This window comes from Callionymus lyra, chromosome 8, assembly GCF_982586985.1.
Source record: "Callionymus lyra chromosome 8, fCalLyr1.hap1.1, whole genome shotgun sequence".
In the NCBI taxonomy this organism is placed as follows: Eukaryota; Metazoa; Chordata; class Actinopteri; order Syngnathiformes; family Callionymidae; genus Callionymus; species Callionymus lyra.
In genome coordinates, this window is record NC_141825.1 from 16,189,925 (window position 1) to 16,262,013 (window position 72,089).

Consider the following 72,089-nt stretch of genomic DNA (forward strand, 5'->3'; position numbering starts at 1 on the left):
TAGGGGGCGACAGGCCACCTGCCATCTGGGTTTGTACATTTCAGATCTCCCTCTGTCCTGCCTCTCGAAGCGGGAGCCAAGTCGGGGTGCTCTCGTGTGGGCTTCATCCCTGTAAACCCACGAGCAAATATTGAACCAGAATCGCTCCAGACTCCAAACGCATCTGTTGTCATAGTCTCTACTGCCGGGGCCTGGCACCGGCGTTTCTGTCGCTGTAGCTCCTCTTGTGTGCACAGAAGAAACTCTGGTCTAAACTCCTCAAACACAAATGCTCACTCGGCTAAACCGTGTCCCTCTGTCAACAAGCGCGGGACGGCATGCGAGGACGAGGACAAGGATTTCGACGATGCCAGATATGCGCCGGAGATCAGCGAGGAGATATCAGCGTTTCATATGTCTTCCTCTTGTCGTGATAATTTGGGATGGTCCAGGACAAATAGGAAGTAGAATTTTTTTTTTTTTACTCCAGAATTAGCGAGGATCACATATTGTCGCTTCTCCTCCACAAACTTCTGGAGAAACTCATTTCAACTCGGTGAAAACATTCCTAGAGACGAGCCGACGTCACTGTCGGGCAGATTGACGCGACCGCCACGGCTTCACTGACTCACTGGTGACACGTTTTTTTTCATCCAATTATCTTTCCTGGCCCTGCTGAGTGTTACTACATTTAGTAGCTTAAATTAGCTTGATCAGTCTGGGCAGGACTTGTGGAATTCATCTCATAGAAACTCGGCTCGTGGGACCGGTTCAGCCAGTTTCACTCGCCTCAAAACTGCTGTTTTGACCAATCACTAGTCACCAAGGAGGGAAGTGTTTCAACGGCATGTTGTGTTGTTGCTTTTCACCATATTTGCGATGGTTCGCTGGGTGGTTTGACTAAACTGTTGCCTTCTCTGGATATACATTTTCCTTCTTTTCCAGCTGGCAAGGTAAAGTGAAACTTTTTTAACACAAGAATTTCTGGTAAACAAAAGTAGCTTAGGTCTAAACAAATTACTTATAATAATGAAGTTTTTGTTAACTCTCCATGTGTTTATTCTGCACTACGAAAATGGTTGAATTTGTATATTTGTTTAATGTTCTACAGTTTTACTGAAGCAAATTCTGTGTAATCTTTACCGAAAATAGCAATAAAAAGGGTTCTGATTCTGAATCTGGTAGTGCAGGTATTCTTTAGTGACATTTTGTTAGCTTGTATCCCATTAGCAAGAATTAAGAGCTGGAATATCTTAAAATAAAAGTATTTACTTTTTTCAAAAGGTTTTCTCAAGATGGACGTCAAGAAAAAGAACTTCTTCGACAATCTTCGCTTGAAAGCAAAACTGATCAATCTTAAGAAGCCGGCTAAAAAGCTGCCCGCCAAACACGGCAAGAAACTCGCGTATCGTCGCAGTATATCGGTACCGGACCTCCGATTCGCTCAAGGCGAAGAACCTTCCGACGAAAGCATCTCGTCAACTCCTGCCACGGATGCCTTTGGTGTTTCCCCTGGGTTAAGTGATTCCGACTCGGTCGGGAGCTTCTTGCAAACTGATGGGCCGCCTTCGGCGAGCAAACTGGCCGTACCTGTGGCGCGACCCAGAACCAGGGTCAGTCCGGATTACGGCGTGGTGAACAGGATGAGCGCACCACCGGAGACCTCGAGTCTGTATGAGGAGATTAACGACATCATCAAAAGTGGGAACGTGAAGGGGAATCAAGAGGCCATGTACGCAGTGGTGGACAAGTTCGAGAAGAAGCCACCACAGTTTTCCTTCGATCCTCTACCTACGTCAAGATCCTTTGAAATCAGCAGGCATACCAGCTCACCCAAACTTCTGTTAAAAAACAGCAGCGTCTCCAGTGCCCTTCCAGATAATCTGGCCTCGGACAGAGAAAGCACTTTGGCGGCGGCGTTGGCCAGGGCACACTCTTTAGGGGAACAAGTGAACCCTTACAGGGAGCTAAAGTCGTCCCTCTCCGGGAAAGACACTCCGCCGGCGATCACAGAAAACACACCTGGCAAGAGAATGTCTCTGATCCTAGATAACGTGGGTTCAGCTTTAGAGAGCGGAGATCATATCTCTCTGGATTCTGCCGGCGACACTCCGAGCGAGGAGCGCGTCAATATGCCATGGACCGACTCGGAAGGACTTGACCAGGAGCTGTTCTCTCCGCTGATGATGAAAGAGCTCCTCGCAGAAGATCACTTTCATGAATCGGGCCAGGCAGAGGACGGCCAGGAGGAGACGGTGGAGGTCAGTGTGTGTCATGTCTTCACTACTTTGTAGCGTCCTTTAAATTTGTCGTCTCCTTTGAGGACCTGTTGAAAAAAACTAGCTTGATAGAAAAAAAAAAGTGTCCTACTGTAACCCTCAGCAGCAAAGAATGCAAATCGTACAGGGAAGTGTATGAATGTTTCCCCTCGCCACATATTTGTCCCTCTGAAAAAGAACAATCGTACTATTGTCTAATGGAATCTTGATTTGATCTCACTTCGGAATGGCTCAAAGTTCATTCGTTCATTTTCCCTTCATGTATGAGCTCTATCCCAGCTACCCGGGGTGAGATGATGGACTAATTATTGATGGTGCCTAGGTGAAAACACAAGTGGCCTCCAGCCGGAATTGAACCTGCAACTTTCTTGATTTGAGGCTGTACCGCTGGTCAGGATCACCGATGACCATATGGCATCATCTGACTTCTTACCAAAACATTATGACCACCTGCTTGACCCTATGTTGTCCTGTTTTATGGACGTGGTCAGTCTTACAAAAGCTTAGTCTCAGAATAATTGAAGTCATGTGGACAATATGTACCTGTGATGCAAGTCAATAATAATTGAATAATAAACATGTTTCGCCGGCGAAGAAGCATTTATTTTCCCCCAAAAAACGTAATGTATACATTCTAATAATTTACTTAAGCAAATAAAAAGATGTTGCAATACATTTTAGATTTTTTCTAGAGTATCTTAAGCAGGAGTTTGTTGCTGTGTGAAGTTGCGAATTCGAGAACGAGCACATAACTGTCGCATTCTTCAAGAATTTGTGTTAAAGTGTTTGAGAATGAACCAAAGATCTAGTAAGTAGGTGGAGAATCAGTGGTTTTATACAGATGTTAAGGGTAGGTTTTATTCCACTGCATAAGCAGCTACGTCTCAGAGACAAAATGTTTAATTTTATCAAAATTATCTGACAAGATAAGGCCATAAGAACATCACTGTCTTAGAGTCAAATCATTCTTGTGTCCATTTGATTAACTGATCATTTCTTTCTTTACCTTGTCACTGATTTAAAAACAATTCAGATTTAAATTACATTAAAAGTTTTAAACTTTAAATTCTTCTAAGAATGATTAAGAAAAAGAGAAAAAGTTAATAAGACAACAGCTTTTTTTTAGAACTATATTTACATTTTTTTGTCTCTCACTGCTACACATTTGTTTTCCAAACCGTGGCCTTCACCCTGATGCTCGTTCCTCGTCCAGCTTTCCAGTGAACCGTGTGATAACTTTGAGGAGATGACACAAGAACTCTGCGACAACTTTGTAAGTGCTCTTACTAATGATTCAGAGAAAAGTCTGCAGGCATCATTAAGTTCACGCCGTTTCTCAGCTACAGACCGCGAACGCGGAACTTGATGTCCCGGCTCTCGTCCCCCTCCAGAGGTATCTTCTGTGCATCACTCTCAAGAATGGCAAGAATCTGGTCGTCAGAGATAAACGCTCGGGTGAGTGCGGCTGCTTGCGTGACTTGATTATCACGGCGCTTTATTGCCAGCTTCTAAAATGGTATGAAGATTGAGGGATAATATGGTTGTTGTTTTTCAAGAATGTGGAACGTTGGTGGGCCGTGTACAAGTCAACTTGTTTTTTTTATTTGGTATTGTGTTTGTCGAACAAGTGTGTTGTCTAATATTTACTCAAATTGGGAGACCTCCAAATGGGGTTTGAAAAGTAGTGAGGGGAAAAAATGATGTTGTCGGACCAGTTTGTCGAAGCTGGCATCAAACTGAAACCAAAAAGTTTTTTTTTTTCTGTTCCTCTGCGTGTTTTTTAAGTTAAGAATGTGATGAATTTGTGATAAAAAGAAAAATGGCTTCTCGCATGCACTCAAGTCACACTGTACTAGCAGAAACGCTGACCTCTAGTGGCGTTATCTGGAAATACAACGGCTCATTGAATAACCCTCAAAACTGTATTTGTAATCCTTAAGATTCACTTTTTTTTTATCATGCACATATGCTAGGTATTTGTCAAGTTGTGTGATTGACAGTTGGAGGAAATAAGTGAGGGATTTGTTCACTAGGGACTGTCCCGTGGCAGGAAGTATAAGCAAGTATAAATATTTTAGCAAGTGTGATAAGATAGTAATGGGTGGACGAGTGGGTCAAAAGGAAACGGCTGCTCTTTAACATGACAGAAGGTTCACAGTGGCTACAACGTGATGAATGGTCATATGTTTCTTAGGCATGATTCAACTCTAATCAAGTTACTGATCAATGAAAACAAAAAAGGCACTCCCATTTAAACCGTCGCTCACAGCACACATTAGTATCCATTGACGGTGTCATCAGCCATGTACAACACAAAATATTGAGATTCCAAACAAGACAAACTGCTCATTGTAACACATACTGTTGCTAGAGCTTAGTGCAGTACAGTCATTGAATGATGTCACTCCATGTGAATAACACTTTCAATGTCATTATAAACAAAGAACATTTGAGTCATTTTTACCAGAAATACTGGCAGTTTCCACATTTTCTGGAAAGTCCAATATAGAATGAGCATATTCTTTTTAACTCATTTTTTTTAACCTTCTGAATGTTCAAGTGTCAATTATTATGTAAAAATGATGTCAAGTTTGACAGGTTTTTGTAACATGTCATAGCTATTACAATGACACTGTTTCTTTATGTGACATAACAGACAGCAGATCACTCATTGCAGGATACAATATCATTTATTTTACTTTCTTTTTTGTTGGATAGGATCTATTAGAATTAACCTTACTACCCTATAATGGAAATATTCTTCTATTTTTTTTCTCCATTCTAAACTGTGTTTTTCAGTCACTTTGTGTTTTTTTTATTTTCTTTTAGATTACAATCTACGGCATTGCAGCCATTCTCCAGTTAAATACAAATATTTGATTATTTTAATTATTCCTGGTGAATGTTAATTCATTCATTAGAGACTTTGGTCATGTGTAAGTTGTCATTGGTAATGTGTCTGGCTTGTCAATACTGTATTCATTCATTCATTTTCTACTGCTTAATCACTTATGGGAATCACGGGGGCTGGAGTCTATGCCAGTTTCTTCGGGCGAGAGGTGGGGGACACCCTGGACAGGACTCCAGTCTGTCACAGGGCACACAAAGACGCACAACAATTGACACACACACTCTCATACCTACGTACAATTTCCCAAAGTTCCCAATCAACCTCTTTATGTTCTTGGACTGTGTGCCCAGAGTTAACCCACACAAAACGAGGAGAACATACAAACTCCACACAGAAGGGTCAGAAGTTGGCTCCTTCTCGACCTGGAAGTGAACCGACAACCTTCTTGCTGCGATCACAGTAACCACTGCAACCCAGTGCCCCAATACTGTATATCCTTTATACATTTTTATAATTTCATTTTAATTGAATACAAAATAGGAAATGATGATCGATCCCATAGGAGGTTTTAAAGAGCTTATTCAAATTCACTTGTTCCTCTTGATAAAGCTGGGGGACTCTGGTGACCCTTGACCTTCACTACAGGGAAAAACATTGACAAAAAGTCTATTGATATTTGTCCCAATTCATGCTGTCCAGATATTGCTGACTCATCTTAATAGTCCAGTCATTCTGAGCCCGCACTGGTGGCACCAGACCCCCCAGCACAAAAAAAAACCCTGACCCGGGCCTAGTTGAGACCTCACATTCCGTGACAAGATGGCACCAAGATGCGATCCCCACATGCCCCTCTGTTTGCCCAACAATCGCCACTGGTCCGAAAGGCTCGCCAACGCTCTCCATTGTCACCGAGTATTCTGAAAGCCACCAGCCCCCCCGCTCGTTTTTTTTGTTCTTGCCTCTTCTTTTTTTTATCCTCCTATTAATTTCCATCGTCACCGTTTTCACTCATGCCAGAGCTTTTCTCCTCACGAGCTGCCACATTCTCCTCCTGTCAAGTTGCCTGGAGGTTTCCCTGTCACGGGCTGGCAGGGTGGAGCTGCTGTGGGTCCTGCCTTGCCTTTGCGAGATGTTCATTTGGAGTGGGGCGCTGACAGGCCTGACAACCCATCCCCACAGGGCCTTTGTCATGTGATTCAAGCCTCCCCGCGGGCACTCTCAAGCACCCCTTTATTCCTCTATACAAATGAAGGCATGGGACTGGCTTTCATTTTTTTGGCCAATCTGCATGCAATTGCAGAAACAAAGGAGTCCCACACCCCCACCTTACACACAGACAGACTTTCTTAACAGGCTTGGGAGATTAACACCGGTTGCATCTCGATTTTGGTTTCTGGTCGCCTCATGCTGGCGAGTGTTTCTTCTCGCTCACAATTAAACAGCTACATCCCTCTGTTTTTGCCATGTGTGGGGCGCAGCTCCTCCTCACATATTTCAGTCTCTCACACCACCAGCATGGGGGAAGGGAGTGTTAGCGTGTACTTTGTGTGTTCACCAGTGTGTTGTCATACACACTCTCATTTTTTTTTCTCTTCATAATAATAATAACAATATGTTCCCTCGCTCAATCTTTTTACTTTTCCTCCACCTCCACGATATAATGGCGAAAGTGTGCGACGTTGATCTGATGATGTGTGTTCTCTCTCTATTATTTCAAGGCACCAGCGATCCGTACGTCAAGTTCAAACTGGAGGGAAAGCAATTTTACAAGAGCAAAGTCGTTTATAAAAACTTGAGTCCACGATGGAACGAGTCGTTCACGTACGCGCTGAGAGACAGGGAGCACGCGGTGGAAGTTCGGGTAGGAAGCCTCGCCACCACACCTTTTAATTCCCACCACAACACTGAGATGAAACACTGATACAATTACTATACATTTTCTATTACAATTATTGATCTGAATAACACTTTTTGAACTTTATATTTCGATTAGATTATTAAATTATATGTTTACATTTCTATTAACTTTTGCTATGGTTAAAATACAATATTAAATGCACTATTAACATAATTACATTATTACAATGCAATCATGAAACTTTTCCAATTATTTATCATTTAGAATTTTCAATTTTACATTTATAAATGAGATGAAAATGAATTCATCACTGCTCCCTGTTTTTTTTAATTGTGTTTTTAATTTATTATTTTTATCACAGGTGTACGACAAGAACAGGACAGCTGATGAATTCATGGGCGCGAGCAGCATTTCCCTCAAAAATCTGGACCTCTACAAGTATGTTAAACATTTTAGGAATAAAGAAATTGAAATGTTAAAATGGTTAAACAAATTCGAGGACTGTTTATGTAAAGTGTAATATAGTATTTTACGTGTTTGGTGGTTTAAGAGATTACATTAAGCTACAATATCAAACAGTATAAAATGGAAAACTATTTAATTTTAATGTGGTGATATTTTATGAAGTGACATCCATAAAAGTCAGTGCCTTCCGAGCTGAAAACAATAAATCGTAGATGATGATTACATAACAAAGTCAACGTCACAAAAATAGCTTAATGATAAATTGTTTTTTCAACATTAGTTTCATCCCGATTCATAAAATGATCGGTCAAAAGCGATTGAGATAATTCGGTTAGTAGTTGGTTGAACTTTGATTTCTGCTCAGGACTTATGAAATGGAGCTGAGCCTGGACGATCCCCGGAGTAAGGAGGACGACATGGGTGCCGTGGTGGTCGACGTCTGCCTGATGTTTCGCGACGCGACCATCAAAAGGAGCCCTGTGAGTTCACTGTAAGCTTCAGATCAAAGAAGATATCATTTTAATCAGAATGATTTTCCTCCACACAGAGATGGGCGCCGAGGAAAAACAAGGTGAGCTTCTGTGTTCGAGTCCAACACTTGGGGGCAGTATCTCACCGTGCTATGTGGAGACAAAGCCTGACGTGGCTCAGAAGGAGACCTTGGTTTCAGTCGCTTTAGTTATTTTCAATAGTATCATTTTCAGTAAAGAAACGTATTCCATTTTAATCAAAAAACCTAAATAATAATATTGACGGAGTCTATGAAATGAGACGACAAAGCTGTGTTTGGCTCGGGTGTAAACAAAAGTTCCATCTCCTCTCAAGTGTTATTCTTTCCCCGCTTCTGTTGCAGCTGTAATTAGATTCAGAGAGAAATAGGTGGGTTGATGTTTGGGACTGCGGCGAGTGGGTTTGTATTCACACCTATGTAGTCTCTACAGCTGCCAGTGTTCAGTCTCTTGATGGTCCAGTAGACAATCTCAATTTGAAATGAGATGACAAGCAAATGAAGCCATTTTCATACACGCTGTTGGTTTATCCGTTACAGATGGTTAAAGATTCTCAAAGGGAGGCAGGAAAGTGTGATGGGAATGTGCACAACGCTCCGCTGCCTAAGTCACGCCGCTAATTTAACAACGTAACAATCCTTCAATTTGAGAAAAAAAAAAAAAAAAACGTACAATAGCCTATTGCGTTTAACACCTATGCTGGCAGCGGCGGACGCCCGGCTCCTCTTCCACAGAACATCGCTCTCGTCCCTCGGTGTTACCGCCTCAGAGATGAGGCAAGTGCCCGAGTGAAACTATGCTGTGTGATAGTGTTTCAAACAAGGGGGAGGGAAGGGTGGGGGGGGGCATGGGAGAATCAGGCAGGGAGAGAGTCGGAAGGGGGGGCGGCAGGGGGGGGCTCTGCTGTTCGAGGCATGTTGCCAGTGCGGGATGCCTAAGATCGGCAAGCCTGATAATTCCCAGGCACGGTGGGCAATAACCCAGATGTGAGGAAGTAATATCACAGCTGTGGACGGACAGTGTTGAGGTACCAGCCAAATGGACCCGGGTCTGAGCTCATCATGCTGTCCTACCATATGGAAGCAATCGCACAGCCCTTTTAGGACCAGGAATAGACCCTCTTTGGGGGCCACTTACAGTTAAGTGGAATTGTTTTATTGGCCGCTGAGATAGAAATGTGTCCAAGATAAACACTTGGGATGACTTGGCGGAGGCCTGTTTTCTATCGCTCTCCCACTCCCTCTGTTCCTCTTTCCTTTGAAGGGGCTGATATTTATAGGGCTGTGCCTGTGGTATTCCGTGTTAATTCAGGTCCCTGAGACGGGCTTTGATCCCCTCTGGATCGGTTTGGCAACGTGGGTTGTGACCCCCCGAATTGAAGAGGAGGGGCCGGAGCGGTAGGGGAGTCGGCGCTCCGGCCCGTTTGAAGCGGCGACGCCGGGGCAGGCGAAGGAGGCGGCCAATCAAAGAGGTTAGAACAGATTACGGGCCCGGCTCTTTAATTACAGCCGACTCGACACAACCTCTCCGCTGTTTGTTTTTACAGCCCTGGCCTGTCACTGCATGGCCTCATGGGAACTTTGGAAACATATCTAGACCCCCCCGGCCCCCCTCTTCCTCCCTCACTCCCTCCCTCCCTCTTGCTCTCTATCTTTCTCTCTCGGAGTCCCACCTGATAGAATGGTCAGAGGCAGGATTTTCTCACCGCTCAGATTAAACTCAAATACAATTTTACAGACTGGTTCTAACATCTTACACCTTCCACGGGGGGAAGTCTTGCTTCGGATCCTTCGTGGATATAGATAAGCCAAATGGAAAATGCTGTTGTACAAGGGAATTTCTTTGGAGTGTTCCGCACGAGATTAGACATTGTGTATTTATTAAGTGTCTTTGTGCACGGGGGGATCGGGTTACACACGGTTTCTTGTTTTATTAGAACCTGCAACAAATGCACTTTTGTTTGTTTTTTATTTGAAAGGGAAACCACACTACTTTTTTATTCTGTGCTGTATCACTTGGAAAACCAACTAGAGCACAACATAGTTACATCCTACCAACTGTTATCTCATTCAGAAGGTCTATACAAAATAGTATTTATTTCACACAAAATTGGCATTTTTTTAACTGACAGAGAGAAAACACGTTTTAGGTATTCAGGAATTGGCATTTAGAATCAGAAGCTTTACTTTGAAGGTTTTAAGACTGAGGATATTGTCATAAAAAAAATGACAGAAAAACAGTTTTTACAATTAAAACAAGGGTATTTTACATTCTCTGGTTGAATTATAGTTTATAACAGAGACCGTGGACTACATGAAATCTGACTAATGGCTGCAAGGTTTCAGCCAGACATTCTTGACACGCCTTCTCTAGCACAAATTGAGTGTAATCTGTGGAATTTAGAGCACTGTGAAAAGATAGTTTTAAATGAAACATCAAAATGATTGGATGTGTCACTGCAGTCAGCTTTTCTTATGGGAGGAGAGTCTGAAGAAAGGGTCTTGGAAGATTCAAATATTTTTTTTGATCTCTTGTGAAAATTTCTTGTGTCAATGTTGAGAAACATGTTTTTACTTTTCCATTAGTTTGGGAAGACGACTTTAACCCTTTAATCTATAATTATATTAGTAAAAAAACAACAACTATATTTTCTGTTCTTTATGTTATAATCTTTGCATTAAGTTACGTTTAAAGTGGGGTGGATCATGTTCAAAACATTGTGGTTCATGCTGCTTATTTAAAGGTCAAAAAAGTACTTTCTGTTCAGAATGTTCCAAATAGTTATAACTTCATGGCATTGATGCACAGAAGGGGAGTTTGATTGACACCTCAACATCCAGTCATTTTAAATGGGCTGCTTAAAACGATTGGATGATGTTTTAACATGACTGTATTTTCCAGAGGTCACTAAGGTGTTCCTTTTTTTTAGTTTTAATGCATTTAATTAATTGGCTGCACTCCTGCTGTGATGGAGATTTTAATTTTAAGTGATTAAATAAAGTGTTACAGGAAGAGTTCATTAAAACAAGGAAGGAAACCTCTTATTATTAGCAGCCTGTGACTGTGTACAACAGGGGTTAAAACTCAACCACACAAGGGGTCAAAAATCTCTTGGATTGCTGGAAAAACAAGTTTAACATTTACCAAACTCTCTTTAATGGTATCTATTTCCATCAAATTCCACTCCTTCAATCTCAGTTTTACAGTTTTTGGAAGTCTCTGTTCCTTAGCTTAGCTTCTATCAATGGCATCTATCAACGGACCACATTAAATGACGTGGCCCTCGGGCCAATTGCCAAACTCATCTCGTAACCTTTGAGGAAGATGTTGAAACCACTTGAAATCTTTTAATGTAGTTAATGATGTACAGTCGTGCTGTTAGTTTAAGATACCGGCATTTTGGTTTCAGCCTCCATAGAAGAACACTTCCTCTGGTTCCAAACGAGAACGATGGGCTAAGATGCAGCAAACCCTGATACAAGCCTGCATGTTCGCATAATGTGATGATGAGTGCACTGTGTGGTTTGCATCATTACTCACTGCCGCCTGCTGTCCCTGGTGCAGTATGCCAAGTGTCCTGCCTCCCCACACTCAGTCTGCGAGCCTGTGATGAGTGGGACTGTCACCGCCGGGGACATCTGGCTGCTCGCTGACATCCCGCTCCTCCTCGCACTCTGGGAGCCTCTGTGATGTGGCTTTCCTGTCAAAAGAGATGTGCTAATACGCTCCAACCGAGATGTACAGTATTGTGTAAACCTTTGTCCTATTTTCCTGCACTCTGTCGGCGTGAGGGGGCCGAAGACAGGACGTCCACGAATTCAAATACGCCCGTCTTATTTTTTATTTGGAGAAGAAAGGGAGAGGAAAAAGATAAATGGTTGTTATTCTGGAAATGTAGGACTTCTCGGAGTTATATGATGTCGGCCTCTGTCATTAAACACCTGCGACAGATCAAACCCAGTTGTAAGAGCGTTACAAAGAACCTCAAGCTCTCGGCATGAACCCGATAACACGGTGATGTTGTGCTGGAGACATTTTCGACCGGCTTCAAGGACTTTCCTCATTACTTCCAAATAATGGACTAATTGATGACAGACTTAATAAAAGACACGTATACACAAAGTGACAACCAGATAGTCAAAATCCTGAATGTTAATGCCACATAAAGGGTGTAAGAAATTCTTAACAAGTACAGATTTATTACTTCATAGCTTGAATTTGACCTTTGTATTCAAATTTTAAGTTTGTTCAAGGGTAGAGAGGCTTTTTTTTGCAAGATAGGAAGTGAGAGAGACGAGCGAAGGCTTATATAAAATAAGTCATCTGTACTGGCAGCATAGCCAATCAAAGCTTGTGTAGTAAGACACTATTGAAAGTTTGATGAAATAAGATTATATTTGCATTTTATTTTTTGGTTCTTACAAATAAGGTTGATGAAATGTATTAAACTTTGGTAAGATACAGTTTTGTTTTTATACTCCTGACTAGTGAAACTTATATTTGTGATGCATCAATAAAATAACTTATTAAACCTTCATATTGGGTTCAATCTCGCCCAAAAAAATTAGACATGCAAGTTTAAACCCTGATCAAGTCTGTAGGGATAAATGTGTCAATTCTTGTCGGGGTAATTTATTTGTGCAAAGAGTCCTGTGACCCGTGGCATTGTTAAAGTTCACTGCTGGCCTTTTATTACTCAGCTTTTCTGCCAATTTGTTTATTTATTTTCTTTGGCTAGTGTTGTAGGACTGAGCAGTCTGGGTGTACATTTCACTCTCTCACGGCCACAGCATGGTCTTACATGAGACTCCCCAAATAGCCTTTATACTTAAATAAAACAACTTTCGGACTAATTTTCTAATTTGGAGCGTATTTTTGCTACATGTAAATGTTCAGCTTTGGTGTTAAAGGATGTGATAAGTAAGGCTTGACTTTAGGTCAAAGAAAGACGCATACAAAGATTGCCTTTGATGTTTACTCATTGTTTTGGCTTTTGTTAAAATCATTTAAATAAATGGATAGATCAATCAAAGCATTTGTCATAAATAAACTACTCTCCGCTCTGCAGCCGAAAGCGATGCCATCTCCGCGGCCAGCAGAAATGCAAAGGAGTCAGCAGAGGAACCAGATGTGGACCGGGGTTCTTGCCATCACCTTGGTGGAAGGACAGGATCTGCCGCAGCACGGCCAGGGAGACGTCTTCGTCCGCTACCGCCTCTGCGATCAGAAGTACAAGAGCAAGGTTCCAAAAGTTTATGTCTTCCCCGAGTCTCCGTCTTCCTCATGTCTGCTCTTTTTCACTTCCAAGTTTTCCCTCCCTGCCCTCACCTCTCACTCCCCCACTCCTCCCCCCCTCAGCAGGTGCCTGTCAGTGACTCACCTCCACCTTGGCTCACTGGGCCATGGCAGAGGCAGCTCATTAGACCGGGCGAGGCTGCCACTCAATTCTCTCTCTTGCTTCGGGTGCTGGGCTTCATTGCCTTCATTTGCATACCCAGCATGCCCTGCTCATCTACCTGTACTTGTTGGCCGCCCCCCTGACGATTCGGCGCCGCGCTTGTCTTGTGTTGCCGTGTCATTTCTTTGTAAACCCCTCCGCTTTCCTCGCCGCGTGTTTGTTTGTTTGTTGAACAAAGCTGATTCTAATTGGAAGCTGTCAGTGTTTACAATCCCAGCGTGGCCACTGACGTGTGCACATACAAGCGCACACAATGAGAGGCGCGCTCAACACACACCTCTCCTTCTCTGCCTCTTTCTAGTCGGACCGAATGAGGGCTTAATCCACCTGTCAGGCCGAAGCTGCTCAGTCTGATAATGCATTAAACTTGACATTACCTTCAATATGTGTGTGTGTGTGTGGGATTTCAACACCGTCGTATAAGCTGAACCCGTGTCTTCATTTCCCCCCAGAACCTTTGCATTCAGGCCAACCCCCAGTGGAGAGAACGCTTTGACTTCAATCAGTTTGAAGATAACCAGGAGCCTCTGCAGGTGGAGGTGTGTTCCAAGAGAGGCAGGAAGGCAGAAGAGTCGTGGGGAATGTGAGTATGGTCTGCCCGGCGCTGTTAATTTTGCTCACATGGTCTCCACCGCACGACCGGTTGACCTTATTCCAGCGTCACCGGAGCCATCTTCCTCTTGTGTCTCAGATTTGAGGTCGACCTCTCAAGACTCCCCGATAATGAGCGGCAGCTCTACACTCATGATCTGGACCCAGGAAAGGGCAGGCTGGTGTTTCTGGTCACCCTGCGACCCTGCTGGGGCGTCTCCATTTCGGACATCGGGACGGCCATGTTGAAGAAATCTGAAGAGAGGAAAACCATAATGGAGAAATTTGTGAGTCTTTTGGAGTGAGTTGATGACAGGTTGAGTTCATACGTGGACAACTAGAACAGATCGTCGTTGCACTTGAGCAGGAAACACTGGAACTGTTCATTAACTCGTGTGAGAATTATGTTTCTCTTTTATGTGCAATTAAAACGTCTGCTGTAGACTTGTTTAAGCTTTTAACGTCCTTCCAAATATTTTAACACTATCTTGCTGCTCCTTTTTCCTGAGCTGAATTTCAACTACAATGTTGGCTATTTTGTTAAATTCACTTACTTATATTTCAGCACAAAATATTAATTTCATTATTTTACACAATATTACCTTATTTATGTATTTTATGTATTTATGTATTTATTTTAATAAAAGTTCATTGTAAATGATTTCACTATAATCCAATTTTCCAATCATTCCAATCTATTTTTATAATACATATAATTGGAGTTTATTTTCTAATAATTGTATTATAAAATAAAAAAAAGAACCCTTTAATCATATCAATTTTTGTTACCCTCCCAATATTATTAACCTTTTCCTCTCATCTTAACACCTTAACCTGAATACAAATATTTATTTTATTTTAGTTTTATTTTCAGAACTTAGTTAAGTTGTTTCTACAATTAAACAATATTTTATTTAGCCTTTTATACATTAATATGATACGCTTCTTACTACCTTTTTACATTCACAACACCTGGCAGATGGATAACAGGACGTGGTGGGTGGTTGAGGCTTCATGAAACAGCTGATGAGGTATCATAATACGGTGACTTGATATTGCCACTAGATGGCACTCTAGATTTAGTTATTTAAGAATGTTTTATAATGTTCTAATCACTTATTTAATGCAGAGTGAGATGTAGTGGCCCTTTCAAAATAAAGACACTGTATCATGATACCTCATATGAGGTTTCATGAAGTATTGAGTATCGCAAGACATAAGACTTTTGCATAGAGAAGAAAATGACGATTGAAAAGCTGCCCAGGGAAAATTATTTTCATCTCAATAAATCCTGGCAGGCCCTTAACAAGTTATTGGTTTTTGAAATTTAAGATAATAAGGATTTATGATACAGTAATACAATATTTTGTACTACACAAAGACAATTGTATTTTGAACACCAACTGTGTAATTAAACAAAACTTTGTTCTTCCACCGATGATACGTGTTCATGAATTTAAATAGTAATATGCGTGTTGATGTGTTTCAATAACAAGAGTGTAAACATGTGACTTTCAGAGCTTGAAGAACAGCTACAGATGTGTGGGGGATGTCGGCTTCCTCCAGGTGAAGGTCATAAAGGCCAACGATCTTCCAACTACAGACCTGAACGGTAACGTCAGCGACACTTTGAAAGAATCCGTCTCTCTGAATCATAAATGATGTATTTGCAGGAAAAAGCAACCCTTTCTGCATCATCGAGCTGGGAAACAGCAAACTGCAGACACACACCATCTACAAAACTGTCAACCCCGAGTGGAGTAAAGCCCTAACTTTGTACGTGTGACTTGTGGAAGTGAGAGCAAAAAAACTTTAGTTCACTTATTGCTAAATGCTGTTACTTTCATCCTCAGTCCCATTAAAGACATTCATGATGTGGTGGAGTTGACGGTTATGGATGAAAATGGAGACAAAGCAGCAAATGTTTTGGGGAAAGTGGCAGTTCCTTTACTCACTGTGAGTTTCTCATTACTAGCAATGCACGCTGATGTCGTCTTTCAGCCAGTAATATTAATTCTTTACAGAGGACGCCATCTTTGTTATGTGGCACCAAACTTCAACAAAAAAACGTGTTTCCTTTCAACAGATCCAGAATGACCAGCAGATCATTCTGTTCTTAAAGAAAGAGGACTTGAGTGGCCCGTCTAAAGGAACCATCACCCTGACTCTAGAGATTGTCTACAATAAGGTACAGTTCTATTGATTTTTAACACCTATTTTATTTGACACCTTATTTGTGTTTAGGTCAGAGCTGGGATCAAAACATTCCAACCCAAGGAGGAAAAATTTACAGAAGAAAATGTCAAGTTTTCCAAAAAGGTTGGTGAGAAAATATATATTTTTAAAAGATACTTTTATAAGTTGTGATTATTAGTTATTAGTATAATTAGTTAGACATTAGAAGGAGATCTAAGTTGACATATTATATGTCAATTTTCTTTTTTTCTTATCTTAATTACTCAAGGGACTGTAATGTAAAACTACTTTTTAATGTAATGTAAGACTCCAAACCTAAACCCCTCTAAATCTAAATTCTTATGAATCTTAAATGCTAATGCTAACATTAAGGACTCAAGTTTAAACAGGTTTTGAGTGGGCTGTTTTGCTAGTGCTTGTTTAGGTTTCCTTCACGCACTCAGATTTCCTCCCCACTCAGAAAATCATACAGGTTTATTGATGATTCTGGATGTTTTGTGGGATTGTGTGATCTGCCTCCTGCCCTAAGTAGCTGGGATCTAGTAATGAACTTCATAAACCTCTTTATTTCTTATCATTCCCAAAAGTTTTCACTTCTACGATAGTTCTGAGCAAACAACTCCCTGTTAGATGAAGCTAATAAAGTGAAAAAATCAAAGTAGTGTTCAATTACCCTATTTAACATTTGACTTTACAATCCGGAAAACTGGACTGTGAAGCTCTTTGTGCTGTCATAAACATTATATCAAAGATGCTAACCCGCGTTTTCTCTCCAAATTATCTCCCATTAGGTTCTGGCCAGGAATATATACCGGGTTCGAAAAATCAGCACAGCAGTTCTGTACACGTTACAGTACATTAAAAGCTGCTTTCAATGGGAAAGCACGCAAAGGAGTCTAATAGCCTTCCTGGTAAGTCAGCGCCTCGTGTTAATGAAGTCTCTCTGAGCCTTTAGGGCGAACAAGTTTTGTCCCATTTCACTGCAACCCGAAGTCATCGCTTTGATTTTCCGTGAGTGAGAAAGTTTAGCCCTCCTCCGTGCCCGCTCCCCTCTTCTTTCCCTGGGAAAGCAAGCGGCTGCTTTTTGTGTCATCGCTTGTGATAGAAGTTCTTTATCCGCTAAATCAAACTCCACTTGGCTTTGCTTCTCCTGTGATGACATCAGAGTGTGTTTGAAAGTGTGAGGTTGGGGCATTTGTACGTCTGACTTCTTGGCAAAGCCCCCTAACCCTGGGCGGGGGGACGGGACGGTGTAAGGACGATCCAGGGCTCAGCTTCCTCAGATAGCGGAGTGACTTTCTCCCTCTGAGATTTGAGGCCCTGTTTAAATGTCTGTGTTTGGATGTTTTTAATGAGGCGATTTTGATCTGAGGTCCTAATCTTAAATAATCCTAAATCACCCGGTGAATCCCTGCGTCAGCCGCGCACATGTAATGTCATGATTAAGAGCGAACCCTCGCCATGAAAGCCCTGCCAGCGCCGTGTCAGGGTGAGGACGCGGTCACAGACAGGGTGTGTGAAGAACTCCCCTTTCAACACCTTTTTTTCTTCTGTCTGCGCTGTCTCAGGATGACATGCAATTCATACCTGGTGTATTCTATAAGCCTTTCTCACTGATCCTGAGGTGCAAATCCCCCCAGGCACCGGCCAGGCTCAATGTATCACAGACTTTAGAAACAGCAAGACACACAGACAGGAAGACGAGGAACAATGCGAGCGATTGTACGAGGATAGAAGGAGAGGCAGGCTGCTATCTGGGAAAAGAAAGTTGGAGCTGAGGGAGCGGAGAGACGGTTTGGGTCGAGGGTGCGATACACAAAGGAAGATAGGGCAGCATCTGAGGCAGGAGGGATAGTAGCAGAGGCTCACTGACAGGTGACAGGTCAGCGGGACGAGGCCATCTTCTCCCACCTATAATTAGATCCTCTGCAGGTGATGGAGGTGTGCGGTGGCACTCTCTAATCTTTCATTTCCACTTCTGCTCGCCCCGCTGTTTAGTAGTGCTGCACACAAAATACACTCCGCTGACGCGCTGCTGTCATGTTTGCTTGACTTATTATCTGAGGAAAAGTGGCTCTAGGGGAAAAAACAACTGCTCAAATATAAGATTTGGAAGAATGTTGCTAGTTTTCAACTTCAGAATCACTAAATCTTGAAGTCAGTTGATGGATCTACAATATATAAGCCGTTATTTTTTACTGACTATAACATGGAATATTTTAAAAATAAAAATAGAAGTTTGTGAATATTTTTAAAGAATAGTTGCAGTGTTTGAAGACTTTAAAATCAAGGCGAAATGTTGTTTATATTCAAAACAAGCACATTAACTTTTACCTATCTTTCCTGAGTATTTATTCATTTGAATAATGTATTATTTTTCAATGAACATAATTCGTTTTGTTTCATATATTTACATTTTCCATTTTATTATGATTTATTGTAATTTAAATCCTCCTTGTGTTGTTTATAACTGTTTGTTTAATTAGGTTTACAGTAAATGGTTTTATCCTCATCTTTGTTTAATCCTACGACAATGCGTTGTTGATTAATATTTCGTCTGTAAATACCAAATGTATCTTAAGACTATTTATGTAGTTTTTTTTGTTAGTCAAATGTTTATGGAAACATTCAGTGTAAACAACCGAGGTCCGGAAATAAACCCGCCAGCTGTATGATAACACTTCATGGTTTCTCACATCCAGTGTTATCAGTGTAAGTAAAGCTGTAAGTGCGCAACAAATGTCGGACTAACACGGAGACCTTTTGACTCCTTTGATGGTGTTTGGGATAAATCTGGTCCAGGCTACATTCTACAACACGGTTGGAACCAAGAAGTTTTCCCCTGATAGTACAAAAGATGATTTATACTTCAAGGGAGTATGTTGGAATCGACGGTGTTGTTTCAAGTCTGAAGAGTCACAAGAGTGGGCTTACGAAGGATATGATTTGTGACTTATTCTCGGTTAGATACAGGTTTTTAAATGCACCCTTCCAAAACGCTTTACTCGGTTGTAACATCCCAAAGTATTTGAATAGTGCTGCCAATACTTCCTTTACCTCATCTGAGATTTCTCAACCACAGTAAGAGATAATAATCTCATCTATTTTTTTACTTTATAGATCTTTAGCTTTCAAATTACTTTTGTTCATTGATGCCGTGATGTGCCTTTTCACTGCTTTTTGGAGCTTTCTGAAGGAGGCATGGTTGCGACTAATATTGTAGTGTTCCACTATGAAGTACTTCATTTGAATTGTAGCCCAATATGATTCCTTTACATCTCCATTAAGATTTGAGTTACCTGTGAAAGTTAAAAATTCTCACTTTACATTAGAGAGAAATTCCTTTTTTGTTTCTTTTTTCTTCCTGGATACTTAAACAAGTACTTTGTTCTTTGGCTAGATGGAAATGAATGCAACCCCAAATAGTGAAGCACCATTAGAAAAAAAAAAAAATGATGGGTTATCACAATACAGTGTCTGAATTTTGAATGGCCACTAGATGGCACTCATCATTAGGTCATAGCTCAGATGGTAGAGTGGTTGCCTGCAGTCCAAAAGGTTGCAGGTTCAATCCCAGCTCCAGACAAGCTTGTGTCTTTGTGTCCCTGAGCAAGACACTTTACCCTGATTGCTCCTGATGGTAGACTTGGCGCAGGTGTGCAGCCTACTCCCATCAGTATGTGTGAATGGCTGTCAAAAGCACTACCGAATTTCCCCTTGCGGGACAAATAAGGGATTCTAAAAATCACCTGTTTTATGAGGCCTCATCAACACATCACTACAATTCATCATCCCTGATCTGCCATTTTGACTTTCCACTAACTTTAGACTCCCAGCAGATTGACCAAATATTTGGTTGCAAGTGTTTGCAAATCATATTTGACCGAACACACTTTTCGAGATCAATGTTTAAAGACTAAGGACTAAAAAGACAAAAAACCGAACAAATAAAAGACACTTTGATTTAAAGTCCTGCAAATATACATTTTTTACATGTACTTTTGAACATATTGATCTATATCTTTGTGTCCTTTATTAATGAGGTATTCTCTAGTTCTCTGTCCACCGCGATCATACTAAGCACAGAGCGGCGCCTCCTCCTTGTCATCTCGTGCAATTAAGTTAGTTCAGCGCACCACTGTGTGTCTTAATGAAAGCAGCTCCCGCTCCTATCTTTATATCTTTAGGCAGTGGTAATAAGGTAACCGCTGGCGACATTGACAGATGGCCTCTCACATGAGCATAATTATGGTACCACTGTCTACTTTTTTCCGGGCCTTTGTCGGTAGGAAACGCCGCAGTTGTGTGGGTTTGTAGCTCTAATATACATTACGATACATTATTTATCAAGGAGGCAGACCAGCGCTTCCCTTTTACACCATATACATCCTGTAATGCATTACCGCCGCTGTGGTTTCTACAGGGACTGCGGGATGTCGGCGTAGTGCTTTACCAGGAATACTCCATTATATCACTCAGTCCCACAGGCCGGCTGCCTGACCTGCCTGTGTTTTTATCCTGTTTATGTAGATCCACGTATGCATTATGAAGAGGTTGTTATTCAAATTTTCACACAAGGGTTCATGTTTACCAAGGAAATGTGGGAAGAAAATCTGCTGTTTGGCAAATTGTTCAAATCAGGGGGAAAGTTTTTGTCTCCGGGAAAACATACGAGCGAGGATTTGAAGGATTAAAGTCATGTTTGGTTTATGGGGTGTTTCTTATTGTCACAGTGTTGCGAAAAAGAATCCGCCAGGGTTAGCTCTTCACAGTGTGTTTGTTTGCATCATTGTGTTTTAAAATAGTCTAATTATATCACGCCACCAAGAAAGAGGGGAAGCGTTCGCACACATGTAAACAAACTCCTGGCGAATGCTCATAAACATTTTAATCAGCAAACGGAAATACAAACAAGGAATTTTTAGGGTTTTCTTTCCTCCCCTCAGATTGTTTACACTACAGTAATGAGGCTGGGATGTTGCTCAAGTTTGACAACAGTTTCCTTTCTCAAAGAGAGACGAGTGTGACAGCTCCAAATCTTCATGAAATAATGGTCTTTGAATGTGCTTTTTTTTTTCCAGCAAGACCAAGCGAGATAAATGTGCTATACATCACTGCGGAAGGGGTCACTCAGAGTTCTCTGCGGCAGGCACACTTTGCACCTGTAGATGGCGCTACTGCACCGTACAAAACGCAAGAGGGAGATCACTTTCTTTCCCCTTCAGGAACAACTTGTCATGAAATCCTCCTTTTTCTGAGCACAAGTTTCTTTGAAAGGAGGCTAAAGGAGCAAGTATTACCCGAGCGAGCTAATCTGTTCAGAAGTTTTTTTTTCTTCTGATGAAACGGATAAAAAAAAAGAGGATAATTTAAATTTGAATGCTGATTTCAAGCCAGGCTGTCATTTTTTAAGTATTTAAGTACTTAAACTTACCTTACTGTCACCTGGATTTGAGGCTTTTTTTCCTTCCCTGACACGTGGCTGTGACAGGCTCTGAAATGCTGATTGAATCCCATCACACGCTGTAAAGATGACGTTTGATGAATGTTTAATGCGGTGCGGCTGCGGACACACCTGGCAGCTGCAACTGGCACATTTTTGGTGGACGTCTGACAGAAACTCCCCGCAGGAGGGCAAGGTCAGATCTGGCTGCAGAGGTCTCCAGTGAGCACCTGTGCACAGATCTGAAGCCATAATCAAGCGTCAGGGTTTTTTTTTTTACATCTCCTGGTTTGTTGTGTTTTTCGACTGTGTCAAGAAAGCCTGCGATTTGTCAACTTGTTTTCTCACACAGCACAACTTGAAAGAGTCCGTCCCCGTGGTCTCGTGGGGGCTTCACTTTCCATCCCCATGAATGTGGGAATTCTCACGGACATCAGTGGGAATCTGTCGGTTTTTGGGTCTGTTTATCAATTATTCATCTGCCGTCGTGATTACTTGCAAGTGTTATTGTTAGATGACATGTTTGGTGGTTTTATCCGACAGCTTTTACTCGAGTCTGACTTTATTTATTTCTTTTCATAGCGTCATCTGAGGTTAAACAAACAGCTTTCCATTCAAATAAAGGAGCGACCAAGAACAATGTGGAAGTATTTTAGAATGTAAAGCTTCTGTTGCTGAAGAGTTAACGATTAGAAATGTAATTATGTGGTAAATTATCAGTAGTCCCTCCATAATATTTATTTAGACCTCTTTTCAAATTGGTTTCACAAACAAAGAAAGAAACATGTTCTACTTTTTTGAAGCAATTCAGTGTTCAATGGTGGGTAAAAGTTGTCCAACAACTTTTCAATTTGTGTCTCAAAACTATTTTAGTATCATAATTACCTTCCCGTGACTCAACTTAAAAATAGTGAAATAAAAATTCCAGGATGAACTTCAAGCTGTTGGTGGAATTAATTGTCTTTATTTAGCAGCGTGGATCGGTAACACACTCCTCGAAATGTGCTCAACACCTGTGAGGGTTTTCACCGGTGCATCTGTTCTTGTTATTTCTCTGCCTGGGTGTGTGTCGTGCGTCTGTGTGGGCAGTATCACGATACAGCCCTCAGCATACCGGCCATCTAACACAGTCGGGGGACGAGGCCTCTCCCCGGGCGGCCGAGGGGTCGACCCATCCACCTCCGTGTGTGGCCTCTCTGGAGCCGATCACGGCCCCGGTGTGTTAACCTGCATGAGAGCTGAGCTGACAGGGAGAGGGAGTCCATGCCTCTCCCTCGCCACCTCCTCGCAGGGGGAGAAAAAAAGGCTCACATGGCAGATTTGTCTCCCAGGAGGTTGCTCGGTGTTAACGTTCCCGACATGGATTAAACGCAGTGGACGGCGCTGGCGTGCCGGGTCAGTGTAGCCACCACTGACTGGCACCATGGGGCCCGTGTTGACACTGGTGGTGGTGGAGACTTTGTGATGCTGTGAAAACACACATTTTGTATTTTTGCATTACTTTAAAGTATAACTAACACAAAACATTGTGGATTTTTAAAATGAAATGCTTCCATTGCTAAATTAAAAAAGAGGTTAGAAATGTAATTATGTGGTTAAAAAATGGGTTTCATTTACAGAACTGAGTAACCATTTTTTGAAGTTAAGTGGTCCTTAACACATTGAAAAATATGATTAAGTTTTACTAGTTTTGGGGGTTAAAAAAATCTGCATTCAAAGGTCCAGGAATCACAAAAATCTCCAAGTACAATAAGATACTTTTAAAAGTTCAGCGCAGGAAGTCAGTGAACACGCTGTTAAGACTTCAAACTATTATTTCAACCCTTTTTGGGAATTTATTTCCACTTTAAATGCAGCTTTTTAGCAACAACAATTTTAATATTCAATATTTTTTTAAATATATTATTCAACATAAAACAAAACTTTTTTTTAGTTCTGAGTTATTATTTTGTAATACCTATTATATTTAATAATATATGCAACCCATGTATAAACAGGATAACAAGAATAGACTTAAGTCGAACAAATTCTTGAATTTAAAATGTTTTTTATTTTATTATCCAATACAAAATTTTAACTTTAAAATGATGATAATATTCTGCCTCTTGCCTTTAAATGAACAGTGGAAAGAGCAAGTTAAAAAAGGTTTAATTCTAACTTTGGATTAGGTAGTTTCTTTGAAATCTATTAGGACTTAATTGAAGAATAAAATCTTTTCCAGCGCTCTCTCCCGAGCGCCTTGTTTCTAACCCCTTATGCCGTCTCCCCATCCCCAGTCGATAAGACTTGAGCTGAGCGTATGTGAAATATTTATTCAGCAGTAGCCGCGAGCGTCCGAGCTGCCCACACACACCCTACCTGCCCTGAAGAGAAATCTTATCTGGGCTTCCTTTGCCTCTGACACCCCCTGAAAGCCTGTCCCTGTGCTGGGCCCCGCTCAACACAAATTACATGTCTCATTGCTCTGCGTTTTCTACTTTAATGCTCGACATCCCTGAACCCCCCCACCCCCCCTCAAACTAGTCTCCAGTGCTTGAAGAAACAATATAGAAGAGCTTATTTTGTTGTTCTTCTTTGGCAAAATACTGATGTGTGTGTAATCCTTGCCTGGAAGAACAGTACTGTTGTTACTTAGAACTTGAACATCGTTTGAGAGACGTCTGTATTTGAGTGACTTCATGGTTAAGATAAATGATACCTTATGGTGTGCATGGAAACAATAGGCCTAATTCAAAACACATTATAGAATATGATAGGTTTCTTGATTTCTTCAGGACATACTATACCTCTAATTGTTATTTCCATTGTTTAGCACTGTTGTAATACCACTATTTAATTCTCGTAGTGACTTGGACTCAAGTGCTGTGAATTGTGGGAGAAGTTGGTTGAATAAGGGCTGGTAAACAAAGTCTGTTAAAAAGAATTTTAACAAAAATTTAGATAATTATTGTCTTAGGTGACGGATTATGGCAGTAATTGTTTCTGATAAAGTTTTTATTTATTTATTTAACTCCGCTAAACCTCGCATGAAAACGTATTACTTATTAGTTACAGAGAAGAATCTGAGGAGAAGTTTAGATGCGAGTTAAACTCTTAATAATCGAACTGATCTGTGGTTTAAACTTCCAACATCAGTTTGAATATTGCGCCCCAGTGGACATGCTACTTTTGAACAAAGTAGTGAACAAGATGGCTGCTTGTTTTGCTTTAGTTCAAGTAGATTTGGGATATTAAAAAGTACACTGTCACCTGAAGGATAAACAGAGTTTAATCTTGACATACTGCCGGTGGTTTATAGTCTTGCTTTCCGACATCTGATATTCCCATAAACGCTGCAGTTATTGTGATGCTCATATTTGTTATGCTTTTATTGCGGAGCAAAGATAAAAGTGGATTTGGCAGCTGGAGTCTTCTCTGACGAGCGGTTTCCAAAAGGTTGTGCACAGTTAATCATTTTACAGGATGGAAGAATCTGGGAAGTCTTTGTCCCTTTGTTCCTGAGACGATCTTCTACCCCCCCTTCCCTCCCTCCCAGGAGATTGCGGGTGGCGGGAGCTGCCGTGCTTGCTCAGCTTTAAGTTATTTTATTCACACTTTTAATCGCTGAGTGCTTTATTATTAGGTGCCAGATTGCACCGGCCAGGGGATCTGCATGAGAAGGCGCTGAATGCACTTGGTAGAATCATATTAATGGCACTATAAAACAATTCTGTCAGGCTGTTCTTAACCTCTGCCAGCAGACTTGCTCTGCCCGGCTCTGCCCTCTTCTGCGAGTGCTTACAGGTGGCTAAGGAGAGTGCATCTCCATCATCTCCGCCACCGCGTGCTAATAGTTTTTATTAATTCATTGTTTTTTTTTCGCTCCCCAGCCCCCCCCCCGCCCCTCACGCATAATCATACAGACATTTTTCAGCTAAATGGTGTTTGTCCAGGGAGTTTGTCTCCTCCCAGACATGTTTCCTTGTTTCTCCATTACAAGCTGTTGACGTTGTTAACGCTTTATCGTGTTTCTTTTCTCAGCCGGTCCTGGGAAGTGAGATGTATTAGTCGTCATTTTCCTCATCAAAAGATGTTGGCTCACAGATTAACTTCATCAGAAAAAAACACAGAAGAAACGTTGCTCTATTTTAATATATCAGGATATATGAGTCTCTCTTGACTGTGTTGCAAAAGATGTGACAGACCAGTTCCTACCTTACATTGTAAGAGCAGCTCTGGTTATTATCACTGTTAATATTATGTTAACTTTTTGTTCCTTTTTATATAACTTTAGGTGTTAATAATGGTGTTCAAGATGTTCAACCAACTGGGTTGAGGCTTACAAACTTACTTGATTCTTACCCACTTTCATAAGTTGGTAAGTTATACACCCACATAGACACACACAGTTTTTAACATTAGCTAAGTGGGAAAAAAAAACTTTGACCAATTCAGGATGTCCCCAGCCCGTTGTGTGAAGTACTGTATATAGCAAATGAGTGTTTGAAATGAAAGGATGAATGAAGAGTAGGGAGCGAAAAGATCAATAGTATATTGATCACTAAGTAAGGTGATTCTGGAACCTTCATGGCAAAGACCTGAATTGTTAAGGTAACCTGGAGCAATGATCCCAACTTATTGACATTGACAGAGTCCAGGAGTAAAAGGGACCTTCTTCGGAGTGACTATGTTCACTCTCTGAGACGGAAGACGAGGTAGGTTTCAGAGGATCAGATAAAACGCAGAGATGAAAAGAGAATGTGCAATAATTTGAGGGCAGGGCAGTATTGTAGATGACAAAGTCAGTGGTTGTGAGTGATTCAGTGTTTTATGGACTTGATGATCTGGTAGATAAGAGGGCGTGGCTACTTATTGAAGTAAGCTACAGTATATATACTCTATATATATATATATCTTTTCAGACAGTAACAAACAAACTCAAACGAACCTTTTGAAAAGCCAAGAAAACGAAGCCAAAAAGAAAAGGATGTCAACCTTGTAAAGTAACCCAGGAGTCAGTGGTACAAATACAAAAAGTTGCCTCCTGAAATTATTTGAATAGATTTTTTAAAAACTTTTGATGGAAAAAATCCCCAAAACACTGTGTCTGTGGTCACAATTTTTGTGGATTTTTTTCCCTACAAAAAAAATGACGTCTTGGAGGTTGGACTTCTCCCCTTAATCACTCGTCTTGTGGATAATAAAACATAAACCACTTAGCTCAGTATTAGTTCTGTCTCCTTTACACAGAAACTCCGAGGAATGTGACGAGACGGGGGGGCCGAAGCAGCGGGAGGGGGGTGGGTTTCAGTCCTGCCTCTGCTCATTACTGCAGGATATCTGACGGCAGAGTCTCAGTCGGTGCGCCTGAGTGAAGGAATCCAAGCTCTACCCAGATGTTTCCCTCCATCATTTTTATTAGTGTTAAAAACCCGTGTAGATCCCGAACACATGGGCTGACAAAACCGTGAGGGAGGATTTGAGGAGATATTTCTGACAGTTTTGGTTTATACCCTCATTTAAGCACTCAGTTTAGACACCAGGCATTGTATTTCTGTAGGCTTTTTATCTTGTCCACCGAGCCAGAACGCGGCGAGCAGAAAATTTGCATTAGTGGGCGATTATGAATACCTGTGACAGATTCTCTCTGCCGGCTCCCTGGGCGGAAATGAATTGGCTCCCTCTGTTGACTCGCACAGGAAGACAGAGACCAAGCAATTAGACTTTAGTGGTTAATGTAGCAGCTTTTGCAGGGAGGGCAAGGGGGTTCAACGCTCCTGCTGGGCTCATGTCAGTTTCTCAGCACATTCCCCCCGCCTGTTCTCTTCCCCTTTTTTTTTTTCCGAGGATACCGGGGAATATGACAGGCTTACCTGTCCAGCAGCCGGCTGAATTCCATCGGGGGGTGGCGAGAGGAGTCGCTTTGCGATAGCCTCTCGGGATTTCGGGGTGACAACACGTGACGTAGGTTATTCATAACTCGGGGAAAGATGCAGCCGCAGCCGCCGCAGCGCATCATGCATATTCATTGTTTACCTTATTTGTCCGACGCTTCCCGCAGTTCGCCGGCTTCACATGCTCAACAAATTAGGTCTTATGATGAACATGGCGACCGTTTCATTCGGAGTAAACGGTAACCAGCCCACCGTGCGAGCATCCTGCGTCACCTTAGCACCGCGTGTTAGGAGGTGAACCCCTGGGCGCCGGAGCTTCACCAGTGTCCGCATTACTCATCGTTCAACCTTCCCTGGTGGTCCGTTTGAACCTGGGCCTGGCCGTGGCAGTAGGTACACCAGCCCCCCAGAGCAACAATCACCGACACCGTACGGCCGCTATGACAGGCGCCGTCTGCTCTTTAGTACGCTGCGATGGAGGCCTGAAGGCCACACCGTTTCACATCCTGTCTCAGCGTTAACTCCAACATATTGTTTGCTCTCCAAGTTGCCTCCAGCTCTTTCTGCTGAGCCGGCACATTGCTACTGTCAACTGGGTTCAGAGAAGTAGATAAGATCAGAACGTAGGGAGGATGAATCTAATTTAGAATGTTGTTATCTTTCCGTTGTTTTCGTAGATCTCGCATAATTAGTGCGACACAAAACATGAACATCGACTTAAAGTTTTATGACGAGCTTGTCGTTTACAAGTGGATTTTATATGCATATTTCAAATACCTGTCACTGGTTTATCGTATCTAGAAAATTCAAAGGCCATCTTAAAACTTTACGCAGCACTTTTGCAGTAACACTGCCTGAACACGGAGCAGGCAGGTGTCCGGGGTTATGCTGGTTTCTTACTTTAATAACTCCTAAATGTTCATTGAGGCAATTGAATTAATTTAAATAGTACATTGAGTGAAAAGTTTTCCATTGATGAATCCCATGTTCCTCACTTTAAAACTGTCAATCAGTTTACTGGGAGAGGTTAAGATGGAGAACACAATTTGAAGAGTGTTGATCAAGTTAGAAAATGAGTTGGAAAGTGATTTTATTTCAATAATAAGATGCTGGTTGTGGTGTTTAGTTTGTTTCAACTCAAGCTGCCATGGTCGGCAAGCCAACGGGGACTGCTGAGTCCTACCACACCATTCTAAATAGTGCAGAGAAATAATAAAAGTGCAGGATTGACAGTTAAACTTTGAATACACAGTCAAAAACTCACATTAATGTTGAATAACAGATACTGAATAAATCATTTAATTTTGGAAAAGGGACAAAAGCACTCACTCACGTTTTGTTTTGAACCATTTTGTCGCCATGAAATCAAAATATCCCCAGGCGACGTGATTATAATTGTTGTTTTAAAAGGGTAAATCTAATGAGCTATTTTAATGCGTGAATACTGGATTTTTGCTCAAAACTTTAGGGTTGGATACAAGTCTTAACCAATTAACTCTGTTCTTAGTTATCTTATAATAGAAAATGTATTGAAGTTTCTGACATGAATTGAAATGACGAGCACATCATGCAGGTGGACATCTGCACCAGTAACGGTTATAACTAAGTTTCTATTGTTCTCAACTATTTTCTATTCAACAACTACATTTGCATAACAGTTATCCTTTTATGTGGTAAGCTATTTAACAAGTGTTTATTTAGCGACAAAGTTTAATCATATTGAATCGCTTGCTAATAATTATTCATTAATTTGTATTAACCTTTTTAAGTTGATTCATATTCTTGTATAAATATATTAGACAAGTGTTACTTATAAATATGTATTTTATTATATTTACAATATGGTATTTTGGCATATTTCTACCCGTAATGTCAGTTTGAGGTGGCTGCATTCAGAGGACATTTTTATTTCAGCCGCGACAAAAAAACCCGCTGGTGTGATCCTCCCCAAACATTCCCGATCCTTCCAGTCGCAGACCCTCATTAGAGTGTCACTAAATGGGTTTAAATGCAGCCGTCCAATTAGTGCTCTGCTGTGAAATGCAGTGGGTGTTGTGAGACGTGCTTAGCAACACTCCTTTACAGAATTATGAGGGATTACTCATTCAGTGTGATCCATCTTATTCCAACGAGGGGTCCTGGCTTTTCTCAGTATCCTCGCCATGGAGGGGGTAAATGTTGCAAATGCCTCTCCAGTGTGGCCCCGTCAGTGAGCCGTTCTGCTCTTGAATAGAGGATTTGATGTGCTTGTTAAAATGTGGGATATCTGGACTCGCTAAGTCTCAGATTTCACTCAGCATCCTGCCGAGGCGATGCTTTTAGTGTACAGTAATAATACTTTAAGACGTTAAAACTGTAAAATAATTGTGGCTCTCAGAAGAGCGTAAAGAATCAAATCTGCTGCCATCAGCTGTGAGTCTCAGAAGCTTAACAGTATCTTGTTCGCTCGGGGAGATTTAAAACACGACTAAATCCATCATATTCTGCCTGCTCAGATTTTCCTGGTGACGGTGTGGAACTGCGAGATGTTCATGCTTCCTCTGTTCCTGCTTCTGCTCATCGGATTGAACTACTTCCAGTACTCCAAACTGAAAGCCACCTCCAACCAGGATCTGGTAGGTTACACTGACTTTTGTTATTCACATGAAGCACATTATTAATGAGAAGCATCTAAGAAGTATGTGAGGGTAGTGCTGCACACGTATGAAGGCGGTGGTGAGGTTTACTCTATTGATAGATGGGAGTGAAGTGAAATGAGAATGGAATGGCATCAGCTCTTCTTGTTAATGGTGGTGGTATGAGGTGAAGGGTTCACCAGAGGCGAAGAAGAAAGTGCAGGTAGGTGGAGATAATCAGAATCTGTGATAAAAAATCAAGTCATCAAGAGCGAAAGTGACAATCTAACAGGAGAGTTAGGCTGCTGGGATTTATGATTTTTTGAGTTTAATTATTTTCTATAGCTTGGTTTCACCCAGCCTTGGTAAAACATAACATTTAAATCGGGGGTACTGTTAATTGAAACCCCTAAATACCCTAAAACCCCTCTTGCCTCTTGGTGCTCGCCTGTGACGTCCATCTTGTATTGAAGGCTCAACATTATATTATAATTGTTTTCGGGAAAACCATTAACAATACTGTATTTTAAGATGATAGTAGAGAATTTGTGAAGTTTGAATTTTGATTTAACTATACCTTTAACTTTAAACATTTTAACAATTTTAGGTACAGTATATAATAGAAATCCAGTTAGGGATAAATATAGTGAGGGTGTCATATGGATGTAATTCCAGAAATAAAGATGTCATTTTTAGCATAAAAATGTTAACTAATCTAGCTAACTTACAAATCATATTAAATCAGAATGTGTCTCCTAAACAAAAAGTTCAAACCGTGGAAAACTGCCACGATGCGTTCAAAGACACCTCGCTAATTGTGGCAAGTTTTGTTCTTCTTCCTGTTAATTTATTTTTGCCTTTTCCCAAACCAACCTTGTTGCACCACTTGTGGACCGGTGTCATGTGTAGTGATGATCAGACATCAGTGGAGGCCATGTGGAGAAGACCATGTTAAGTTTTCGGAGTTAGTTAATTCTGTGTTGGGCCAAAGATTTGTCCCTGATGAGAATCTTACACAAATGGTTCCAGGGGTCAGCGATAGATTCTCAAGCGTTCACGCTCATGTGTCGGTGGACAATTCAGTAATCAACCGGCAACCTTTGGAATATCGATGAAAGTGCAGTATGCGGATGCAAACTCATTGAAAGAACATTTTCAAAAGCCACCAGTCCACCATCCTGTCCTGCAAAGCCACTTGGGAAATCTAAAATGTATTGCAATTCAAGCCCGGAAGACAATGTGAGCTCAAATAACGCGACATGTTTTGTTCTATCGGACACATTTATCTTGAGCTAATTCATCCGCCTTGAATATAGTCTTCATTGAACCATGAACCATTGTGAGAATCTATAAAATAATGCCGCTGTAAAACTGCAGAAACAATTTTCTACACCGTCTTTAGTTTCTCAATAAAACATACAAATCCACCAGGAATTTAATCTCTTTAACACAAAGTCTGCTGATATGGTCTGGCCACATGTGCCACAAGAACACGGCATTATCTCCCCTTTGTCTCGTGTTACCCTCCACGTCTGTGAAGGTTAATGTTGTTCACACATTTTTACCACCCCCGTTTTACCACCACGACCCCGTACCAAACAACGTCTCCATCCCAGGGTGGGTGTTTACGGCTGCTGGCGAACACGCCGTCCCTGGGCAATGTTAAAGCTGTGGCGCTCCCTCAAATCCAGTGCAGGGACTCTGTCACCCCCCGCGTGACCCTCTGGCCGACAACGACACAGCTCTGTTCCCAGGCAATGTCACATCGTGCGCCACAGTCGGGGTCAGGGATGACTTGATATAAAGTGATCTAGGCAACAGCATCCGAATTAAACGTGTTTTTTTTTTTTTCTCTCTCTCTTCCTCTTCCTCGCTCTGTTTTGCTGTTATGTTGTGGAGAAATGAGATTGCTTTGGTGTGACAGTGCTCTTGTGAGGAAGGCCCTCCATCACCTGTGCTTTTGTGTGAGGTCACCCCTCTGATGCAGTCTCTATGGAAACAAGCCTCTCCCAATAGGGGTGAATGTACTCAAAGAAAATTTCATTACTCGGTGTTTGTTAAAAATGCTCCAATGCCCACATGTCCCGATCGCTTTAAGTCACCCTCCGCTCTCTTTCTCTTCTCTCCAGGTGAACATGGGCTTGGGTGATGAGGAAGAAGACGACGAGAAGGTATTTTAACTCGTGTTTTCAAAGCATTTGTATGTATGTAAACAGCTTCTTTTTTTTTGTTGACCACAAATACACTGCTGCCTTCTGCCTGGGGAATCTTGGATGTCAAATTAAGTTCAAACTCGGTTGAAAATATAGTAAATTTGATTTAATTTGACAGGAAATCAGGTTAAAAAAACTACAATGCAAACCATTAAGATTGTTGGAAATATTTCGTAAAAATGAGACGCAAATATTGATCAAACTAGCTATTAAAATCATTGATAAACATAATACAATTGTTATTAATTAATTGGTGTGACCTAATTTCAACTAAAGGCAGATTTAAACTGATATTGACTATTCAATGATTAGAAAGCTATTTATACAGTATTTGTACATATGTTCCACTTATCCCGGGAAGACAGAAATATGTTTTTTTTTTCCTAACCTCTGGCTGTAATTCAGGAAGTATAAAACCACTTTTGTTGTTATTTTAACATCCCTTCTTCATATATGCAATTGGAGGATTTAGGTTAATCTTTTAAAGATGTTAATAAAGATTCACTTCCTTGGCATTTAGTCATATATTTGGGAAAGCATTAATGAGATTGTTGCTACAACGTGTTTGATCCTGGAGACTACAAAATGTGAGTGAAGTTTCAGGTTCAGGTGCAATTTTGTTTTTGCTCAAAAAATCCCAGTTACATAAGTTTTGGCCCCAGACTCGATTCCCCTTTGAGAGGTGGATTTTGTCCCAGACTTCACGTAGCTGTTGTTTGATATTTTTGCCAGAGGCAAGAAGCAACAAAACTTGTGGGGTTTTTTTTTAGGCTAAAATAAGTTGTGTTGTCGCTGTTTTGTCAGTAAACAAAGAAGAATCACTAATCAATAACATATAGTTCAAGATGTAAAAGGTCAGATGTTCAGCATATGTGGCTGAGATATAAGCACATAATGGATGGAACTTAAATAATAACTTATTAAGTGATTGTTTGTCTTTTGTGTGTCAAGCCTCTTCATCGCAGTAACATCCTATATTAATGTCTCGTCGTCATGTTTTCTCTCTCAACAACAAACATCTCGGCAGTGATCTTCTGTGTTGCTCCGAGGCTAACGCGTCACGTCTACTCGTTTGTGGGAAACAAATGAAGTTTGTTGATATCTCTCTTGTGTCTCACCGAAAACAAAAACAGGAAATTCTTAAGTAGCCTGGAAATTATACTTCCCCACAGCACATAATATTCAATTATACTCATCCAGCTGTCTGTGCGAAAAAAGGAAAAGTTAACAGGGATGTGCATTATTGCTTTATGGCAACGGACTGTGGAACTAACACAGAGCCTCAGAGCGAATGACCCTTGTGCTGCATGTCTAGGCCCAGGATTCATATCCATAATGCGCTCAATATATTCTGCTGCGATGACCTGAGGCGAGGAAAAGAGCCAGCTACTCTTAAAAACACAGGCAATTTCACCAACTAGAATCTGCAAGGTTGAGCTAATTCACAGATAAGACCTGCATGGTATGTCTGCACGAAGCTCAAGAGCTCACAAACAACACTGGCAGCTCGGTTTTATATTTCATCGCCAAAGATCTGCTGTGAAGGGAATATCCGAGCACATTTCTCGCTACCTTTAATTGAATTATTTAAATGTGTATCGCACGAGCGGGGTCCTGCTCTAACGCACCATTTAGATGTGCATTGCGGTTAATGTTATGTTTTGCTCTGTGCAACCAATCTGATACTAACATTATACCGCTTACAGCCCATTTAAGTAACAAAAAACAGGCAAAAGTTATGTTACTTTATCAATTCGTTGTCTATTGACGAGCGTAGTAGCGAGTAGCACGGACTGATTATCGCCTAGTCAGCTGTTTTCAGCGGGTCAAAATTCATCCTAAAGTTTAATGGTAGGCTACTACTACTTATTACCCAGTAGGCTAGTGCAAAATGCCAAACTGAATTGAGAATGTCTCTCGACTTACAACTTATTAACATTTCATTATCATTTAAATAAGAAGTAGACTAGGACTTACAGTTGATCATTTTGAATCCTTCCCTAGAGTATTTTTCTATACATGACTGTTTTTGGCTTCCCAGTCACCTTGACCCAGAGATGGCACAAGGGATAAATGAAATTTAGGAATTAAATAATTTAAAATAACATTCTAGATTGGAACTTTGCAGAAGCCTGACATGTGCTAGCTATAAGGGATTTCATATCATGCTAATTTTTGACTTTCCTACTCATTTTGGTGCTAATAATCTCTCAAAGAGAAGAGTTTGGTAAAGATTGTTCTTTAGTTGCCAATGTTTACTATGTTTTTCTCTCATTGATGAGTCTGAAACCCGATTTACCTAGTGGTCGTATAATAACCTGTAGAGCCATGGTCCGTGTTACTGTTATGGCAGCAACATGAGCACAGATAGTGGTTGAATTTTCCTAGTTTGGAGGCGACAGGAACCTACATGAAGGGTTGAGGAAATTGTAAATCAGGCTGAAATTCTAGATGACAACACAACAATCAAATAAGTCAAGTTCAGGAAACCGCAGAATGACCACCTAAACAAGCTGAAAGTGCCTATGAGAGATGGTATTTAATAATCAATGAAAACTTAACTATATATTAAAAAAATATATAGTTTTTTATTAGCCAAAAACTTTATCACAATCGTGTTCCAAGTACTGCCAAAGACAACTCATTATGTTGTCTTTGCTTTTCAACATATTCAGACTACCTGTGAAGATCTCCAGTGAATTAATTAATGCCATTATATCTATTAATGCCATTATATTCAGGCATTCAAAGTGACAACTTCCCTTTATTTGTTAGGATCGGGTTTATTGTATTTTTCTGCGTAGAGAGTAATCAAGACGAGTTCTTGTCAAAACTCCATGATTGGAAACGGCACCAGACCTCTAGCTTTGAACACGGTTCCTGTGAAAGTGGTATTCTGTATGGGAGGCATTAGCTGCCTTTGTTGCCGTGCTCCGGCTTCACCTCTTCCCAGCTTTCATTGAGACTCGGAGCCCGTTCACACTCCGAGGAAATGAAATATCTCCTTTCATTTACTAATTAAGCGGTTGCCCATGTTTGTTTTAAGCTGTCAGCTTTAATTTAAAGTGGCTTATTTGAAAGACTTGTTATGGTCTCGCTGTCACTTTAAAGCGGCATCATGTAGTCAGATCAAGCAGTGTAGCTTTACACCTCCTATCAAAGTCTCTGTAAAATATTTGGGGTTAAAGAGTGATCAGTGGTAAATTTGATGCCTTCAAAGCCGTCTCTTTCTTCCTCTCCTAACGTGTGAATAAAGGCTTTTTCCCAGTGAGGAGGGTATGATTACCACTCAAATATGTTTTTATCCTCCTCCCTCCCCCTTGAGGAAGAAATATGTAAACCTCAGACGGAACAGCAGGAATGTGAAGGCATGATGTTAAAGGGAGACGAAAGGCAACGCAGCGCTACAGCGGGATAATACGGAGCAGATTCTGCGCCCGAGAACACATCTGTCCTCGGGGAAGGCGGCCGCTTGCAAATCATGTGTGGGCAAAGTGACTTCCTTCTGCCCTCAGGTATCAATTGTGCAGATAAATAATCTAACGTAAAGACGCAGAGACACAAACGCACGCCTATAGATCTGGAATATGAAAGAGCACTAACCCGCCCCAAGGCTGGCAGGACTCGTCTGGTGTTTGCTACAAGGGCAGGGAGGTGGGGGGGTGCTAGACTGGGGTGCGAGGGTAACCCCGGCTTTCACCCAAGAGTCACCATTGGGTGTCCTTTAATGCCATAGGCTGTGCAATCATTGATACAAAGACCTCAAGTTGTCACTAATCCCAACTAACCACCTTCGAGAAGTAAGAGTTCAGTGATTTCCACTTCACAACCAGCATTCATCCCTGTGTTCTGCCTGTTAACTTGTCTCTCTTCTCCACCCGTGGTTCTCTATACCTCAGCCAGATCCTTCCAATATCCTAAGCACAACTTATGCTCAGTTTCTCACCGTACATTTTACTAGCGATGGGTGGATGAAGCTTCATGAAGCAGTTTCGTTTAGAGGTCAGTAGGTGGTGGTTTAAAAATGACGTGGTGTTTCAACAATTGTTCAAAAATAGAGTAGAGACCGCCATCTAGTGGACGCTGAATATAATGACACTGCTTCATGAAGCTTCATCAGCCCATCACTGCTTTTTACATGTTTGTGCAGTGTTCTTTTTTAATTATTCTTAATAACGAAGCCCGTGGGACATGTGAAATATGCTCAGGACCCTTAAACGCCTCCCCCCAGGTCAACCCGTGGCCACATAAAAATGCCATGGCAGGCTGGATTTGGCCCCCAATCCATGAGTTTAACATGTGACCTACACCATCCATGTTCCTCTCTCCTAACCCCGGTTATTCTTTGTCCTTGTTTTAGATTCCTATCTTATTCTTCTATGCTTGCGGATTCTAAAGATGTCTTAATTGAGTTTGGTGTTGGATCAACACTAGTATTGAGAACAAAAAGGCCCAGCATTAGACTGATAATGCATCCACAATGTGGCAATTTAGTTCCATAAAAATGTCTCTGGTTACCCTGGCTAGCATATATTTAACTTTGCCTGTATAAATTTAATTATATAATTAGACAAAAACTGTTTTCGCATCATGTAATAGACGATCAAAAGTTCCCCTCACTTTCAATGCGACACATCCTTGATTTTTCTATGTTTAAAAAAATGTTCCCTATTTTTCCAGAAAGTTAGTTAGACTTTTATTTTTGACATTCGGACATCACCTTCCCTTTCACCCACTCTATAATAAGATGAATGTAGGTTTTGGTCACAAAGGAGAATTTGAGAATTTAAAAGCAGACGGTCTCTGCTCAATCTTCACAGTGATTCTTTTCTGGCCTATAAATGAAAGCCAGTATATCTGGTCTCTCATCCTGGAGTGTATTTCTGGTGTCGTACCGGTCCAAATGGACGTCTGAGCTTCCAAACCTAAATGATGTAATTGCGACTCTTGGAGCTCATTATTGCTTTGTGCACCATCTTCATCTTTTCCTTTGAAAATAAACACGGGATCAGGCAGCACCTGGTGGGGTGTTAAGGGCGTGCTCGGGTGGTTTGTCCAGTTGTGAAGCTAGACGACTCTTAAGCTCCCGGTCACGACGAGGCCGTGAGATGTTAATCTCACTCAGGCATTTTTCTGATACTTTTCCCTTTTTTGGACAGTGTTGAGTCTCCAGTGTCTGTCCGTATCAGAGCCCAGTGGGGGAGGATCTGCTAGTGTGGGAATTGCTCTCTTCCTGAGCTTTGGTGCTGAAGAGTTGGCCTGACAGCGGGAAGTCTCTCGGTCCTGGCAGGGCCTGCGTTCCCAGGGGCGGCCTCATGAAGCCCTGATAAAGGCGTTCTGTCTGGACCCTGTCAGTGCACTCAGACTGGGGCTCCGGCTTGTAACGTAAACACACAGACGTCCTCGAGCCGCCTGTTAGGGTCCATCTGAGCGCCCTCCCCCAGCACTCTCGCTCTTCCTCTCCCACCCGCCTCCCTGTCATCATTCCTGTCATTATTTCCCTTTGATGCCGGGCTTTTCGGGCCTCTTTAGCTTTGCGTGGCTCTTGTTATCTGTGGTCACTTCTGTCCTTCTGGAAGGCTTCACAGTCTACTTGTTGTTATTTCTTGTCTTGATGTAATCTCAATTACTTCATTTTGAGAAGACCTCTCCGAAAACTATTATGTTGACTCTTGCCAAATAATGTTCGATATGTTCTTTGGAAACATCCAAAAGACTAACTCTCTCATCTTTGAAGGTGCTGTGTTTTATGGGAAAGAAACAATTAAATGTATTTCAATGTTTTTTTTTTAAAGGTTATATTCATTTATTTAAATAACTGCAAAGTGAGGAAAGTGTTCCATTGGATCTGTATGTTATCCATGCAACTCTCTGCCTGGTTTCCACTTTCGATGCTGCGTTTTCTACAATTGTCAACTAAAATATAACATTTAAAGTGGAACAATAAACCAGGACACTGTTGTTTGATCGGTCCGTCCCAAGTTGTGGGTGGACTTCTCTTCGTATTCTTTGTAATCTCGTGCACGATGTCACAACTGTGGGATATGCAGCATATGACATTTGTTTTGGGTTAGCCTGTCATGCTAACTTACACAAATCTGTCTCCGATCCTCTCTGCTCTGAATGAACACTGTCCCGCACAATGCCAGTGCGAAAGTACCAGAGACTCGCCAGAGATGGTTGAAGTAGAAACTCTTTTAACGTTTGTTATGCATTAAGGTAACCTCTATGCTCTTTCCATACTGTCCATAAACATTTTATTATTATTCTTAGTTTGTGTACCCTCAACTACAATGGCAATTTAATAATTCTGGTTCCAAAAAAACACCCTGTTTTAGTATTTATTTTGTGTCTCTAATTTCCCTAAAACTATGTATATCTTTGAAAAGTGATGATAATGGGTCATATATAAATATTTTTCTAATATTGTTTGACGATACATATTCACCACTAGAACCAATGCAAAATCCACATTACTTTTAATATAAATTAAACATTATACAAATGTATATATACATATGTATAAACTAAAATAATATACTACTCATTTTTATACACCAAACGGTTTTTAAGGGCTTCATATCAATATAATTATGCATCTTAAATCTAATTGCATAGTAATAGTGGTTATTTGCAGTTAATTCTGTATTATATGCATGCAATATTATTTTAAATAAATGGTTTTACAAACTTCTGTAGTAGATTCTAGCGACTGATTGTATTCCTCTTCTATATTTTTGAGCGATTTTTAAAAGCTGCTCTGCTGTTGACGCCGTCAACCTTCAACCGAAGGCGTGTTATAGATGAGGCGCCTTAAAGGTATAATTCATAAGCTCCAGGTTTTCTTTGTCTTGTTAAGAATGTCTGTTAAACCACATTGTGTTATTTGTGGTGTAGCTCTTCAGACGATCATGGAAAAAACATTTTTTGCGAGAATTGCATCCCTCCAAAGTTACCCCCAGATTCCCGTCTGGGTCATATTCCGACTGATTGCAGATGGCCATTTTGCACACTTTTCATCCACCAGAGAGTCTTGATTGTGCTGCACTTGTGCGCCGCCTCTATTGTCGACGGCAGACAAAAGCCGAAATCTCCCAGCCGACCACAAAACAGCTTCTGAGCACCAAGTCTGCCTCTTCCTCAAAAGAAGTCTGAAGATGTTCCCGTGTTTGCTCATTACCTGCTATTCAATAGATAAATCACCCATAAGAGTGCTGCTGGAAAAAACTGTTTTTTTTTTGGTCTCGACTGTAACTGTATTCTACCTCTTTTCTCTTGTTTTTAAGGAAGCTGCGAAGAAGGGATTGATGGACAAGATTCACATGGTCCAGGAAGTGGTGCTTGCGGTCCAGAATGTATTGGAGGAGATCGCAAACATAGGCGAGCGAGTGAAGAAGTGAGTCCATACTAGAAATGATTTTAGAAGTTAGATAACAAAACTTTTCCTTGAGTTTCTAACTGATTCTCTCTTCCATTTGCAGCATATTCAACTGGTCTGTTCCATTCATGTCGCTTCTGGCCTGTTTGGTGCTTTTTGTGGTGGCGACGCTTTTGTATTTCATCCCTCTGCGATATATTGTGCTGATCTGGGGTAAGTTGTGCAAAACTTCCACATGGTGCAGCAGTAATCTATTATTTTAGTAGTCGAGTAATCCATCATAGAACTTTGATCGAGAACTAGATTGCAAGATTAATGCAGTCAATACATCTGTTGATTATTCGCCTATTAACTAAGTTAAAAACATTTACTGTTTTCAGTGTGGTATAAAAGACACCATAAGTCTTTTTAATCAATGACATACTAAAAGTTTCATAGTTGTTTTTCGTAAGGAAGGTACATTTTGATTTCAAAAGTCTAACCATCGTTTAACTGCAAATATCAGTTGATGTTTATTGACACATCTCTATTTTAAAAATGGAAATTGGCTGCTGGAAATTATTGGTTGATGTGTCTACAATAATATATTGAACGTTCCACGTATGACTTGAATATACCAGAGAGCGCAACCTTAACCAAGACGCTGACTTCCACACACTATGATAAAGTTAGAGGAGGCTTGTTTAGCGAACTGTTTACACAAAAGGGGACGACTGTCAGATTCAAAGCTGAGCAATCTCACAAAGAGTGAAAAGTGTAGTGGAAAAGACTCTTGTTCAACGCAACTTCCCAATAACTGTAAATATCTCAGGTTAGCTAGGTAGAGATGATCAGATCAGTGTGTTTACTTGGACATATGACCTGATCGACTATCGGCATAATCCACCCCTTTTTATCTGAATGAAATAAATCACACAAAATTTTACATTTTTATTTTGTTTAAATTCTAACTCTAACCCTTCTAATGCTTTATTTATTTTCTTTATCTAATAAGGTAAAACAATATTTTCACATTTGAAATATACCTGAACATTTGATCAAGGGATCTAATCAAATGTCCCATTTTATTCTATTGTTTTTCTGAGACATAAGATCAAGTTTTTAATAAGGTGGTGAGAAAATGCAGCTGTGGTTTGTTACCATGCTTCTTATAATCATCAGATTTTGAAATAAAACTATAGCGAGTTTTGTTTTTTTCATAATCTACTCACCCATACTGTTGTTGTGAAACACAACTTTTGTTTCTTCTCCTTCCACTATTTAATGAATCGAAGACATTTAAGTTCCCCACACCTCTGCAAATGCTCAGAGATCAGACAGCTGGAGTTGGCTGAGCTCAGTGTGGGCTGATATGCCAGCGCCTAGTCGTGGCGAGGCCCCGAGTTTGTGTGGAAACAAAGCAGCGGTGGAGTATATAATACGTGATGTCCTTGGGCAGTCTGTAGGCTCCTGCTCCAGCCTCTCATTATCTGCTGTAGTCATAGAGAATAGACAGTCATCTCAGTGGTCAGGGAGATATGTTGCCCTCAACTGGCTCTCCTCCGCCAGCTGTAAGCCCACAACCACTGCACTTCCTCTCTGCCTTCAACACAATCAATACTGAAAAAACAGCATATCAAACGAAAACACACAGTCTGAGACGTTCTTCTGCCTCCCCAGTTAACCCCCATCTCTGTGGTTGCGAGGCAATCCTTTCAAGTTGCTCGCACATATTTAAGTCCTTGGGTTCTTTGTCTGTGTGCGGAGCAAAGTACCAAGCTGTGGATGCACTGGTGCCATCAATCCCCCCCCCCCTCGAGCGTCACCGCGTAAATATAGATGTGCTGTGTGGGATATTAGTCTGTATGTATCACTCCTTCATTCAATGAAATTTAAATTCTCAAACTTCCTCATAGAAGATCCATGAATAATAAGTTGTTGCTTTTATTTATTGAGGTATGAGTTCAATTTAGTGAAGAATATGAAAATGTCGACTAATACTAGATCTTGATTTATCTATGATTGGAAGTATATGTGAATACCACACGCATACATACACCAGCTTAAGGTATTTTTGTCAATCTTTTGGCTCGGAAACAACCCTCTGGAGTTTTGGTTTTACAACACACAGACAACTTGACCTAGCAGACGAAGGTAAAAAGCATCCAGGCTTATAACCTTTTGAGCCTGAGATCCGTTTGTCTGGTGGGTTTCATAGTCTTCAGATTTGGGATGAGAAGGAGTAACGTAGAGTCTTAATACATACACTAGTACAGTCTACAGTTGGCTCAATACTAAGGCTATAACTATTCATTAATTCAGGTTTACGTACTAGAAAACCTTCTATCTCTGTCTGGAAGCGTCCTTGATGAGTTAGAGGCAATCCCAGCTGCTCGGGACAAGAGGCAGGTGACACCCCCAGAACAGCAACACAACCATTCATTCACACTTTATTTAAAGATCTCAATCAACCATATTATTGTTTCCCTTGTTCTTATTTAACAGTGTGTCACTCGTGTATGTCAGTGTGGAAACTAAAGATAGTTTAGTAAATACATCAAGCTGGTTCTTTATGAAAGTGTGGATTAAATTTAATTTGTAAGAAGTCTTTCGCTGACATTCCTGACCTTGTGTTTTCACTGAAACGGGTGTTATGTTGTCATACAGAGTTCCTGCATTTGGTCAATTAATGAAGTAATAAAAAATAAACCAAAAAGTATCTTGGTGCTAGAAAGAAAGTTTCAATTCTATGGAGATGATGTGGCGTATTCGGTACAGCAACACGGATGCTTTGCAGGCGACATTTGTAGTATCAAACACTCAAGTTAAAAAACTTTGGTGCCAACCAATCAGAGTCCAGATTTGATAGTGAAACATGCCAAAAAAGTGACTTTTCATCAACAGAAGAAGATAAATGGAACGAAACAACCGAGGTGCAACTGTAGCTCTTCTGAAGGATCTAATGGTCCAAGAGTTCCAATCCCCTCCACTATGGCATTTTGACACTCCACTAACTTTAGACCCGACCCCAGCTGATTGGCCCACTTTTTCAGAGATGACTGTTGCTCACTTGGCTGCGAGTAGCTAAACTAGTGTCGTCAACTAGTCAGATACACTTAAGATATCCACCTGCTTAGCTGCTACTTTAATCACTCTCTGTCCAAACATCTCCTCTCCACGACGCTCTCCACTCCTCTGTGGATGGAACTGGAGTTTTGTCGCCGGAAGCTACACTTGCAAATCATACCCACAGGCTATCCAGAGCCTCGCTGACCCCTGGGACCAGGAGCTCGCCAACATGCTGTGGCAAAAGTCCAGTGATTGGAATTTCAGTCATATATTCGGACCTCCTGGCTCGGGGGAACTTGCCACATCATTTTAAGTTGTATTGGTAGTTGTTATAAAAATAGAATCAAAGTTGCCTTTAAACTGCTCAAGCTGGTAAATATATTGTACGTAAAGTAAAATATTGTAAATCCACTGGGGGAGCAGATTTTCTCCCAAGAGACCTGGGAAAAGTGCGAACTAGGAAGTATCTCTTGAAGTCTTTTTCTGCTATAAATTATTACTATTTCAATTCTTATTGTAGTAGTTGATTTATTTTAATCCTTCTTTCATACAACCTGTCATTTTATTAAAATGATACCCTTTTTGTCTTTTACCATTTTCTGAAAATGTTCTTCCCCTCACTGAAAAAAAAACTCAAACTAGTTTGGTCACTCCATCATATTATGTCTTTATTATGGTCTTCTTTTTTTGTTTTTTTAATGAATAGCATTAAAAAGATACAATGTACAATCAGTAAATCAAAGCCCCCACTAGAATGCCCACCTATACTTGGGTTGAAATCTTACCTACCGTATCATTTGACAATGAGCTTCAAATTTATGTATCCAAAATCAAATTGAATACCAAATTAAAAACTAAAACCACAAAGCAAAAAGTACAGATCACAGTCACTGTGTGTGTCACGGATCACAGGGAATCATTTCTGTGGTTCAACAGGCTGCTGGCGGTGAAGTCAGCACTGCAGACTTCAGATTCGGCAACATGCCTAATGGACGTCACTTCTAACTGTACTAAGACCTAACATGACGAGACTATAAAACTGCGGCTGGTTAAATATTAATGTCTTCTTGTTTTCACAGGCGTTAACAAATTTACCAAGAAGCTCCGCAACCCCTACACTATCGACAATAATGAAATCCTGGATTTCCTCCAGAGGGTGCCGTCTGATGTTCAAAAGGTAGGGGTTGAGTTTTACATACAGATACGGAGGGAAATTCCCCAAAGATGTCTGGATTATTTGCTGTACCAGAATCCCCAAGTGTGGCGGAGATATATCCTCCGGCTTTGTTTGATTATTTATGCTCTCTCCTCTTTAAAGCGCCCCCCCGGCTCAATTACTCCTCAGTACCGGGGCCGTGTAATGGCCGGGGGTTCGTCCTCGGCCCATACTGCCACCGGCCCGGGCGTTGTTAGCGAATTTTCCCCCTCCTTCGTGTGATTGAAGACACTAGATTGTGGTGGCGAGCCAGCAGAAAAGGTTCTGATGTCTCTGTGTCAGCGACTCTGATGTGGCCTCAGTCACTTCCGGGGTGGTGGAGTCACTTAAACGTAGTGGTCGTCTCGCCGGGTGCCATACCTGGCCGATGAGTCATTTTCATTTACATCACGGAGCTGTCACCGTCTCGTAAGTCGAGCTCGCCGCTCGCCCGACGGAGACGCTCGCCCTGCCAGGAAATGAAGTGCCACACGAGCGTTCCTTCATCTCCCGAGCTAGCGCCGCCGCAGACAGAGAGAATCCTGACAGTCTGGATCTGGAGCGACACTCTCACCCCCGGTCTGTTCCTCGACTTGCACCCTTGATGTCGTCCTGCAGCACGCCGCCGCCGCCGCCGCTGCCTCCTCTGTGATGTCGGCGGGAGTCTGTGTTGTTTGAGATTTGGCTCGCCGCGCTGGCAAAGGCAAGGTGGCGACTACATTGTGATTCGGGAATCCTTTGTATGTCTTCATCCCCATTGGGAGACAAGGTTTGAGCTTTGAAAAACGACTCACTTTCAAATCCCAGGGAAACAATACTTCCTTTTTTTTTTTTTTTTTTCTTTCCCACATTTGAAAGAGAAACTACATCTTGAAAATAGCTCCCGTCATGAAAAACAAAACACCCTTAAGATGCATCATAAGTACGTTTCATTTGGAATAGCGGAGGAAGAAAACAAACCCCAACATCTTATACACAGGAGACCAGAATAAAACAGTGGGCCACATATTTTTGTTTTGTTGACTGGGAACTTCAATCCGCAGATAGGTGCGGACACAAAAACACCTCAAAGGCTCAAAATTGACTCCTGTCTTTCTTGCAAATATGACTTGGCAATTAGCGCCTGTGCAAATCTACAAAGTCTGCCTCAAAACCGGGACTTCTGACAACATTGTGTCTGTCCTGAAATAAGAAGCATCTGTCAGTTCTGAGGACAGTTTCATGTTCTGATGCAGGAGGCAGTCACTTTGTTCCCACGTTCCATCTCGCGTTCTAATAATGGAGACTATCTAATTAGCATAGAGCTCTTACCTTCCTTCCACACAACCGTCGCATTGTTTGAGCTCAGCAGGCACTTCAAACGGCCGGTTTACGGATTGTAGCCCTTTCGCTTTCCCACTTCAACATACGATCGGCCCTTTATGGCTCATTTAGAAATGTTTAAAGGAGAAAAGAAAGGTACAAACTATCTTAAAAGGCCACATTTTATACAAACGTGTACCTGGATTGACGGGTCACGCTTGTCCGGAGGTGTCGACGTTGTTAGCAAGAGCTGCCATTGTTGTTAGCATGTTAGCTTAACAGCTTTACCAGGATACCAGTTTGCCAACCATCGGTTTATGCTTTCGTAGTACTTCAATGTACTTTGATAAGTATGTGTTTGGTCAATGAAATAGATGACTTTAGTATCTGGTACATTTTCATGAGCTTTTGAAAACCTAAAAAAGGTTTTAAAATGCATTAAAGCGGTTGGTTGTGGTGTTATCACTCTAAATATACAGTAAATCTCAAACCTTTCATTACTTTTTTCCAAACACATGGTTCATTTTCACATTCCTGGGAAATCCAACATAAAATTGGCATCTAAAAAATTCAAATTTGTATTCCAAAGATTTCCATACTTGAAATAGTAAACTGAATACTTTAACCTGAATTGAATTGCAATACGAGCTAACCTAGCTTAATATTTCAATCTGCATTTATCAGAGATTAACATTTACATGAATCAATTTCTTCAAAGAGTTTACAATCAATCACACACACAAATCACATACTGATGATGGGAGTAGGCTGCGACGCAGCGTGCCAACTCGGGGGACACAACAGCACAAAATATCCCGGATTGAACCTGAAACTAGAAGTCTGGTAATCTTTCATTTTTTCATTCAAATAAATCATTTTTATGATTTCTAGTTAATGAGGACTTTTTTATGCCAAAAAATACAGAATAAATAAATAATAATTATGTCTCCCAAGTGTTAGGGGGTATTAATGTGAAAACTGAAAAAATTATTTCCCTCCAAGATGCAGTAAGTCTCTCATCATGACCATGATTTGAACTCATTACTTTCTAAAGTTTTCCCCCATCGGAAATCTCAGTGAACGAGAGGTTACTAGAGTGCAGTCCATTATTATGTAATAATGGCTTCACTTGTCAATCTGTAGCTACGCCCTGCCTTGTTTATACAACAAGTCTTTTGGAGGTGGAGACTCCAGAGATCGATGATGCTGCGTGACAAACCCCAATGGTTGAGCAATTACAGCAGAGTTTGTGTGGTTATGGTAAACGAGAACTATGGATAAGTGGGCGGGGCTTAAGCACATTTTCTAATGTCAATATTTCAATGAAAAGAGAGTTTTGTACAAACAGACACACACTGATGATACAATAGAGTCCAACATCTATTTAAGACACACTTTAATCAACACATTAGTTGCTCTTTTAGTTAATTATCTTAACTTCATGTTTGAGCCTCAGATTTCCTCCCTCAGGGCACACACACACACACACACACACACACACACACACACACACACACACACACACGTATCAATTTGATAACTTGTCAGGAAAAAGAAAGTTTCTCTAAAGTTGTGTAGCACAAAACCAAAGTTGAACACTTTAGATAGAAAATACCTTCGACTACTCATAGGAAAAAAGCTGTGTCGGCGTTCTGTACGTTGGGATGCAGCGAGACAAACACAAGTTCTATTCTATACTTGGACTTGTTTTCTTCAGGGACGCCGAAGTGAGCGATCATACAGTTTGCAGCTCCCCTCACTGGCCTGGCAGGTCGCCTCAACACTTGATGCCTGTTTCTAATATTGTGACGGGGAGGGCGGGGGGGCGGAGGGGGGGGGTAAACTGGTACAGAACTCTTGACTTCTCAAATCCTTCCTCTCTGTGATTAATCCCCTCTGCTCCTGTGTTTAAAAAATGATTCATTACAGGCGAGCCCGCCTCGCTTTCCTCTGCACCAGCCCTCCTCAGGGGAGCCATTACCGTGCGCTCCGCTGAGCTCGGATTACCTGCCTCTGACCAAACCGCTGTTTGTTTTCACAGGTGCAGCACAGCGCGCTCAGAGCGCCCACCAGCCAGAACCAGCCGCGCAGGAGAAAGTAACCCGGCGGACCCGGCGCCGGATGAAAAGGGCCGGCCTTTTCTTTTCTCTCCTTTGAATCCGCTCCGACGCAGTCCACCTGACAAGAACGCTTCACTGCCACCAGAGCCCACGACCCGACTCCCTCCTCCTCCCCCGTCATGGCACCCCAACTCTGCCCCCTGCTGCTGAGGGGGCGCCCGGGCCGCTCGCCCCGGCTTGTGTGTTTTGCCGCCCCCCCGACAGGGTCCGTGAACTGCAGCAGCTAAGAGGGCAGCACATGGCGCTGTCAATCACCGAGCCCGGAGGTAAAAGGGAAAGAGGGCGCCGCCGAGCTCAGCCCTTCATCTTTGGAAAAATCATTTCGAGAAGGAATGAAAAGCTGCAGGTTCGGCTCAACGCAGATCCTCGACCGGTTCGCTTTTTTAAGTCTCAGATATTCGCCCGGAGGTGGAGATAATCCCACCGTTTATGGGAGACAAATCACTTCTTTTTTTTTTGCGTCGACACGGTTCAAGTCGGAGCAGATTTTAAACATTTGTAAATGTTTTTGTAAAAGATGTAAATAGCAGCAGCCAAGTGTACTTTGGTCTGACAGTATTTTTATAAAGTGTGTCATGAAGTGGAGACTCTATTAAAGATTTTCAACAATGCGTGTGGATGGATTTCTGCGTCTTTACTGCACAACTCTTGACGACACACGTGATTACACAACAGCGTCGTCGACATCAAAGCTTTTCCTTATGCAACGTTTTGATGCTTCCACGCAATAAGAGGGAAAAACGATTGAACTGTCAACGGTCACCGACTCGTTCGTCCCCGTCAAGAGTTTCCAGGTAAAGTGCTGGAGCCTCCATCTTGAACTCAATCTAACTTGAATATTTGCTTGATCATGATCCTGATGGTTCTTACAAGTTGAACTGAAGTGATGTTGTGTTTCCATCAGGGGACAGAGTGTCACAACCCCCCCCCCCCCCCCCGACTCCTCTTCCTCCTCCTCCTCCTCCTCCTCCTCACCAGCATCCGTCTGTGCTTTGTGAGGAGTTTGATTGGCTCACAGGGACCCGGCGGAGCCCCGGGCTATCTCTTTTGACAGGCTGATAGAGACATCACTGGCGTCTCCCAGGAGCTGCCACCAGGGGTCCGTTTCAAAGTGAGAAGGTGTGGAGGTGACCCTGAGACTCTGACGAGCTCCAGTCCCACACGATGTCTCAGACCCTCCTACATCCCCGCGTCCGCCGGGCCCTCTGTCGGAGGTGGGAAGGAGGACGTGGTGCAAGAAATTGCGATGCGTCTTAAAATGTTTGTTTTTTGAAATGGCCGTGTTGGAAAGAGTTTTCAGGGTAAGTTTGGAACCATCGGGATTGATGCGAGTGTATTCAGGGGAAAACAAATGAGCATATTTGCCCCAGAATGTTCACTTTCATTAGTTTATCAATCAAACCATGATACCATTTCTCACGTCTGTATCACATCTGGATCTCAAAGACTTGTAGGTCACCTACCACTGTCAGGGCCGGGTTGAAGCCGCCAGGTGAGAAAACTGTTTTGTACATTTTTAAACCAGTTTTTTGCATGTTTTAAATTCTTTTTTTTATAATTTGCAAAATTATACCCACAACATTTTATCCTTCAAGCCAAAGATCAATAACTTTTTAAAGATTCTGATTCAAATAGGGGTTGAAAATATGTCAAGGTGTTGAGCTTAGATGATTGAACAACATCAAAAGATCAGAACTAAATAAAGTAAACACTAAGAAAGTAAAACAACATTTTATTATTAATGTTGTTATCCATTTTGATTAACAGGATTTCATAATTATTTTAGAATTTATTGGTTTGTTACATCTTGTCAAAATTTCTTTGCCATTTTTACAAGTGATGGGTTGACGAAGCTTCATGAAACAGTGTCATGTTGTTTAGATGTCAGTAGGTGGCGCCATCAGTTTAAAAAATATATATATTACGTTTCATTAGAACAGTTGCTTAAAACAGGAAAATAGTGCAGAGACCGCCATCTAGTGGACTCTGAAAATAATGACACTGCTTCATGAAGCTTCATCAGACCATCACTAGTTTTAACTATTTCAATGCATCATATTTTGATGCATTACATTTCAATCCTTTGCTTTAAGAAAAACTAGTTCTTTTTTGTAGTTTTCTTAACTTTTAAGAGTCTCTCTATCATATCACATTTACAGTCTGTGTAGATAAGAAAGTTTACAGGGTTTCTCATGTCACTCAAATGAAGTTTGAAATCCTCTGACTTAACTTCGTACATGCTTTGCTCTATAGAATCCTTGTTTAAAGGCTACAAATATCTCTTGGTAAAGTTCTTAAAGTTCTTCTCAGCAGGTCCTGGTCCTGATCCGACTCAGGCCAGCATGTAGATCCAGCGTTACACCGCACCAATCCTTCCCTCCCTCAGACCTCACGATGCGTTCGAGTCTGATGTCATTTGACCGCGAGTGAGTAAAGGTTTTTCTCGAAGGGAGGTCGTAACTCTCCCGACTCGCCGCCGTCAAGACGCGTGAACCCGCCCACGTTCCCCCGTGTCACTCACCGTCGCCGCAGACGCCGTGACGACGACCCCCTTGATTCTGCGGCGCCACGCGCCGATGATCACCTCCTGGATCTGTCTTCCCGGAGATGCTGATTATGTTTCAGGAATTATTTATCAACGCGTTTCCTCCGAGGGACGCAGATGAAGTCTCAATATGGTCCCTGAATGCAGCAGCGGTGCTAAACTCCCAGGATGTTTTACAAGCTGGCTAATGAACATCGGAGCCACACAGCAGTTAACATTGTCTGATCACATTCTTTTTTTTTTTCCTTTTCCTCCAGTAGTTGTTGTTGGGCACGATGTGGCAGTGATGTCTTCATCTGCCTGTCAAAAGAGGAAGTGCCTGCAGCTGTGGCAGATCCCCCCAGAGCCTGTCACACTCCTTGTTTCCATGGCAGTCCTTCAGGCGGCACCACAGGCAGGCTGTGAGCGAGGACCCATACAACCTGTTTTTTTCACCAGACGCTCCTCTGATGTTCGGCCCCGCAGCGGGCGTCAAACTGCAACAGAGGGGGAGAGAGAGAGGCGAGCGCCGCCGAAAACCTTCTCGGTGCGTCGCACTTCACAAGGGGATAAAAACCCCCTCATTTGAATAAAAGCACTTTTCTCCAAAACCTCCTTCGTAATTGTTACAAGTGCGACGCGACTCGGGTGCGGCGACCTCGCTCGCCGGGACCGAGTTACAAACGGCGCGCTCGCAGTTGACTTTACATATGTTGGAGTCTTTGAGCACCTGTTTGTCTGTCTGATGGAGGGGGGGGGGTCAGGTCGCAGTGGTCAGTGGCTCCAAGCCAAGTCCTAATGGACAGGGGTCAGAGGTCGCGAAAGGCCATAACTTGAGCATCACTTTGGATTTCCATTCATCTCTCGGTGGTTGTACCTGGAAAAGTCTGGGAGCTTGTCCCAGCTACACAGGACAGATGGTAGAGGACACCCTGGACAGTTAGCCAGACAATAAGAGGATAGGTAGAGAAAGACTAACACATGTGCGGACGATCTAGAGCTGAGGTCATGAAGACAAAAGACGAAAGAAACGCATGAAAAGAAGCTTTTATTTAAAATCTATAAAAAAAAACAACTTTAATTTTAGTTAAATTCTTGTATAAAAACTTAAAAGTGCAGTAAATGGCTGCCTCGGTGCTTATCTTGCTTTTTCCACTTCACCACGACAAATTCCTGTTTCTGTTATTTACATTACTGGCAATAAAGTTTTCTGATTCTAAATAAAACGGACAGAAAAATTGGTTTATTTTGCTGTTTTTTCACAGAAAATATAGCTGTATTTTGCAATTAAAGGGGTAACAAATGTTCGGGTCTGATGTAGATTCATTTACTAATCCATGTATGTCCTGGAATACCTGGATGAAACCCACACAAGTACAAGGAGAACTTTCAGTACAGAAAAAGGTTTAATTCAAACCCACACATTGTCACTGTACTGGATCAGCTCCTTTTTTTCCCCAAGGAACACTATCAAAACATACATTTCCAAGTTGTAATTTGTCAGCACAAGTTCTGGAGCAAATCTAGGTGTCAGTCGTCGCCCATCAGGACTTTCCCAGTCCCAGCAGTGACCCTAAGGCACCCCTTTTGCTTGTAGTCACAGCCTTGGTGAAAGTACAGTCGGTGTCCAAGAGTTTTGAAAGGGCCGTAAAAATGTCCGTTTATTGTCTCGCTTTTTCCACTTCATCAGGATAAATTCCTGTTTTGTTCTAGCATTACTTGCGATAAAGCTTTTTTTTTCTGATTTCTGAGATTCGTGCGATTATAGCCATCTGTAGCATCGACCAATCCCCAGCAAACACTTTGTACTTTGCAGCTCAAACACAAGTCGGCTTTATTCCCGCTCTCTTTCCATCTCACTTCCTCTCAGAGAACTCAGCGCTGAAACTGCAGACTGATTTAAAACGTGCCGTCACACAATATTGGTCCGCCTCTTGACACATGTGCACGTGAATCCGGTCTGTGATCCATTGGCCCAGAACTTCTGGATGTTGCCATGAAATTGGAGCAAAATGAAAATTGTATACACAACTTCTTTGATCATCCATTTTAAAAACATCGCTACTAAGGTTCATCTTTTGAAGCCTGTCCCAGCTACACAGGGAGTAAGGTGTGGGGCACCCTCCCCCAGTCCACAGTAGACCCTTGGAATTTTAAAATTACTTTTTAAAAGCGCTGATATCTTAGATCAAAGGCTTCATATTTAGTGTTGTGCGGCGGTCCAGAGTGCAGATGTAAATCATGTTGGACTGGACGGATGTTGTCTCCGGCAGAAAAGGGGGTGAGACACAATAACAGCGGGGAGGATAAAGGTCTCTAATAGCAGCAGTTTTCACTCGCTCTGGATTTCTAATAACTCATTCCGAGGTGTGCGTCGGTGTTAAGACACGGCAAAAGCCGTAATTCTTCATCGCATCAAGAACAAGAAGATGGCCTTTAAGAGCCGAAATTAAATCATTGGCCTTTAAAAGCATCTCTCTGAGGGGCTGCATTAATAAATTCAACTGATTCCGCTGGAATATTATTCAGAGTGCATTAAAATGAAGACAACACCTGGGATCGTAGCCCACTCCCCAGAGGGACCGCCGGGGCCAATGAGTGCCGGCGAGACGCGAGGCATGTCTAAGTGCGAGGTGGAACCTGGGGGGGGGGGGGACGCCGGAGGTCTCGGTGTTACAGGTGCAGGCCTGACAGTCGCTGTTCCGGGATCAGAGGTCGCGGGACGGAAACTGACGGACTCAAAAACAATGTCACCGGGGATCAGACACCGAGGAGGGGGGGGGCCGGTTAAGACCATGACAGTACTGCTAAATGAGAGCGGAGGTTGCGACGAACAACGACAACAGACGCTAATAAACACGGGGAAATGTTCCGGCGATACATCAGAGCTCTATACTTAGCTTGGGCACATCCGTTAGGAAGCGATACAAAGTCTAACTGAAGTGCATATTTCATTCTAATTAACAGTGATAGAACGCGATGTGACTCCGAGCCTCCTGAGGAAAAGAGCACCACATATTTTCCCTTTGATGAATCTGCCGAAGCCACCGCTAGTCTCGCCGCTAACCCCCGGGGAATCAGGTATCATTAGAGGTATGAACGGATCTGCTTCTTTTTCCGCCGCGGCGCGGTAAAAAGAGGGAACACATTTCTTCAGTGGCGACGAGGCGAGCGGGCGAGGTGTTCAATATTAATAGGCTTTCATCAAGGACACAATTAGGACACCTCTATCTGACACATTCTATAGGATGAATATGGATGGAAGCGCGAGGAGCCACTGGCTGAATAACAAAGTGAAGTCTTGGGCAGCGGGATAAGGAAAACGCACAACATGACAATCAGGAAGTATTTTTGATCCGAAAGACGCAGGAGACTGGAAGTGTGTTATTATTGTTCGATTTATAATTCGCAGCCCAGGGCAAGTTGTATATTTATCTGGATTAGCATATATGCTGCAACGCAAACATGGAAATCTCTGCACATGCATCAGCAGGACGGAGCGTTTTCTCCTACTTCCTCGTTGTGTTTGTGTGTTTGTGTGTTTGTGTGTAGGCGGAAACACTTAAAGTGCTTTGATCAACATATTTAAATGCAGGAAATGAGTCGCACGCTTGACCATCTGTCATTCCTGACGTTAAAAGTGACGAGATAAACACTATTGTGGGATTTGTTTTAACTTGTAGTATTTTATTTTGATCACAGTAACTTTATGTATCTCTTCTCAACCTACTCTCATGTCGTGTATTTCTTCTTATACAAGTGTTAATGTTGTTAAATGATGTAACACCTGTTTTTTTTTGCTTTCGGCGACATCAAGCCCATCTTTTACCTTTTACTATTCAAGGTCCAAAACTCTTCAAATTCCATGTTGCACTGCAACAATTGAACATTTTATGGAACTTACTGTATCAGACTGAAGTGAGAATTGTGTTCCTGACTAAACATGGCTGGAAAATTCTATGTGATTTTTAATTTGCTTTCACACAAAAACGTGACGTTGAAATAGGAAACTACTATATGCGACAAACTGTGGGGCGACAATATGGGATCATGGGGGTGAGAACAGGTTCAATGTGTTTCTAGTCATTATTTCAGGAAACAGCATTAAACACTGAAAAGTGTGAACTTAAGATACAAGTCGTAGCTTGTTAACCAATAAGAACCCAGGTTTTGAATTGTCAACGAGTAAAGGGCAACTAATGTCAAACTCCAATGGTGTGTCCCAAATCGCGCACTTCTGCACTTATACTTGCACTCAATTAGTGCACTCAAACGGCAAGAAAATTGAGTGTGGACTAAGACAGTCTTCGGAGCAAACACCGGCGAAAATGTCTTGAGAAAACACTAATTTTACCACAAAACAACAGTAATAACACAATGAAACACAACTTAATAACTTGTTTCTATTGACAAAAAGCGCTGTCAAGTGTCGGCGATAGTTTTACAACGACTGGTTGCGATCAGCGTTAAAAAGTAGTAGAAGAAGAAACTGTCGAGTCATTTCTAGTGTGTAGCAATGATGAGCAGTGTTTGATTTGAGACAGTACTACCCTGTTGAAATTTGAGCACTGTACAAGTAAGTCCACTCTCTTCTAGTGTACTGTAAAGCAGTGCACTTAGAGAAGTGGAGAATTTGAGACACAGCTCAACTCTCCTGATTCACTCTCATGTTTCAAATGTTAAAGTCTTTTTCTCCAAGATACAGTAAGTCTTTCATCATGACCATGTTTTGAACTTATTACTTTATAAACTTTCCCCCCGTCTGAAATATCGGTGAACAAGAGGTTACGAGAGCGCAGTCCATGAAGTGTCAAACTTGAGACCAGACTTTTAGGAGCCTGCGTAAGAGAAGTGTAACTTTAATGTAAAACCTTTGATGAATCGAGAGAAGGACTTTTGTCTCTATGACAGTTCCTGGTTTTATTTTTCGTAGTAACTTCAAAAACTCTCTCAGTACGTCATATAAAAACACTGTAAAGCGGTTTGGTGATCACATGACACTCATAGACCGTCTGCACGGGTCGTCCAGGAAAAAAAAAGAAGAACATTGTTAAAATAAAAAGCAGGAGAAATGTAATTTATGAAAGTTATGACTGTTCAATCGTTAATGATAATACAATGTTATATAATGTTGTTTCAAGGTAAGAGGATCTGAAAACACACACTATATCAAACAAATATAAGGTAATAACCATCAATAAAAAGTATCACAAACAAAACAACTATCATTAAAAAATATAAAAAAAATGTGAATATATCTCTTATTTTAATCTCTTTTAAAATATTTGAACGATGATTATGATACATAAACCTTTAATGAAAAGATAACAACGAATAAACAATGAAACTAAATATTATTAAGTCAAATAACTTCTATGATATCAAGATCACATGGTTGGATATGAATGTTTCTTTTAAAGTTTGTCATTTTTCTACAATATTAGACATTCTTGGATGTTCAAACACTAATCATATAAAAAAAATTCAGGTAGATCACATTCAGAGGCAGATGTTTGTGATGATCTTACGTGTGTGTGTGTGTGTGTGTGTGTGTGTCCTTCTGCTGTGTTGTGTTTGACTCTGAGGATTGTGTTTACAAATGTTAGTTTGAATCTCTTCTTCTCCGTGTCTTGACCTGCTCCACATCCACGAGGCGCCTCCATTCAAACCGACTCCATCTCGTCCGCCGTATAATTAAATACATATTTATGTATCGACGCCCATGATGTGGTGTGTAGTACTTCTGAAGAAAGAAAAAAAACATGTTCTCCATCCATCAGTCACAGCTCCGGGGGTTGATTAGTTTAGTCCGGAAGACGACGTTTAACGCACCGGAGGTTTTTTTTTTTCCTCCCCGACGATCTAATGTACGGCGAGCGAACGCGACGGCGGCTAATCGTGCGTGCGTCACCTCGGAGCACGGTTTCCTGCGAGCGCCGCCACATCGTGACACGGACGAGCCCGTGCAGCACACAAGCGTCGTCGGGCCCATTAACCACGGCAGCTAATTATCGGCTCCTACAAGGTCTCGCCGCTCTCGGGCGACGCCGGCTCTCATTTCTGATTAAAACCATAAATGCATGCAGGGAAGAAAAAAAAAAAAAAAGGGATCAATTACAGTAAGGCAGAGAAGATAACAGCCGTGCAGTGGAGTAATTAGACGGGGTGTTTCATCAAAAACCCGCTCTGTGATGAAGGTTGAAAGAGTCCAGTGGCAGAAACACCACAACTGTGTTTGTTTTATTTATCCTGCTGCAGCCTCGCCCTACGGGGCCCAATTAGCTTCGCGTCTGATGACTTGGAAAAAAAAAAAAAAAACATCTCTCTGGTCGTCTTTGACTGGAAATGAAAGCTCGACATGCTCTCGGTCCGTCTGTTGACCTCCGGGCTACAACCTGTTAGGAGACGGTCTCGCCGCTCGCGACGACTACACAAGTGTTTAGCATCACACGCGCCCACGTTCCTGTGGCGGACGCGAGTGTTTCTTCCGATAGCAAAACATGTCGGAGAAAGTATTTTTGAAACTGCCTTGAAGTTTTATCCTTTGAAAGTGAAGTCAAACACAACCTGATAGCAGAGATTTTATGTTGTGCTCTCGTATACCCGCCATTACGGTAGACCAGATTCATGAGTGTAGATTTGGTGCATTCACCCAGTGTTACTTGGGTTCCTTATGATGGGAACTCCTGAATAATCAGATGATCTAATGTTTAAAAAAATAAATTAACGATACATTTATAGCTGCAGGGATGAATTCAATGAGAGGGAGTGTGACTCAGTGAGTGGTGTTGGTGCGCTAACATGGAAGCACAAGTTCAAAAATGAGTTGGAAGTTTTTTCTTGTTTCAGCAAAAATAAATATCCCAAGATAACCAGCACGGACCAGAAGGAAAGATTTGTTACTTTAAACATAGATTTAAAGGGCAACTAACTAAAAAATACAACTCTCCTGATTCACTCCCATGTTTCAAACATTGAACTCTTCCTCTCCAAGATGCAGTAAGTCTCTCATCATAACCATGTTTTGAACTTATAACTTTATAAAGTTATCTACTGTGTAAAGTCACGCAGAACGAGAAGTTCCGAGAACACACGCCATTATTAATAATAATAACTAATAATGTCTTCACTCCTCCTGCAGCAGTGAGGAACGTCCTGCTTCTGTCTGTAGACACGTCTCTTGGAGACTTCCTGGATTGATGACGCCGCGCTGACGAACCTCGACGTTTGACCAATCACAGAAGAGTAGGCGTGGTAATTAGGAAACGCTACTTGAGCTTGACAAAACCAGTAGGCGGGGCTTAAGTACATTTTCTAATGTAAATATCTTTTTTAAAAAGAGTTTTGTACAAACATAAACATAGTGATGAGTACAATAGAGGTACAAGATCAACTTAAGAGACACTTAAATCAACGCTTTAGTTGCTATTTAATAAAACGTAGTCGTAGTGATCTGTGACTGAACCACAGGTTTGAGGCCATCTTGGAAATGACCAGAAGGCAGGACTGAATTTTGATTGGACGACAGAAGCACGCGATGAGTTAAGGCCACGGTTGTTCATTTGCATCCACTTGTCAGTCAGTCAACCACGCCCCTTATTATGCAAATTCAGGATAACTAATTAAGGGGAATATAATAAAACGAGACTGTTCAAATTGTGTAAAATCACCCCTTTACCAAAGCCCCTTTTTTAAACAAGGCTGTGAATACGTATTGATGCTTTAAAATTCCCTTTCTTGGCTGGTTGTGTTATTAATTACTGGTCTTCCTGCCACCAGCCTCTGGTGGACACTTAATGAACTGCAGTGTTTGCTTTGAATTTACTTCTTAAAACTGGATATTGCCTCTTTTTGTAAAAATAAATAAATATACATATATATATATTTCAAGTTTCAAGTTCAAATGTATATTATTATAAAAGTTAAAAAAAAAAAAAACGTAGTAAGAATAGTAATGGTTCTAATATTGTTCTAAAAATTGGATTAGCAAGTGTAATTGTTCAGTGGAACGATTGACTAAACCTGTTAATCCTTGACCATTAGGATTCCAAGTTAAAATCATAGTGTATTTAAAGTTTTTCGCTTGTTCTTGTACGAACCTGACTCGAGGTCCAGCTTGTAAAAGTTTTAATCGTTTCCCACAGATGAAATAAAATAAAAGAATAACAACACAAAACAATAAGATCAAGAAAAAGACTAATGTGAACCAACATTACAATGGATTGGCCTAACACTCCCGCTTCATGACAACTCTTGTGTGTTGATGTCAACCATATTTGTCAGTAAGAAACGTCAGCCACTACATGAGCTCATAAAGTCAACAACTGTCACATGTTGGACAGAAAAAACGACCCTGGAATTCCTGTTCCGGAGACGACTGTCGATGAAGTAGTTTTCATAGACGTGCATTGAAGACGTAACCACATCGTTGTGATAAAAACCACTTGTTTGTATCAAAGCCGACATACCGTCTCCGTCTCTCCACTCCATACCTCTCCACCAAATGAACCATAATTCCTTCTAATGTATGTAGCATCGTTTCCCGGAGACGTGCGCCCACGCCAGGGGAGACGCCGGCGCTCGCCACTCCGTTAGCCTGCACTCCTTCATCATCTTCGTCAAGGTAATTTGCTTAATCAGCTGCCATGTGCTGAGATTAAAAACACCGCTGACCGATTTGCATCACAGGAAACCTTCGGAAGTCGGCTTTGATGGCGTCGTTACGACCGCTCTTCGGAGAACGTTTTTTTTCTTACGTGCGGTTAACGAAGATGACGTTACGGTGCCGGTGTAGCTACAAATTCGGTCCCCCCTACAATATCGGTCCCCCCACTTCCTACGTGATGACGTCATACGCTGCATAAGCGAACGTCTCTTAAAAATATTTTTTCGTGGGTTAAAGAAACGTCAACAGAACGTTTACATGATACTTTTTACCACATAAAACATTTATATTGACCAAAAGACTGGTCTGACGATCATGTGACTTTGACTCCACAGGAAGTGTCCGCACTACATGTGACGAAGCTGCTGATTGGCTGAAGCCGTTTTACTAATATTAACGCACAACTGTACAATGCACTACAAATATTCGAGTTCCGAAATAATTCGCTTTTCAAATAATAAAAATGATAGAATATTCCCCTTTCAATAACTAAACTTAAATGTAATAAATGTACATTTAATGATTGATTTAAATCGGGGGAAAAAAATCGTAATGAAAACTAAATAATTACCGTTTATGATCCGAACTACAGACCGGTAGAATGAGTTATTGAAAGGGGAATATTCTATCATTTTTGTTATTTGAAAAGCGAATTATTTCGGAACTTGAATGTTTGTATTGCATTGAACAGTTGTGCGTTATTATTAGTAAAACAGCTTCAGCCAATCAGCGGCTTCGTCTCATGTAGCGCGGACACTCCCACTCCAGGAAATGAAAGAACGGAAAGTGATCATTTTGACGAAGATCGTCTTTTTGTCAATATAAATGTTTCATGTGTGGTAAAGAGTATCATGTAAACGTTCTATTGACGTTTCTTTAAGCCATAAAAAATATTTTAAAGAGACGTTCGCATATGCAGCGTGTGACGTCATCACGTAGGAAGTGGGGGGACAGATTTTGTAGGGGGGACCGAAATTGTAGCTACACCGGTCGTCCCTTCACGCCTTGTTCGAAACCTACACGGCATCAGAAGTCAACGCTCACCACGTCTGTCTCTTCAGGCCCACGTCGTTCATAAGTTTCAATGGGGGCCCAAAAAAAGAATGTTTACGGCCCCTTTGAGCGAGCGGTGAGAGACCAATTAGCAAGTATCTCTATTCAATTTCTCCATATCTCTACTTAGCGAGAGTGAGGGGGGAGGCGATGGGTGTTGGGTGGGGGAGAGGGGGGAGGAGTTTTGAGCAACTCAGACAGGAAGGAGAGGAAAACAAAGCAATCATCTCCCAGTGCTTGCCCTCCTCTCCCCTCTCCTCTGCAGCTCCAATTACTGGCTTCTCCGGCTGCCATCAGTATGCAGCAGGGCCGCTCCTCTCCTCCACTCGCCCCAGGCCATTGAATATGTTACCTCCGCTATGGGGCTCGGGGCTCAGGGGCACTGCGCCCCCTAACCCCCTGGATAATTTGGGATTCCTGCTCCTGCCTCGGAGAGCTGAAAACAAATAAAACACCCGGGATAAATAAAGTAAAAAAAAAAAAAACAAGAACAAGTTTCCCTCGCAAATATCCCCAGATCTACTGATTTATTGATTTGTTCATTCCTTTTGCTTATTATTTGTAAATCATTACTGATCGGTCGCCACCCGCCGCACCGAGGAGTTTTGGGAAAACATTTCATTCACGCAAAAAAAGTTTTGGCAGCTGAAGCACATAATGGAGGCAATAAAAGTGACCGCTGCACGCCTGAAATACGAGGCCGTATAGATTCCCCGTTAATAAATGGAGCGTTTGAGTTATTGATGGCTGGATTGTCTATATTAGGAAGGGACGGCCGGTCCAATCACATTATCCCCCTCGGTTAACACAATATTATGTTATTCAAATGGTATCTTCTAAAATGATGGTTTTACACGTATGGTAATAGAGATCTGAGTAGAATCTATTAAGTCTTTGTTTAATCTTTGTAAAACTTTAAATCGTCAACAAAAATACACATTATTGCACGGTTATGAAAGTTTAACAAAACAAACTTTCATTAATTCAGTCAAAGGAATATTAATCTGTTTTTAAACTGATGATATTTTAAAAATCCACTAAACCAAGGTACTTATATATTTCATATATACTTATTGTAACACTTTCTATGAAGATCTGCTGTTTGAATGCGTTATAGAAACATTAAGATATTATATTGCATTAATAAGGTTTTACACAGGATGTTACGACAGTTTATAATAATGTACCAACTTATGAACTATTAAAGGTTGTGAAATCAATGCATTACAATCCAGTCTTCATAATGTTTTATCATTCCATGGCAAAATAACTAATGTCACACGTTAATAATAATAATAATAAAAATATTTACCATAGTTTCAAGACTTGCATAATAACTCAAATATATAATTAATTTTTAGTTTTAGGAATTCAATAATACCAAAGTATAGATGACTTTAAGAGCTTTAAGTAGTCAACAAGGGTCCAAACTATATTGTGTACTTACAAATAACATTGTATTTGGTTACTTCACTATTGGAACATTTACTTTTATAACAAACATACTTATATATTCTTAAATATAAAAGCTGTCCAACCAGACGCCCGCACCCCAAGATTATAAAATGATCTGCTATTCCAGAAATTCTTGAAGTAACCAGCATCTCATACAATCCGTTGCTAGATTTGTCTTTCTTCCATAACTTTCAAACACCATGAGGTGGGAGTCATGGGACACCCTGGAAAGGTACGCACACTTACAGCAACTAGTCATCGCATCCGTGGAATCTATTTCCACGTCTTGCTTCAACACCAGCGAACTGTTTCCACTTGTAGAGTCTGGTCCAGAGCAGATAATAGAGGTATAATAAATGTAAATGGTGGCGTGAAATTTGAAGATCTTCCGCTTCAGCGTACAGCTGGAGGAGGTTACTCAGAGCCAAAAACCTTAATGTGGGCCGCGCTCGCGCCCCCCCACACACCCCAACTGCCTCCTCCTCGCAGTGACACTAATGTCTGATTTATATTCTTCTTATTCCCCCAAAACAGTTGGTGTAAATGATGACTGCGTTGTCTAATGTAGCGCTGAATCAATTTCCAAACTTGTCCTTCCTCGCCGAACAGAGCCAGACAGAGACAGTGATAGACCCGCAGGGCGGATTAGAAGCCTGTTAATGTTGATACTTGCAGAGTTTTTTATTTTTTATCTTTCTCTATTTCATAGCTGGCAGAAGCTGGCTGTGCTGAATATTTTCTCCCTGCAAGTGTTAATGGTTCAACTTGCTGTACAGTAAAAGTTATATAACGGTGAACAGAGCGTACAGCAGAACTCGTTTTTATATTGTTGGACACAAAATAATAAAAATGTCTATAGTTTTTTTTTACCTGATATAGATGCAGATGAACTCTCCAATGATTATTTAATTTTTTATTTAGGTTGATGAGGTATCGTGAAACATTGTCTTCATTTTGGAAGGCCACTAGAGGGTGCTCTCCGCTTTACCTGATCTACTAATTCATTCAAAACTCATTCTTAGACTTACAGTGCCATCTAGTGGTCTTTTAAAAATAAAGACACTGTATCGCTGCTTCATGAAGCCTCATCAACCCATCATTGGTAGTGAGCATCTGCTGGTTGGTCACCACCAGCTGTTTTCAGTGGGTCACAAATGTTTACTCAATGCAAGAAAAAGCATGTTTGCTATTTACTGTCATTTGGTTTTTAAATGGTTGAGGTTATAGACAGTTATTTTCAACCGTTTACCTGCATACTATATACGTTTAGAATCCGCCTGATCAGTTGGGAAGGAGAATGCCTTGCTGGAGCCTGGTGCTTTCAAGGTTTCTGCCTCCAAGAGGAAGTTTTTCCTTCCCACAGTGACGTTGTTATCATCAGAACTAGAGCTGCACTAGTAGCATAGAGCAAGTTTAAACTAACAGTGTAAATAATAAACCATTAATCAACAGATGAATTAATCCACCACAACCTAAACTACTGAGCTTAAACTTGCTGTTCATGAAAAACTGTTGGACAATGGCTACCTGACCACAGGATGAACACAACACTATTGTACCCTGTGACTGTAATTTCTTTTTTGACTTTATTTCACTGGTGAAGGTATGTTTATTAAAAAGGTTTTGACTCTGGCATAAGTGACACTAAAGTCCCCAGTAATAAGGTAAGGTATCCCTGTATGTGTCCCGCACTCAAGGAATTTAGAATTTAGATCTGGGGTATCAAACAAGGGGGTGAAAATCTTTCAGCAAACTTGGTTGTAGAACCAAGAAATGTTATATTTACCAAACTGTCTTTAACAGGGAGCATCAAATTATTCTCCTTTAACCTCATGTTTGCTGTTATTTTTTAGTTCGTTTTTCCTTGATTTTGTGGAACTCCTCTGTTGTTCTCGGTGTTATCTTGACCTTTTAAGTATATATTTTATTGAGTATTGTTTTGATTGTTTGAGCACTTTGTGACCCTGGTCTGGAAAAGCGCTATATAAATATAAATTACTTTCTTACTTACTTATTAGAAGTCTCTGTATTATCGTTGACATCCAGAATGTTTGTTCATTAGTTTAGCTTAATCACTGCCATATTTATAGGTCAAGAAATAAACATGAGCATTAGTTACTTTGATTTTGAGACTAAAAAGGACTTTGGCCATGTATCGAACAGATCCAAGTGTAAATTGTTTCAATGACTGAGTCATGACGGCGCGACACATCCGATCACCATATTCAAAGCCGCGGCAGTGATGTCATGTTTAATGAGGCGAGACAAGTCAAGCAACGAAAGAGGCCCGACATTCTTCTTTCCCTCCGTCCCGGCGAACGTGCAGCAGAAGACCTGTTGGCCTCCGTAATAGCGCATATGAAACAAACCACACACACTGGAGTTTGACAAGCTCATAAAGCATCATCTGTTTAAATACCTCGTGACAATGTAAGATTAATGACGGTGGAGCAGCAGCGATGGAGGAGGCACCTGCTCCTCAAAGGCCACCTCTAATCATTGTCATCTGGACTCCCCGCTGACATACTAACCTGCTGTTCCTTAGGAAAGGAGATCTGCCTCCCAGATCCTCAAACACTCTTCTAGGCCCCGTCGTATTACCTTCCTAATTCAGCCCAGATGTGATGTCCCCACTCTGCCATTCTGTTTTTCTTCCACCCGCTCTGCTTCATCTCATTCCCACCTGCTAGCTGACCCGAGGACCCGGGGCCCAGACTCTCATTTGGTTTCCCTCTCTCAAAGTAAAGTCGCGCTCTTTGAATCGCAGCATTCTTTTCTCGCCCGAGGCTGGAGGGTGTGCAGTGAAGTCGGCGTACTACACAGAGCACTGTCGCGGTCTCCCGTGCCTGTTCCCGTCTTCATAAGAATCTCCTTGTTCCCCCGGCCGAGTGGTCGGTCGTCCATGTTGATGGAAAATGATACTTTACTTGCTGACCGCTCCGACGCCTCCTGCTGTGAGCGTATCACAGTGTAATACAAGAGCCGCGCTGCATAGAGCAGGAGTTGAAATGAAAAAATACTATGTTACAATCAAAGCTCAAAGTCTGTTGGGTCCCTTTTCAAAACAAGTGTCCTTTCCACTTAGCGTTAAAAGAAAGAATGGTTACACATCTTTTAAGACGTCCTCTTATGAAAAGATTTCACACTTTGGTCATAATAAATAAAGATCAATAAATATTATTATTTTCATTGCCAGGTGTCAATTTCCCACTTTACCAGAGAGGCACTTCTTTCTTTATTAAAAACTGTTCATCTTTTCATTTCGTTAAAATGTCCTTGATATATGAAAAATGTAGTTTGCTTTTTATATGTAGACTTGCAGAATTTGGATTGTAAACAAACTTTACAAAGATACAAAGAGCTATAGTTAAATCTCACCTCAGAATAGCTATCAGTAAAATCAAATATTCACCGAAAATTACAGATTTTAAAAAATCTTCAATTTCAATCAATGTTATTTAAATGTAATGTTACAATGTACCATATAGTTATAGTGACCAATGCACCATATCTAACTATGAACAAAGAAAAGGAAAAAAACGAAATAATTTGTGAAACTAACTAATCCTCTTGAGACCTTGGCTCCTGCTACAGTTTGATTTATAATAGCCAGAATACGAAGTGTTAAAGGGTGTAAATTAAATTCAATGTCTGTAAGTAAATCATATTACTAGCACTTTTTTGTTTTATGTTATAGTAGAGTATCAATGTCTAAAAAGGATGTGTTCCATATGTACACATTTACAACACCTGGCAGTTTTAAAGGTTGTTTAATTGTATAACTGTAGTATCATTACCTATACAAATTTGGATGAACTACCTATTATTAAAAAAATCTGTAATTAAAGTGATTCACACTGTTTAGCTGTTTTTCAATGTTGTCTCTTTACGCAACCATGTAGGCATATTAGCATTGTGCTAAGCTAACCTTGGTTAATGCAGTCTCTGACTGTGTCTGGGGAACTTGTTACAAAAAAACACAAAAAAAAGCTGATAGAATAGGAGTCTAAAACGTGTTTTTGGGCCGAGGTAATTGTCAACTTTAAACAGCAAAGTAAAAATCAGATTAGCGGATTAGCATCAAAGACATGCAGAAATGTAGAATTTGCAGTTGAGTTTGAGACCCATGTTTAATAAGAGGAAACTGGAGTGACCAGATAGTACTCATCCTAGCATGTTCAAATTCAGCTATGAAACCAGTCTTGAGTCTCTCGTAGTTTCAGAAAACATATTTTTTAAATCATATACAACGGCTTTCATGTCATCTTTCAGCAGCTTTCTTTACTTCCACAATATTGGGATGAAGACGGATCGACAGATCCGACACTTTCTACTATCAAATCTGCCGAAAGATGTCAAACTTCTTTTAACTTTCATTTACATTCAGAGTTAATGGAGAAGTCGTGGTTCATGAATTGAAAATATGTGTTTTGTCTCCTCCAGTGGTGTTATGCAAGATATTGGATTCCAGGCGTTTGCAGCGACCGTGGCTAAAAGACCTGGACTTTAATTGGATTGCTTGGCTTCTCCGAGCTGATGGACATGCTCGTCTCTCAGGGCCGCCGAGCGTCTGTCTCCACTGGACGAGCCCCAGTAAATAATCTCTCTCCCCTTAATGCTTACCGTTAATTGTATGTTTTTTCCCCCTCCTTGTCAAGATGAGGGGGGGATGAGGGGCCGGATAATTAAGACAATGCCTTCACTTTCACGGGTAGGAGGTGGAGGGGGGAGAATCCCACCAGGGGCCGAGGCAGGTGCCTCTTACTGGAAGAGTCGAACTGACAAGACTTGCCAATCAAGCCTGAAGAGCTCTCCATGTTTCCAGCTCCGAGGTGCTCTATTCCCCACTGTCCGTTTATCCCAAACACAGTTTTAAAATGCTGTGGATTAAGCAGGTAGCAAACAGTCTGTCAGAGGGAATCAGTCGTCCCCAGCCTACGTGAGCGTCGTCTGTCTCGGCCCATCTACAGCTGCTGGAAGGTTTTTATCGTGCCATTGATTAGTCGGCTTATCAGCGCGAATGTTGCTACAAACACGCGCCGCCGTCTCGCCCGCTTTATTAGGAGCTGCAGCCGTGTTGATAAATGGTTCCGCGTTTCATGTGAAAACGCTTATTCCCAGGATAATCTTTAGCAATATGAGGAAACTTTTCTGTACGAATCTTTTCACGTCGACGTTTTAACCGTTGGTTCAAGGCGTCAGACAAACACAACTCTTCACCTACGAAAACCTGGCCTTGATCTACGTTGTAGCTTTACAACTGTGTAGCACAAAAAGTAACATCTTAACGTTTAATTCCAGGACTTTCCTGCAAGATTCTGAGTTATATGAAGAAAAAAAAACAACTAAGTTTTCTGCTAGCTGGGCTGGTTTGATGCAATTTGGATTAACTGTTTGTTAGACATAAATTACTTAGCATTAAACTCCATGATAGTTGATATTTGTAAAGAATCCATGTTTGAGAAAAGTTGGCTCAGGAGATGACTGTGGCTGTGTCACAAATTGCGCACTTCTCCGATTGCACTGGTTTATAGTACACATTAAGATAGTGCAGGATAGTGCGCACATTTTTGACAGAGAGTACTGCCTCAAATCAAACACTGTTGCTACTCGACAACTTCTTCTCCTACTATTTTTCGACACTGATCGCAACCGGAAGTTGGAACACTATCAACGACACATGAAAGCGAATCTTTGCCAATTAAAACAAGTTATTAAGTTGTGTTTCATTGTAAGTAAGTAAGTAAGTAAGTAATATTTATTTATATAGCGCTTTTCCAGACCAGGGTCACAAAGCGCTTAAACAATCAAAACAATACTCAAAAAAGTACATACTTTAAAGATCAAGATAATACTGAGAACAACACAGGAGTTCAAGAAAATCAAGGAAAAGCCTGAACAAATAGAAACGTCTTAAGATGTTTCTTAAAGGAGTCAGTAGATCCATCAAGCGCAAAGAAAGAGGAAGATTGTTCCAAAGCTTAGGAGCAACAGCCTGAAAAGATTTCTCTCCTCTGGTCCTGAGCCGTGTTCAGGAACCATAAGTAGATTCTGATCCACAGACCTCAGAGCCCGAGCTGGGGTGTAAGGCTGGATCAGATCAGTGATGTAAGGAGGAGCCTGACCATGAATAGATCTGAAAGTAAAAAACAGAATTTTAAAGTTGATCCTGAAAGAAACTGGAAGCCAGTGAAGAGTTTTAAGGATCGGAGAAATGTGAGTTCTTCTACTAGAGCGGGTTAGAATTCTCGCTGCAGAGTTCTGAATCAACTGCAGGCGAGACAGCTCCTTCTTGTTGTTGTGTTGTTTTGTGATAAAATGTATTTTCTTGAACATTTACGCCGGTATCTGCTCCATAGACGCGTCGTCAGTGACGTAGCTTCCGTTTGGCGTCATCTACGTCACTAAGACGGCGGTCGTTGAGGGTGGAAAGTGTTCATTGATCCACACTCAATTTTTTGGCGGTTTGAGTGCACCAACTGAGTGCTCATTGTGCACTACATTTCCAAATTTCCTTTTTTGAAGGTAATTGATAAACTATTTTCATTTGCTGGCTTTTCTTGAACTCCAGGATCCTTATAGGTTGCGATATCAACATGCACTATAATCATCTCATGTAAGAAATAAATGGAAGCCGGATTTGGATCGAGCCTAGAGTTTGACTCATACAAGTTTTTTTTGTTTTTTTTGCATTTGGGATCTTTGTGACATTTAAAAACGAGGGTGTCTAACTCCATCATACAAGGGGCCAAAATCCTTTAGACATCTCAGTTGAGAGAAAAACTAAATATAAATTTACCAAACTGTCGGTAACAGTAAGTATGAGTTTAATTAAGATATTACTTTAACTTCTTGGAGGCTCAATACGTCTAAATTATCTCTGTATTTGTCCTCCTGTATCAAAAACTCAACAAGCAAATGTATTCCCTCTGACCTAATTTTCCCTTGAGATTCCTGTATAATTATTGACATCTAGAATCTGTTCCTTAATATTAAACACTGGCATCTTTATAGGTTATGATATCAACATGAACATTAATGTACTTTTATTTAGGACAACCATCCGTTGGGCCACAAGAAAATAACCTGGCGGGCCAGATATGAGTTTGACCCGCTCTAGTAGAAGAACTCACATTTCTCCGATCCTTAAAACTCTTCACTGGCTTCCAGTTTCTTTCAGGATCAACTTTAAAATTCTGGTTCTTACTTTCAGATCTATTCATGGTCAGGCTCCTCCTTGCATCAGTGATCTGATCCAGCCTTACACCCCAGCTCGGGCTCTGAGGTCTGTGGATCAGAATCTACAGATGGTACCTAAACACACTTCCGAACCAGAGGAGAGAAATCCTTCCAGGCTGTTGCTCCTAAGCTTTGGAACGATCTTCCTCTCCCTCTGTGTTTGATGATCTACTGACTCCTTCAAGGAACATCTAAAGACCCTTTTATTTGTTCAGGCTTTTTTACTAATTTACCGGGACTTCTGTGTTTTTTTAAAATTATTTTGTCATGACCTTTTAGAGTTTTTAAATGTGTAGGTATTTTTAAAAGTGGGTTGCTTTTGATTGTTCAAGTGCTTTGTGACCCTAGGCTAGAAAGACGCTTTACAAATAACCTTTACTTACTTACAGATGCCTTACATGAGCCTGGGTAGGACCAACAAAGAAGACTGCGGATCACATGATAGAACACAAGTGAGCTCCTTCCAAGTGTGTCTTTGCCACGGATGACCAGGAAACTCTAAATATTTCATCATAGCTCTCGTGTGCTGAACTTGCGTCAGGCAGTTGTTGTTTTTTTTTGGGGCGTGTGTGTGATTCCTTTACCTGACCCGCAGGGCGCTGTCAAACCGCACAACGCTATGCAGACGTAGCATAAAGTATAATAACATAATCATGTGAAAGAAGCCTAATGGTTTTGGGAGAAAAAAAAAACGTGGCATCTCTTTAAACTTGCGCCTCATCTAGTCGACAGGCTGGAGAGAGATGCCAGCAGCTATTCTCGGCGGAGTGGGAAAGCAGGTCACGGAGTCACGGCCACTAAGAGCTGCTGTGCTATAGAGTGCCACTGACAGGCCGGGGTCTCATCTGGCCCGCCTCGCCAAAAATTTTGGGGGGGACTGAATACTATCCAGTAGAATAGATATCCTTGTGTCCAACACGTGTTGGTGCTGATGAACAATTTCAGAAACTATCCAAAAAAATCCTGTATCTTCTTCTTTTTTTTCCTCGCAGGAAGCCCCTCTCTCTCTCGGTGCTGAACGTGATATGGGGGATAAGTGAATGGAAGAGTGGGTTTGATTCCCGCTGCGCCCTCAGCCACTCGTCACACACAGACAGGAAATGGACAGCCACTTTGGGGAAATTCAATTCGGTCGTCGTCCACTGTGAGAAAGATTGAATCATGTGGACATTTGAGGTGATTTAATGGTGTTAACATGCGCACGGCGCTGCTAAAGCTACACCGGCTCCAGATTATTGAGTTCAGTGTAAAAAAATCAGTCACTTTTTTTTTCCTCCCGAGTCCATTTGACTGGTAGAGAACGGATGAACATTATCAAGGATTGTGAAAGTGATTCATTCTCAGGGTGGACTTGTGAAGTGTTTGGATTCACTTTTAAAGCAGCCACGTTTGTAGAGGTTCACCTGCTGTATCCGTTCTCACCGGCTTTATCTCGTGTTCCATATTTGATGGATACCACTTTACTGTATATTTATGAGTTGCCCCGACCCTTTTACCTGGTTGTACACTTTTGAAACAGTTTACAATATATACACGTCAAACTTAAAAAGTATTGTTGCGATATCAAGCGGTACTATTTATCATACCTTAGGTCTAGGCATTGTGCAGAACTCAAGTATATATTTATATAACATTTTTATTCAACATTCTACATCTTTGAATTGTATATTTATATTATCCCATTTTATCTTTTCTCTTTATTTTAAACTCTTCTTAACGTGTTTTTTTTTCATCCCATATTCTGTCAACCATTGTCAAGCTAACCATTAGCTTACATAAATTCACACGTTTTACTTTTTTTTGTTATACATACTGCATATATTGTTGATTAAGTAAAAGAAAGTTACTGATAAAATAAAATAAAATAGCAAATTTAAACCAAAAAAGGTTTTATATTCCTATCATAACTCAAAGAATGCTAAAGCTACAGGCTAAGCTAGTCGTTTTGCTAACTATAATGTACTTTATTTTGATTGTTAAATATCATTAAAGATATTCATGAATGCAACCAACTAGCTACTAACCATGAAAACATGAAGCATTAGGACATGCTAACGTTTATTATTAGCATGCTATTTTGGCGCTCTTCTATTTAAACTGTAAACCATTGTAATAAGCCTGTCAAACAGTGTTATTGATCTGTTAAATCCAAATTGTAAAGAAAACTATGATACTAATAAGCTAACAAATGACAATAACATGTAATGTACGTACTTTGGTTTATTGTCTCCTGCGGCGATGGACCCAAAACAGTCATGATGTCATCACGGTGACATTGTTTATGGATGTAATGCTTTTTGTATTTTCCCCCGCCAACCTCCGTCCATTAACATTTGTTACGTATCTCTGCTGGGAAAAATACGGCTCAAGGTTTCTTGGCTTCCAGCGCGGACGATAAATTCTCCGCAGACCTGTCGGCCGCTTGACTCCGCCACTTCACTCAAATTGAAATTTAAAAGTCATGTTCAAATACTTTAGGAGTCACTATGCTGTTGCCTTTATTGACGGGGAGGCGTCAACAACATAAAATGAACAATAAAAATACATTACTCATATATTATTTATTTTTCAACATGTTTAATGTATATTTCTGGCCATGGCGAATACAGACAATACACAACCAAATGACATACAAAAATAAAAAAGATTATTTTCTTTTTATATATTATAGTATTTTGAAAAATGCAAATAGAAAAATATATTATAGTAAAATATTTAAAACCTTTCTACACATATTCATAATAAAAGTTCAAAATGTATTTCTATTTTTTTATTTGAAAAAAATTCCAATAGATAATATATTCCCCAAAAATGACTAAACTTGAAAATATAAAAATGTTTTACAATATTATCAATATATAATAACCCTTTTTTTTTATAAACACAAGAATGCACAATTAAATATTCAAAATTAAATATACTAAATGAATGTTTTGAAAAGAAAATATTTGTTTTTTTTACAACATTTAAATTAAATAGAAAATAATTTTAGTTTCTCTACTTTAGAAATGTAATTTACAAATGTTTCACTAAATTGCAAATAATAAATATTGAAACTGTTTGGGTTAAAATCCCAGCTTGACAAGAGGTCAACGGCCTTGACCTCGGCACGGAGAAGCGAGCTCCCAACACACGGACCGTCTGCGCCTCAGTGTCTGCTCGCTCTTTAGTCAAAGTTAGTCTTGTTTGGCAGTTTTTAACTTCCTCCCCAGCAGAGACCTTAACAATGTCCGTCCTCGCGTCGGCTCCTGGAGAAGCGTGGGAGTGCTGCTGCTATCTGGAAACAAGCTTGAGCCGACTTCTCTTTTCTTTTTCCTTTTTTTTTTTATCAGACTACAACAACAACATCCTCCTCCTCGTCCTCGGCAGACTCATGTCCTCTCCCTGCCTCGCCGTGCATTATCACCCTGATGAGCTGACCACATCCTTGGAATACTTCACAAGATAAATAATTGAACCCTCGATGGCCCTTGATGGACAAAAATTGCTCCTCCAGCTGCCACTTCTTCTTTTGCTTTGTTCTCGAGAGCGGCCACAACAAATGGGGCCTTTTGCGAGCGAGAAGAAGACTAAGAAAACACATTTCACCGTGATAACACATAAGAGCCGAGGTTGCATTACTGCGGCGCTCAGATGATTCGTGCCATTAGAGCTCGAGCCATGTGTTGTACAAATAGTCGTAAAGAAGCCTTCAAAAAGACATGTGATCTTAAAAAGAGTGTTTTATCCTGGAGGATGTCATCAGTTTTTTTTTTTTTTTTTTCATTTTTTTATGTTGCC

General features: G+C 41.2%; 1 protein-coding gene across 1 annotated transcript; it reads left to right on the top strand.

Annotated features, from left to right (window-relative positions):
* Positions 1-789: 789 nt before the first annotated feature.
* On the top strand, positions 790-47,984 carry mctp2a (multiple C2 domains, transmembrane 2a). The gene is made up of 23 exons (XM_087797959.1): positions 790-932; positions 1,264-2,240; positions 3,472-3,531; positions 3,599-3,713; positions 6,828-6,970; positions 7,329-7,405; positions 7,797-7,911; positions 7,980-8,003; positions 13,010-13,183; positions 13,852-13,982; positions 14,091-14,277; positions 15,509-15,602; positions 15,664-15,766; positions 15,844-15,946; positions 16,077-16,178; positions 16,235-16,309; positions 16,978-17,097; positions 29,998-30,117; positions 32,247-32,288; positions 39,617-39,726; positions 39,812-39,921; positions 43,836-43,933; positions 47,295-47,984. The coding sequence occupies exons 2-23, from the start codon at positions 1,275-1,277 to the stop codon at positions 47,352-47,354; spliced, it is 3,129 nt and encodes a 1,042-aa protein (XP_087654085.1). The 5' UTR covers positions 790-932; positions 1,264-1,274; the 3' UTR covers positions 47,355-47,984.
* The last annotated feature ends 24,105 nt before the right edge of the window (positions 47,985-72,089 follow it).

Coding starts and splice junctions, on each gene's coding strand:
- mctp2a (XM_087797959.1), top strand. CDS start 1,275: ATGGACGTCAAGAAAAAGAACTTCTTCGACAATCTTCGCTTGAAAGCA. Junction 13,184..13,851: donor ATCAGAAGTACAAGAGCAAG/GTTCCAAAAGTT, acceptor ATTTCCCCCCAG/AACCTTTGCATTCAGGCCAA. Junction 32,289..39,616: donor AGGAAGAAGACGACGAGAAG/GTATTTTAACTC, acceptor CTTGTTTTTAAG/GAAGCTGCGAAGAAGGGATT.